General features: G+C 36.2%; 3 protein-coding genes and 1 pseudogene across 3 annotated transcripts in view; all 4 read right to left on the bottom strand.

Annotated features, from left to right (window-relative positions):
- Positions 1-22,666: 22,666 nt before the first annotated feature.
- On the bottom strand, positions 22,667-33,004 carry LOC135157481 (uncharacterized; annotated as a pseudogene).
- A 13,298-nt stretch (positions 33,005-46,302) lies between these two features.
- LOC135157490 (E3 ubiquitin-protein ligase Midline-1-like) lies at positions 46,303-51,962 on the bottom strand. The gene is made up of 2 exons (XM_064113252.1): positions 51,197-51,962; positions 46,303-49,099 (listed from the first exon to the last, which is right to left on the bottom strand). Exons 1-2 carry the CDS (start codon positions 51,824-51,826, stop codon positions 47,840-47,842), a joined length of 1,890 nt encoding a protein of 629 aa, XP_063969322.1. The 5' UTR covers positions 51,827-51,962; the 3' UTR covers positions 46,303-47,839.
- Positions 51,963-59,772: 7,810 nt separating this feature from the next.
- On the bottom strand, positions 59,773-66,509 carry LOC129281898 (RING finger protein 207-like). The gene is made up of 2 exons (XM_054917828.2): positions 65,813-66,509; positions 59,773-64,480 (listed from the first exon to the last, which is right to left on the bottom strand). The coding sequence occupies exons 1-2, from the start codon at positions 66,440-66,442 to the stop codon at positions 63,215-63,217; spliced, it is 1,896 nt and encodes a 631-aa protein (XP_054773803.2). The 5' UTR covers positions 66,443-66,509; the 3' UTR covers positions 59,773-63,214.
- Positions 66,510-71,312: 4,803 nt separating this feature from the next.
- Positions 71,313-72,089, bottom strand: part of LOC129281346 (E3 ubiquitin-protein ligase TRIM71-like) — a 4,899-nt gene continuing 4,122 nt past the window's right edge. The window contains exon 2 of the mRNA XM_054917285.2: positions 71,313-72,089. This exon is cut by the window's right edge and continues 2,070 nt beyond it. The gene's annotated coding sequence lies outside the window, so the exon portion shown is untranslated.

The raw sequence follows: 72,089 nt of genomic DNA, 5'->3' as shown, positions 1-72,089 counted from the left end.
AATTTATCTCCAGGGACCCGTAACACAGAGTTTAGCTATTAATGTAGAACATTTTTTCTACGATTGATTGCATTGACTACAATATACAATTAATCGTAAAAATCAAATATGCAATTAATCACTTTTCTTTGTGTTACGGGACCCATGGGTTGCCTGGGAAAGGAAAACGTAAAATAAATTACTACCGCCCAAAGGCCTTCCTCCCAGACCAGGGCTCCGTAACACAAAGGTTTGCGATGAATAGCAAATATGAAAGAATACTTCTTATTGGTTCCTAGTCAGTATTTTGCGACAAATGCACGTGTAACATTGATCTTGATTGGTCGATTCATTTCGCATACATTCGTAATTCCGAAGCTTCGTAATTCCGAAGGTTCGGATATTCCGAAGGTTCGGATATTCCGAAGGTTCGTATTTCCGAAGGTTCGTATTTCCCCCCCCCCCTCCAGACCTGCTTCCATTTCGCCCGTTTGTATCATTCCTTTCTGTCATTATCTAGGTCTTTGTATTTCATTCCTATATCTCTTTTTCTCGAAATGATTGTAACATTTCTCATACTTTCTTGATGTCATATGCCTTCGAATACAATAAGATATTTCAGAATTCCATGCACAAAGCTGAACAATGCTGAATTGGTTACTAAATTTGAACAATAAGTGGTTATTACATTTTCACGCCATGTCATCAGTTCCCAGGAATATCTTCTTCATCCCTTTTCATTGATCAACTCGTTCTTCCCCGTCCCTAAGCCCCTAATTTCAGGCGCAAGTTCTTGATGACCCCCATTTCTTGTTAAATTCCAGTTCCCACGCACCCCTATTTGCAGAGTAAATTCTTAACCTCCTCATTTCATAAGAATCTTCAGGGACCCGTCTTAACAAAGAGTTACGACTGATCCGATCAACCTTAAATGTATTGTAATCCATATATTATGTCATTTTCTACAGTTAAGTTTCACAATGTCCCTTTGTAAAGAAAGAAAAGCACACCAAATTTTCAAGAAAACTAAGAATGTATATGAATCATATTTAGAAAACATTTTGAACAAACGTGCATTTTATCTGTTGACATTTCTGGGTTTCGAGAGTTTTGTTAATCAGATCAGTCACAATTCTTTGTAAGAAGGGTCAACATCTAATCCAGATATATCTGTACGTTATTTTCAATGATATTATCATCGGTTGGTTTGGGGTTCGTTTCGTTAGTGTGACTGGAGCATTGATATTTTTAGTATATTTGTTATGCTACAGTCACATCGATGAAACCGACATCAAACCGATCAGGGCTATCACGGTTTTTTTAATGTCTTTCAAATTTGTCAATTTTTCATGAGACACCTAATACAGAGATTTTAGGAGCTTGTAAAATAGGACTGGATATGAACATGTTACATTAAGGTCACGTTGGATACACTGTTAGCCTTCTTCGAACCCTTCGCCACGGCTTTGGGAATTCTACGGGGATTATCGACTCGACTCAAGAGATTTTTAGCTCGGTTTGATACTCTTTTAATCTTTAATCTAATTTAATTTTTTAATATCTTTAATCTTTTAATCATCACGGGCGCATCCTGGATATTTTATGTTAATTCTAATGTTTCTGAGGATACATTCAGTCTAGTGATCAGTAGGTGGTTTCAGACTGCCTCGAAGTTCGTCAGTTCCAGGTATTCTCTGATCGGGAAATTTACCCCGATCAGAAAATACCCCGGGGGGGGGGGGGCACTCAGTATATAATGCATAGTGGGTATGTGCCGCGGAGGGGACCCCCATTTTTACACTCAAATTTCCGTTCCGAGGCATATCATTTTTGTCTTATTGAGAAAAAGAACAAAGAAAGCCGCTCCAGAGCATAGCATTTTCTTCTTCTCGAGAAAAAAGAAGAAGAAGAAATCTGCTCCAGGGCTTCGCATATTTTTCTTTACGCCGTTCCGGTCGCAATTTTGGTGAAAAGCGGCCGCAGCTCGCTGTCCGACCATCGCCTCTGCGCTAGCGCGCCCGTCAGTCGTGCCGCCGGGCTAGCTGCAAGTACGTTCCATTGGGATGCATACGCACTCGCTCGCAGGCGACCCGTTCCAAGGACCCCCGTTTTCACAAACATTTGTAGTTCCGAAGCCCGTTCCGAGGACCCTGCTTTTTTACCATGAGCCCGCTCCAAGGCCCCCGTTTTTTGTCTCGCCCGCGGCACACCCCTATCACTTTTTTGGTCGAGTGCCCCCCCCCCCCGGGGGAAAATACCAGGTATTTTGGAAATGTGAAAGCAAACTACGCGTTATTTCCCCGAAAGAAAATACCCGCTAAATAGTAGGTACTTGGCGAAACTACGAGAACTTTCGCGGGGATTTTTCCAAGGTCGAATTTACGGGAACTTTTAGCCCAGCGTGTCGTTGGGCGCGGGCGCCGTGGGTGGCTGCTGGGCTAGTGGTTTTGAATCTCGCGCCTTGCCTGCTTATTAGACCATACTGCGCAGGCTCCTAACTTCAGGAATTTATCCCGTAGGGTATGTTTCGGGGCGGTGTGAATGCAGGAATAATTAATGGATATTTTTTAGCCTAACAATGTTCTCGTAATTTAACGGGGATTCTTGTGATCGAGGCGGTTTGAAACCGCCGAGTGTTATACAGTCTTAGCCACGGTCACATCGACTCCAGATGTACTGAATCTATACGTTATTTACAATGACATTCCATCGATCGGTTTGGATTTTGTTTCGTTAGTGTGACTGGGACATTGATTTTTTTTTAAAGTTCTTTGTCATGCTGCAGTCACATCAATGAAACCGACCTAAAACCGGTCAGGGCTATTACGGTTTGTATCCCCCCCCCCCCAGTGTCATATCAGTCGGTTTGGAGTCGGTTTCGTTGGTACGACAGTAGCATGAGAAAGAAAACCGACCTCAAGGCTGTCTGACCGGTTTTTTTTCGAATGGTATACACTGTATCAGGGGTCGGTTTGGAGTCGGTTTCGTTGGTACGACAGTAGCATGAGAAAGAAAACCGACCTCAAAGCTGTCTGACCGTTTTTTTTTTCGAATGGTACACACTGTATCAGGGGTCGGTTTGGAGTCGGTTTCGTTGATACTGCAGCATGATCTTATAGATTTTATCCGGAATAACAATAACATTGTTATCTTATGTCTTGTAATGTGATATTCTAAGTACTTTCAAACGGCATGAGTTTCCTTTCCCCTATCTCTCTTTCTATCCTCACCTTACATCTTTTCTACATCCCCTCTTCCCATCTCTGACTTTACTATATTCATTATTATAATTCCATTTTACATCTTGCCCTCGTTCGCATCTCTTTTAGTTCCAAACCTCTACCCCCTCCCTTCTTTCTATCAATCTCCATTTCTCTTACCCTTCCTGGAACAAATGGTATGAACATTTTGCCTATATTTATTTATCGAGAAAATGGTAGGGGCTACCGCTCCCTATACGATTTTGTACGTAGTGTCAAAGGAGGAAAAAAATAAGGAAAGGAAAGGAGAGAATTGAGGAAAGAGAATTAAAATGGAGAGGTCTGGACCATGTACCTATGAAACATCCCTATAGTTCAATTGAGAAAATATATGACGTAATATTTTGGTGCCCCCCCCCCCATCAAAATATCATGGCGCCACCCCTGATTATAATTATCATTAAAATTGAAATCCATGAAAAGAGTGAATGGAAAGTAATCGGTTGGTTTAGAAATCTTACTTGTCGAATTTTATTATGTCATTCTATGGTAGGGCCAACATTCCTTCTTGCAATTCTTCCCCTCGCTCACATGATAATAAAATTATTCGCTTCTATGATAATTTGAATATTTACAGCGTTAGTTTTTATTGGCTACACCATAATAGGCTATAATAATGGTTGAAATCATTCTGCGTATTTCATAGAATGAAAATCAGTCAGCGTATTATGAAGAGATGACATAAACTCGATAGACATGATAGATATGTCGTTAAAAACATGAAATGATATACTATACATGTTATGTAAAACAGGTAAAATAATTATGATTGTGCAAAATAATCTATACTCTCAGTGTAAAGCCATTTTCGTTGACGCAAACAATTTCCGTCCGATTTGTCAAACTGAATTGAAAACATTCGTTACGTCCAAATTAAAACAAACAACACTAAATTGGCGCAGAATGTTGGTATTATAATTCATCTGAGAGAACAGTGGGTAAAACGATTGCATCCTGATTTGAGATAATGTTCTCTTTTTCTTTAAATCGACGGATTTATTAAAAATGTAATTCGTCTGTGAGAAGGTATTTGATCATTTTAGTGAGATTTGAGATTGATTTATTAATTATTCGTTCTTAAAATGCATTAAAGTACTTTCATATCAAAAATACATTTGTAAACAATATCACAACGAGTTCAATTCCAATTATAATAGACATAATTTTGAAAAAGAAATCGAATGAAAGGATATTGAGGTGAATAAAAGTGACTTTGGGTAAAAAATAAAATGGAACAGAACGGAGGGTTTGCCAAGAAAAAGCCCATGCTTGTATGAGAAACAAACCCCTGTGTCTTTGTTTCGATATATGCATTTTACAAAATCAGTTTACAATAACGGATAGAGATGGAAGATGGCGCCAACCAAAAAAATATATATATATAAATATCAAAAGTTATGACGAATGAAGTACAAAAATAAATTATAAAAATATAATATTCGCGGGAGAGAAACATTATGCCAGTGCAGGCAGCGAATAGTTGAACAAACATATTTAGAAATCATATTATGAAACTATACATCTTTTTATTCATTCACTTAAAATACCCCTTCCTATGTGGTAAGACTATGGTCTATCTTGCCAGAAATCCATGTGTATACATTTCCAAACGACAAAAACCTTAATATTCACTAAGAGAACAAATTACTTTATTTACCAAACCAAAGACATCTGTGATATTTGTATGGGGACAGTTATTGTTTTTCTATCAACGAAATATTTAAAGTACCCCTTTATTTAGTATCCTTTTTTAGTATCAATAGTCCTACAAGGTTGAACTTCAAAATCCATGTGTACAATTTTCTTTTTTTACTCCGTGCGAGGAGTCCTCTACATGTATATTCATTATTATTTTTATTCAGTATTTCAAGAAAATGAAAATTTCAAAGAATACACATGTACAAAAACAAAAGAGACGAGGATGTTTACTAATTTATCTCCAGGGACCCGTAACACAGAGTTTAGCTATTAATGTAGAACATTTTTTCTACGATTGATTGCATTGACTACAATATACAATTAATCGTAAAAATCAAATATGCAATTAATCACTTTTCTTTGTGTTACGGGACCCATGGGTTGCCTGGGAAAGGAAAACGTAAAATAAATTACTACCGCCCAAAGGCCTTCCTCCCAGACCAGGGCTCCGTAACACAAAGGTTTGCGATGAATAGCAAATATGAAAGAATACTTCTTATTGGTTCCTAGTCAGTATTTTGCGACAAATGCACGTGTAACATTGATCTTGATTGGTCGATTCATTTCGCATACATTCGTAATTCCGAAGCTTCGTAATTCCGAAGGTTCGGATATTCCGAAGGTTCGGATATTCCGAAGGTTCGTATTTCCGAAGGTTCGTATTTGCCCCCCCCCTCCAGACCTGCTTCCATTTCGCCCGTTTGTATCATTCCTTTCTGTCATTATCTAGGTCTTTGTATTTCATTCCTATATCTCTTTTTCTCGAAATGATTGTAACATTTCTCATACTTTCTTGATGTCATATGCCTTCGAATACAATAAGATATTTCAGAATTCCATGCACAAAGCTGAACAATGCTGAATTGGTTACTAAATTTGAACAATAAGTGGTTATTACATTTTCACGCCATGTCATCAGTTCCCAGGAATATCTTCTTCATCCCTTTTCATTGATCAACTCGTTCTTCCCCGTCCCTAAGCCCCTAATTTCAGGCGCAAGTTCTTGATGACCCCCATTTCTTGTTAAATTCCAGTTCCCACGCACCCCTATTTGCAGAGTAAATTCTTAACCTCCTCATTTCATAAGAATCTTCAGGGACCCGTCTTAACAAAGAGTTACGACTTATCCGATCAACCTTAAATGTATTGTAATCCATATATTATGTCATTTTCTACAGTTAAGTTTCACAATGTCCCTTTGTAAAGAAAGAAAAGCACACCAAATTTTCAAGAAAACTAAGAATGTATATGAATCATATTTAGAAAACATTTTGAACAAACGTGCATTTTATCTGTTGACATTTCTGGGTTTCGAGAGTTTTGTTAATCAGATCAGTCACAATTCTTTGTAAGAAGGGTCAACATCTAATCCAGATATATCTGTACGTTATTTTCAATGATATTATCATCGGTTGGTTTGGGGTTCGTTTCGTTAGTGTGACTGGAGCATTGATATTTTTAGTATATTTGTTATGCTACAGTCACATCGATGAAACCGACATCAAACCGATCAGGGCTATCACGGTTTTTTTAATGTCTTTCAAATTTGTCAATTTTTCATGAGACACCTAATACAGAGATTTTAGGAGCTTGTAAAATAGGACTGGATATGAACATGTTACATTAAGGTCACGTTGGATACACTGTTAGCCTTCTTCGAACCCTTCGCCACGGCTTTGGGAATTCTACGGGGATTATCGACTCGACTCAAGAGATTTTTAGCTCGGTTTGATACTCTTTTAATCTTTAATCTAATTTAATTTTTTAATATCTTTAATCTTTTAATCATCACGGGCGCATCCTGGATATTTTATGTTAATTCTAATGTTTCTGAGGATACATTCAGTCTAGTGATCAGTAGGTGGTTTCAGACTGCCTCGAAGTTCGTCAGTTCCAGGTATTCTCTGATCGGGAAATTTACCCCGATCAGAAAATACCCCGGGGGGGGGGGGCACTCAGTATATAATGCATAGTGGGTATGTGCCGCGGAGGGGACCCCCATTTTTACACTCAAATTTCCGTTCCGAGGCATATCATTTTTGTCTTATTGAGAAAAAGAACAAAGAAAGCCGCTCCAGAGCATAGCATTTTCTTCTTCTCGAGAAAAAAGAAGAAGAAGAAATCTGCTCCAGGGCTTCGCATATTTTTCTTTACGCCGTTCCGGTCGCAATTTTGGTGAAAAGCGGCCGCAGCTCGCTGTCCGACCATCGCCTCTGCGCTAGCGCGCCCGTCAGTCGTGCCGCCGGGCTAGCTGCAAGTACGTTCCATTGGGATGCATACGCACTCGCTCGCAGGCGACCCGTTCCAAGGACCCCCGTTTTCACAAACATTTGTAGTTCCGAAGCCCGTTCCGAGGACCCTGCTTTTTTACCATGAGCCCGCTCCAAGGCCCCCGTTTTTTGTCTCGCCCGCGGCACACCCCTATCACTTTTTTGGTCGAGTGCCCCCCCCCCCCGGGGGAAAATACCAGGTATTTTGGAAATGTGAAAGCAAACTACGCGTTATTTCCCCGAAAGAAAATACCCGCTAAATAGTAGGTACTTGGCGAAACTACGAGAACTTTCGCGGGGATTTTTCCAAGGTCGAATTTACGGGAACTTTTAGCCCAGCGTGTCGTTGGGCGCGGGCGCCGTGGGTGGCTGCTGGGCTAGTGGTTTTGAATCTCGCGCCTTGCCTGCTTATTAGACCATACTGCGCAGGCTCCTAACTTCAGGAATTTATCCCGTAGGGTATGTTTCGGGGCGGTGTGAATGCAGGAATAATTAATGGATATTTTTTAGCCTAACAATGTTCTCGTAATTTAACGGGGATTCTTGTGATCGAGGCGGTTTGAAACCGCCGAGTGTTATACAGTCTTAGCCACGGTCACATCGACTCCAGATGTACTGAATCTATACGTTATTTACAATGACATTCCATCGATCGGTTTGGATTTTGTTTCGTTAGTGTGACTGGGACATTGATTTTTTTTTAAAGTTCTTTGTCATGCTGCAGTCACATCAATGAAACCGACCTAAAACCGGTCAGGGCTATTACGGTTTGTATCCCCCCCCCCCCCCAGTGTCATATCAGTCGGTTTGGAGTCGGTTTCGTTGGTACGACAGTAGCATGAGAAAGAAAACCGACCTCAAGGCTGTCTGACCGGTTTTTTTTCGAATGGTATACACTGTATCAGGGGTCGGTTTGGAGTCGGTTTCGTTGGTACGACAGTAGCATGAGAAAGAAAACCGACCTCAAAGCTGTCTGACCGTTTTTTTTTTCGAATGGTACACACTGTATCAGGGGTCGGTTTGGAGTCGGTTTCGTTGATACTGCAGCATGATCTTATAGATTTTATCCGGAATAACAATAACATTGTTATCTTATGTCTTGTAATGTGATATTCTAAGTACTTTCAAACGGCATGAGTTTCCTTTCCCCTATCTCTCTTTCTATCCTCACCTTACATCTTTTCTACATCCCCTCTTCCCATCTCTGACTTTACTATATTCATTATTATAATTCCATTTTACATCTTGCCCTCGTTCGCATCTCTTTTAGTTCCAAACCTCTACCCCCTCCCTTCTTTCTATCAATCTCCATTTCTCTTACCCTTCCTGGAACAAATGGTATGAACATTTTGCCTATATTTATTTATCGAGAAAATGGTAGGGGCTACCGCTCCCTATACGATTTTGTACGTAGTGTCAAAGGAGGAAAAAAATAAGGAAAGGAAAGGAGAGAATTGAGGAAAGAGGATTAAAATGGAGAGGTCTGGACCATGTACCTATGAAACATCCCTATAGTTCAATTGAGAAAATATATGACGTAATATTTTGGTGCCCCCCCCCCCCCATCAAAATATCATGGCGCCACCCCTGATTATAATTATCATTAAAATTGAAATCCATGAAAAGAGTGAATGGAAAGTAATCGGTTGGTTTAGAAATCTTACTTGTCGAATTTTATTATGTCATTCTATGGTAGGGCCAACATTCCTTCTTGCAATTCTTCCCCTCGCTCACATGATAATAAAATTATTCGCTTCTATGATAATTTGAATATTTACAGCGTTAGTTTTTATTGGCTACACCATAATAGGCTATAATAATGGTTGAAATCATTCTGCGTATTTCATAGAATGAAAATCAGTCAGCGTATTATGAAGAGATGACATAAACTCGATAGACATGATAGATATGTCGTTAAAAACATGAAATGATATACTATACATGTTATGTAAAACAGGTAAAATAATTATGATTGTGCAAAATAATCTATACTCTCAGTGTAAAGCCATTTTCGTTGACGCAAACAATTTCCGTCCGATTTGTCAAACTGAATTGAAAACATTCGTTACGTCCAAATTAAAACAAACAACACTAAATTGGCGCAGAATGTTGGTATTATAATTCATCTGAGAGAACAGTGGGTAAAACGATTGCATCCTGATTTGAGATAATGTTCTCTTTTTCTTTAAATCGACGGATTTATTAAAAATGTAATTCGTCTGTGAGAAGGTATTTGATCATTTTAGTGAGATTTGAGATTGATTTATTAATTATTCGTTCTTAAAATGCATTAAAGTACTTTCATATCAAAAATACATTTGTAAACAATATCACAACGAGTTCAATTCCAATTATAATAGACATAATTTTGAAAAAGAAATCGAATGAAAGGATATTGAGGTGAATAAAAGTGACTTTGGGTAAAAAATAAAATGGAACAGAACGGAGGGTTTGCCAAGAAAAAGCCCATGCTTGTATGAGAAACAAACCCCTGTGTCTTTGTTTCGATATATGCATTTTACAAAATCAGTTTACAATAACGGATAGAGATGGAAGATGGCGCCAACCAAAAAAATATATATATATAAATATCAAAAGTTATGACGAATGAAGTACAAAAATAAATTATAAAAATATAATATTCGCGGGAGAGAAACATTATGCCAGTGCAGGCAGCGAATAGTTGAACAAACATATTTAGAAATCATATTATGAAACTATACATCTTTTTATTCATTCACTTAAAATACCCCTTCCTATGTGGTAAGACTATGGTCTATCTTGCCAGAAATCCATGTGTATACATTTCCAAACGACAAAAACCTTAATATTCACTAAGAGAACAAATTACTTTATTTACCAAACCAAAGACATCTGTGATATTTGTATGGGGACAGTTATTGTTTTTCTATCAACGAAATATTTAAAGTACCCCTTTATTTAGTATCCTTTTTTAGTATCAATAGTCCTACAAGGTTGAACTTCAAAATCCATGTGTACAATTTTCTTTTTTTACTCCGTGCGAGGAGTCCTCTACATGTATATTCATTATTATTTTTATTCAGTATTTCAAGAAAATGAAAATTTCAAAGAATACACATGTACAAAAACAAAAGAGACGAGGATGTTTACTAATTTATCTCCAGGGACCCGTAACACAGAGTTTAGCTATTAATGTAGAACATTTTTTCTACGATTGATTGCATTGACTACAATATACAATTAATCGTAAAAATCAAATATGCAATTAATCACTTTTCTTTGTGTTACGGGACCCATGGGTTGCCTGGGAAAGGAAAACGTAAAATAAATTACTACCGCCCAAAGGCCTTCCTCCCAGACCAGGGCTCCGTAACACAAAGGTTTGCGATGAATAGCAAATATGAAAGAATACTTCTTATTGGTTCCTAGTCAGTATTTTGCGACAAATGCACGTGTAACATTGATCTTGATTGGTCGATTCATTTCGCATACATTCGTAATTCCGAAGCTTCGTAATTCCGAAGGTTCGGATATTCCGAAGGTTCGGATATTCCGAAGGTTCGTATTTCCGAAGGTTCGTATTTCCCCCCCCCCCTCCAGACCTGCTTCCATTTCGCCCGTTTGTATCATTCCTTTCTGTCATTATCTAGGTCTTTGTATTTCATTCCTATATCTCTTTTTCTCGAAATGATTGTAACATTTCTCATACTTTCTTGATGTCATATGCCTTCGAATACAATAAGATATTTCAGAATTCCATGCACAAAGCTGAACAATGCTGAATTGGTTACTAAATTTGAACAATAAGTGGTTATTACATTTTCACGCCATGTCATCAGTTCCCAGGAATATCTTCTTCATCCCTTTTCATTGATCAACTCGTTCTTCCCCGTCCCTAAGCCCCTAATTTCAGGCGCAAGTTCTTGATGACCCCCATTTCTTGTTAAATTCCAGTTCCCACGCACCCCTATTTGCAGAGTAAATTCTTAACCTCCTCATTTCATAAGAATCTTCAGGGACCCGTCTTAACAAAGAGTTACGACTGATCCGATCAACCTTAAATGTATTGTAATCCATATATTATGTCATTTTCTACAGTTAAGTTTCACAATGTCCCTTTGTAAAGAAAGAAAAGCACACCAAATTTTCAAGAAAACTAAGAATGTATATGAATCATATTTAGAAAACATTTTGAACAAACGTGCATTTTATCTGTTGACATTTCTGGGTTTCGAGAGTTTTGTTAATCAGATCAGTCACAATTCTTTGTAAGAAGGGTCAACATCTAATCCAGATATATCTGTACGTTATTTTCAATGATATTATCATCGGTTGGTTTGGGGTTCGTTTCGTTAGTGTGACTGGAGCATTGATATTTTTAGTATATTTGTTATGCTACAGTCACATCGATGAAACCGACATCAAACCGATCAGGGCTATCACGGTTTTTTTAATGTCTTTCAAATTTGTCAATTTTTCATGAGACACCTAATACAGAGATTTTAGGAGCTTGTAAAATAGGACTGGATATGAACATGTTACATTAAGGTCACGTTGGATACACTGTTAGCCTTCTTCGAACCCTTCGCCACGGCTTTGGGAATTCTACGGGGATTATCGACTCGACTCAAGAGATTTTTAGCTCGGTTTGATACTCTTTTAATCTTTAATCTAATTTAATTTTTTAATATCTTTAATCTTTTAATCATCACGGGCGCATCCTGGATATTTTATGTTAATTCTAATGTTTCTGAGGATACATTCAGTCTAGTGATCAGTAGGTGGTTTCAGACTGCCTCGAAGTTCGTCAGTTCCAGGTATTCTCTGATCGGGAAATTTACCCCGATCAGAAAATACCCCGGGGGGGGGGGGGGCACTCAGTATATAATGCATAGTGGGTATGTGCCGCGGAGGGGACCCCCATTTTTACACTCAAATTTCCGTTCCGAGGCATATCATTTTTGTCTTATTGAGAAAAAGAACAAAGAAAGCCGCTCCAGAGCATAGCATTTTCTTCTTCTCGAGAAAAAAGAAGAAGAAGAAATCTGCTCCAGGGCTTCGCATATTTTTCTTTACGCCGTTCCGGTCGCAATTTTGGTGAAAAGCGGCCGCAGCTCGCTGTCCGACCATCGCCTCTGCGCTAGCGCGCCCGTCAGTCGTGCCGCCGGGCTAGCTGCAAGTACGTTCCATTGGGATGCATACGCACTCGCTCGCAGGCGACCCGTTCCAAGGACCCCCGTTTTCACAAACATTTGTAGTTCCGAAGCCCGTTCCGAGGACCCTGCTTTTTTACCATGAGCCCGCTCCAAGGCCCCCGTTTTTTGTCTCGCCCGCGGCACACCCCTATCACTTTTTTGGTCGAGTGCCCCCCCCCCCCGGGGGAAAATACCAGGTATTTTGGAAATGTGAAAGCAAACTACGCGTTATTTCCCCGAAAGAAAATACCCGCTAAATAGTAGGTACTTGGCGAAACTACGAGAACTTTCGCGGGGATTTTTCCAAGGTCGAATTTACGGGAACTTTTAGCCCAGCGTGTCGTTGGGCGCGGGCGCCGTGGGTGGCTGCTGGGCTAGTGGTTTTGAATCTCGCGCCTTGCCTGCTTATTAGACCATACTGCGCAGGCTCCTAACTTCAGGAATTTATCCCGTAGGGTATGTTTCGGGGCGGTGTGAATGCAGGAATAATTAATGGATATTTTTTAGCCTAACAATGTTCTCGTAATTTAACGGGGATTCTTGTGATCGAGGCGGTTTGAAACCGCCGAGTGTTATACAGTCTTAGCCACGGTCACATCGACTCCAGATGTACTGAATCTATACGTTATTTACAATGACATTCCATCGATCGGTTTGGATTTTGTTTCGTTAGTGTGACTGGGACATTGATTTTTTTTTAAAGTTCTTTGTCATGCTGCAGTCACATCAATGAAACCGACCTAAAACCGGTCAGGGCTATTACGGTTTGTATCCCCCCCCCCAGTGTCATATCAGTCGGTTTGGAGTCGGTTTCGTTGGTACGACAGTAGCATGAGAAAGAAAACCGACCTCAAGGCTGTCTGACCGGTTTTTTTTCGAATGGTATACACTGTATCAGGGGTCGGTTTGGAGTCGGTTTCGTTGGTACGACAGTAGCATGAGAAAGAAAACCGACCTCAAAGCTGTCTGACCGTTTTTTTTTTCGAATGGTACACACTGTATCAGGGGTCGGTTTGGAGTCGGTTTCGTTGATACTGCAGCATGATCTTATAGATTTTATCCGGAATAACAATAACATTGTTATCTTATGTCTTGTAATGTGATATTCTAAGTACTTTCAAACGGCATGAGTTTCCTTTCCCCTATCTCTCTTTCTATCCTCACCTTACATCTTTTCTACATCCCCTCTTCCCATCTCTGACTTTACTATATTCATTATTATAATTCCATTTTACATCTTGCCCTCGTTCGCATCTCTTTTAGTTCCAAACCTCTACCCCCTCCCTTCTTTCTATCAATCTCCATTTCTCTTACCCTTCCTGGAACAAATGGTATGAACATTTTGCCTATATTTATTTATCGAGAAAATGGTAGGGGCTACCGCTCCCTATACGATTTTGTACGTAGTGTCAAAGGAGGAAAAAAATAAGGAAAGGAAAGGAGAGAATTGAGGAAAGAGGATTAAAATGGAGAGGTCTGGACCATGTACCTATGAAACATCCCTATAGTTCAATTGAGAAAATATATGACGTAATATTTTGGTGCCCCCCCCCCCCATCAAAATATCATGGCGCCACCCCTGATTATAATTATCATTAAAATTGAAATCCATGAAAAGAGTGAATGGAAAGTAATCGGTTGGTTTAGAAATCTTACTTGTCGAATTTTATTATGTCATTCTATGGTAGGGCCAACATTCCTTCTTGCAATTCTTCCCCTCGCTCACATGATAATAAAATTATTCGCTTCTATGATAATTTGAATATTTACAGCGTTAGTTTTTATTGGCTACACCATAATAGGCTATAATAATGGTTGAAATCATTCTGCGTATTTCATAGAATGAAAATCAGTCAGCGTATTATGAAGAGATGACATAAACTCGATAGACATGATAGATATGTCGTTAAAAACATGAAATGATATACTATACATGTTATGTAAAACAGGTAAAATAATTATGATTGTGCAAAATAATCTATACTCTCAGTGTAAAGCCATTTTCGTTGACGCAAACAATTTCCGTCCGATTTGTCAAACTGAATTGAAAACATTCGTTACGTCCAAATTAAAACAAACAACACTAAATTGGCGCAGAATGTTGGTATTATAATTCATCTGAGAGAACAGTGGGTAAAACGATTGCATCCTGATTTGAGATAATGTTCTCTTTTTCTTTAAATCGACGGATTTATTAAAAATGTAATTCGTCTGTGAGAAGGTATTTGATCATTTTAGTGAGATTTGAGATTGATTTATTAATTATTCGTTCTTAAAATGCATTAAAGTACTTTCATATCAAAAATACATTTGTAAACAATATCACAACGAGTTCAATTCCAATTATAATAGACATAATTTTGAAAAAGAAATCGAATGAAAGGATATTGAGGTGAATAAAAGTGACTTTGGGTAAAAAATAAAATGGAACAGAACGGAGGGTTTGCCAAGAAAAAGCCCATGCTTGTATGAGAAACAAACCCCTGTGTCTTTGTTTCGATATATGCATTTTACAAAATCAGTTTACAATAACGGATAGAGATGGAAGATGGCGCCAACCAAAAAAATATATATATATAAATATCAAAAGTTATGACGAATGAAGTACAAAAATAAATTATAAAAATATAATATTCGCGGGAGAGAAACATTATGCCAGTGCAGGCAGCGAATAGTTGAACAAACATATTTAGAAATCATATTATGAAACTATACATCTTTTTATTCATTCACTTAAAATACCCCTTCCTATGTGGTAAGACTATGGTCTATCTTGCCAGAAATCCATGTGTATACATTTCCAAACGACAAAAACCTTAATATTCACTAAGAGAACAAATTACTTTATTTACCAAACCAAAGACATCTGTGATATTTGTATGGGGACAGTTATTGTTTTTCTATCAACGAAATATTTAAAGTACCCCTTTATTTAGTATCCTTTTTTAGTATCAATAGTCCTACAAGGTTGAACTTCAAAATCCATGTGTACAATTTTCTTTTTTTACTCCGTGCGAGGAGTCCTCTACATGTATATTCATTATTATTTTTATTCAGTATTTCAAGAAAATGAAAATTTCAAAGAATACACATGTACAAAAACAAAAGAGACGAGGATGTTTACTAATTTATCTCCAGGGACCCGTAACACAGAGTTTAGCTATTAATGTAGAACATTTTTTCTACGATTGATTGCATTGACTACAATATACAATTAATCGTAAAAATCAAATATGCAATTAATCACTTTTCTTTGTGTTACGGGACCCATGGGTTGCCTGGGAAAGGAAAACGTAAAATAAATTACTACCGCCCAAAGGCCTTCCTCCCAGACCAGGGCTCCGTAACACAAAGGTTTGCGATGAATAGCAAATATGAAAGAATACTTCTTATTGGTTCCTAGTCAGTATTTTGCGACAAATGCACGTGTAACATTGATCTTGATTGGTCGATTCATTTCGCATACATTCGTAATTCCGAAGCTTCGTAATTCCGAAGGTTCGGATATTCCGAAGGTTCGGATATTCCGAAGGTTCGTATTTCCGAAGGTTCGTATTTGCCCCCCCCCTCCAGACCTGCTTCCATTTCGCCCGTTTGTATCATTCCTTTCTGTCATTATCTAGGTCTTTGTATTTCATTCCTATATCTCTTTTTCTCGAAATGATTGTAACATTTCTCATACTTTCTTGATGTCATATGCCTTCGAATACAATAAGATATTTCAGAATTCCATGCACAAAGCTGAACAATGCTGAACAATGCTGAATTGGTTACTAAATTTGAACAATAAGTGGTTATTACATTTTCACGCCATGTCATCAGTTCCCAGGAATATCTTCTTCATCCCTTTTCATTGATCAACTCGTTCTTCCCCGTCCCTAAGCCCCTAATTTCAGGCGCAAGTTCTTGATGACCCCCATTTCTTGTTAAATTCCAGTTCCCACGCACCCCTATTTGCAGAGTAAATTCTTAACCTCCTCATTTCATAAGAATCTTCAGGGACCCGTCTTAACAAAGAGTTACGACTGATCCGATCAACCTTAAATGTATTGTAATCCATATATTATGTCATTTTCTACAGTTAAGTTTCACAATGTCCCTTTGTAAAGAAAGAAAAGCACACCAAATTTTCAAGAAAACTAAGAATGTATATGAATCATATTTAGAAAACATTTTGAACAAACGTGCATTTTATCTGTTGACATTTCTGGGTTTCGAGAGTTTTGTTAATCAGATCAGTCACAATTCTTTGTAAGAAGGGTCAACATCTAATCCAGATATATCTGTACGTTATTTTCAATGATATTATCATCGGTTGGTTTGGGGTTCGTTTCGTTAGTGTGACTGGAGCATTGATATTTTTAGTATATTTGTTATGCTACAGTCACATCGATGAAACCGACATCAAACCGATCAGGGCTATCACGGTTTTTTTAATGTCTTTCAAATTTGTCAATTTTTCATGAGACACCTAATACAGAGATTTTAGGAGCTTGTAAAATAGGACTGGATATGAACATGTTACATTAAGGTCACCATTCCATTCCTTTCCATTCCTTGTTTTTATTTGGCAATAAGTCATGATTGACTATTTTTGCCACTCACTGTATAAGGATTAGGGTAACAATTTTATTCATTATTATTATTTTAATTATTTCAATTTTTTCCTTTTTTTTAATACACTTGGATACACTGTTAGCCTTCTTCGAACCCTTCGCCACGGCTTTGGGAATTCTACGGGGATCATCGACTCGACTCAAGAGATTTTTAGCTCGGTTTGATACTCTTTTAATCTTTAATCTAATTTAATTTTTTAATATCTTTAATCTTTTAATCAACACAGGCGCATCCTGGATATTTTATGTTAATTCTAATGTTTCTGAGGATATATTCAGTCTAGTGATCAGTAGGTGGTTTCAGACTGCCTCGAAGTTCGTCAGTTCCAGGTATTCTCTGATCGGGAAATTTACCCCGATCAGAAAATACCCCGGGGGGGGGGGGCACTCAGTATATAATGCATAGTGGGTATGTGCCGCGGAGGGGACCCCCATTTTTACACTCAAATTTCCGTTCCGAGGCATATCATTTTTGTCTTATTGAGAAAAAGAACAAAGAAAGCCGCTCCAGAGCATAGCATTTTCTTCTCGAGAAAAAAGAAGAAGAAGAAATCCGCTCCAGGGCTTCGCATATTTTTCTTTACGCCGTTCCGGTCGCAATTTTGGTGAAAAGCGGCCGCAGCTCGCTGTCCGACCATCGCCTCTGCGCTAGCGCGCCCGTCAGTCGTGCCGCCGGGCTAGCTGCAAGTACGTTCCATTGGGATGCATATACGCACTCGCTCGCAGGCGACCCGTTCCAAGGACCCCCGTTTTCACAAACATTTGTAGTTCCGAAGCCCGTTCCGAGGACCCTGCTTTTTTACCATGAGCCCGCTCCAAGGCCCCCGTTTTTTGTCTCGCCCGCGGCACACCCCTATCACTTTTTTGGTCGAGTGCCCCCCCCCCCCCCGGGGGAAAATACCAGGTATTTTGGAAATGTGAAAGCAAACTACGCGTTATTTCCCCGAAAGAAAATACCCGCTAAATAGTAGGTACTTGGCGAAACTACGAGAACTTTCGCGGGGATTTTTCCAAGGTCGAATTTACGGGAACTTTTAGCCCAGCGTGTCGTTGGGCGCGGGCGCCGTGGGTGGCTGCTGGGCTAGTGGTTTTGAATCTCGCGCCTTGCCTGCTTATTAGACCATACTGCGCAGGCTCCTAACTTCAGGAATTTATCCCGTAGGGTATGTTTCGGGGCGGTGTGAATGCAGGAATAATTAATGGATATTTTTTAGCCTAACAATGTTCTCGTAATTTAACGGGGATTCTTGTGATCGAGGCGGTTTGAAACCGCCGAGTGTTATACAGTCTTAGCCACGGTCACATCGACTCCAGATCTACTGAATTTATACGTTATTTACAATGACATTCCATCGATCGGATGGAGTTTGTTTCGTTAGTGTGACTGGAGCATTGATTTTTTTTAAATTTCTTTGTCATGCTACAGTCACATCGATGAAACCGATCTAAAACCGGTCAGGGCTCTAACGGTTTGTATCCCCCCCCCCCCAGTGTCATATCAGTCGGTTTGTAGTCGGTTTCGTTGGTTATGACAGTAGCATGACAAAGAAAACCGACCTCAAGGCTGTCTGACCGGTTTTTTTTTTCGAATGGTATACACTGTATCAGGGGTCGGTTTGGAGTCGGTTTCGTTGATACTGCAGCATGATGTTATAGATTTTATCCGGAATAACAATAAAATTGTTATCTTATGTCTTGTAATGTGATATTCTAAGTACTTCAAACAGCATGAGTTTCCTTTCCCCTATCTCTCTTTCGATCTCCACCTTGTGACATCTTTTCTACCTCCCTCTTTCCATCTCTGACTTTACTATATTCATTATTATATTTCCCTTTTACATATTGCCCTCTTTCGCATCTCCTTAGTTCCCAACCTCTACCCCTCCTGCCCCCTCCCTTCTTTCTTTCAATCTCCATTTTTCTTACCCTTCCTGGAACAAATAACATTTTGCCTATATTTATCTATCGAGAAAATGGTAGGGGCTACCACTCCCTATACGATTTTGTACGTAGTGTTAAAGGAGGAGAAAAATAAGGAAAGGAGAGAGTTGAGGAAAAATAATTAAAATGGAGAGGGTCTGGACTATGTACCTATGAAACATCCCTATAGTTCAATTGAGAAAATATATGACATAATCTTTTGGTCCCCCCCCCCCATCAAAATATCATCATGGCGCCGCCTTGGATTATTATTATCATTAAAATTGAAATCCATGAAAATAGTGAATGGAAATAATCGGTTGGTTTAGAAATCTTAATTGTCGAATTTGATTATGTCATTCTATAGTAAGGCCAACACTCCATCTGTCAATTCCTCCCCTCACTCACATGATAATGAAATTATTTGCTTCTATTATGATTTCAATATTTACAGCGTTAGTTTTTATTGGCTACACCATAATAGGCTGTAATAATGGTTGAAATAATTTTGTGTATTTCACAGATGGAAATTAGTCAGCGTATTATGAAGCGATTACATGAACTCGATAGATATGTCGTTAAAAACATGAAATGATATACTACATATGTTATGTGAAGCGTGTAAAATATGATTGTGCAAAATAATCTATACTTTCAGAGTAAGGTATTATAATTATATATATATTATATATATATATATAACGAGAGAGGCGTGGATATATGTACCAATCGCTTTGATCATTGTTTATAATATATGTGTGAAGAGTAGAGTAGAATCAAGGATGAAGCAAAGTATACACTATGTTGTAAAGCTTTCGGCCCTGGCCTTCTTCAGTTTTTATTTGCTGACATGGGTCATAGCAAATTCTTCTGAATTAGGATAGTGTTGTGTAGTGTTGTGTTGTGTTGTGTCGATGTCAATGATAATATACATAATATAAAATTAAAAAAAACTTAAATGAAAGGATATTGAGGTGAATAAAAGTGACTTTGGGTAAAAAATAAATGAAATAGAACGGAGGGGCTTGCCAAGAAAAAGCACATGCCTGTATGTGAGACAAGCACTTGTGTCTTAGTTTCAATATATGCATTTTACAAAATCAGTTTACAATAGAGATGGAAGACGACACCCACCAAAAAAAAAAAACACTATAAATATCAAAAGTTAAAACGAATGAAGTACAAACATAAATCAGGCGCGGATCCAGGAGGGGGCCGAGCCGGCCCCGGCCCCCCCTATTTTTTGACAACCTGCAGAAAAAAGTATACTCTTTAACTTGATAGAAACTATGAAAAACAGAAAGAAAAGTAAGAAAGAGGTATCATACCCATGATGTGTTTACAGCCTCGTAACGGCCGGCCCGACCCCGAAAGGAAACCAAAAAAATAGGTGAGGGGAAGAATTGGAAAATAGACTTTATATACAAATTTTCGCTCGCGCTTCGCGCTCGCATTGCCTGTGTAATGAATCCCATTCAAAAGGATTAAATTGCACTGATATATCCAGTCCTGAAATCAATTTGCACACAATATTTTAGCTCGCACATCAAGCATTCATTATTTTGTTTGATTTACACAAATTGTTTATATATATCCAAATTTTCAGCTCGCGCTGCGCGCTCGCATTGTTTGATTTATGAGTTACATATCCTCTTTGTAAATTCTTACCAAAATTTGTCAAAATGCTCCTTTATCATGTCAATATATCAAAAAATTAAGCTCGTGCTTCGCGCTCGCATTATTGTTTGAGACACACAGCTTGTTCTTTATTTAAATAAAAACGCACTTAGACTGTCCAGTTTTGAGGTCGGAATATCAGAATATTGAGCTCGCGCTTCGCACTCTCATTATTTAATTGGTGATACTTGTATCCTCTTCATTAATCACTTAAAAACAGTCCTAATTGAGTCCCTTTTCACGTAACTATAATAGAAATTCGGCTCGCGCTTCGCCCTCGCATTGTTTAGTTGGATACTTATCTTTTTTTCATGATTATGCAATCTCCTCAGAATCTTCAGGTCTAATGACATAAAATATCAAAGAATTTGAGCTCGCGCTTCGCGCTCGCATTATATATTAAGACCACATGAGATACCTTATCTTATTTATAACAATGAAAACTAACATATACTTAAAACTTCAGTCTTTAGTTAGGACTACCCCCTGAAAAAAAAAATCAGATTATAGCGGCCAATCGAGAAAATTGTTCATGAAATATTTTTCGCCCCCCCCCCTATTGGCGAAAGCTGGATCCGCCCCTCTAAATTACAAAAATGTAATATTCGCGGTAGAGAAACATTATGCCAGTGTAGGCAGCGAATAGTTGAACAAACATATTTGGAAACCATATTGTAAAATTATACATTTGTTTCATTCATTCACTTAAAATCCCCCTTCCTCATCAAGCCAATATGGTAAGCATTAAAATGTCAAACTAAAATATTTCACATGACACAGAAAAAAAAAACCAAACATAACTTATAGTCTAATTTGCAAGAAATCCATTTCCAAACGACAAAAACCTTAATATTCGCGAAGAGAACACATTACTTTATTTACCAAACTGAAGACAACAATGACATTTGTATGGGGACAGTTATCATGGTTATTGTTTTCTATCAATGAAATATTTACAAGGTATCCTTTTTAGTCTCAATAGTTCTACACGGTTGAACTTCAAAATTCATGTGTACGAAGTTTTCTTTTAGCGCGCTATAAATACATTGTTATTGTTACTTTATTCAGCATATCGACAAAAAACAATTTACTTGAGAAAAAATGTACATACACAAAAGGGACGCGGATGTTTACTAAATCAATCTCCAGGGGTCCGTAACACAGAGCTTAGCAATGATCGTAGAACGTTTTTTACGACTGATTCCATTGACTTTACAATGTACAATCAATCGTGAAAATCAGGTTTACGATTAATCGCTAACCTGTGTGATACGGGACCCAGGTTGCCTGGAAAGGGAAAAAGTAACATGAATTACCATTCTCAGCCCACAGGCCTTTCGCCCCGACCTGGACTTGTAAGGTAACATCCACAAGAATAAAAACACATTCATACACTTTCTGTTATACATTAATAATTCAGATATAGAAATTGAATTTTAAAAATTGAACTAATTTGTATGAGATCAAGAAAATGTAATGGAATTAGAAACAAAACATGGGTCAAATTTAAGCTAATTAAAAAGGTGTGAATTTTATATTTCATGGCAAAATTTTTATTTTGTCAGGTAAATAAATAATTCAATTCATGTATTTGAAGATGTCTAAGCATTAAACAAAAATTAAAATTGAAAAAACCTCACAATTCAAATGGTTTCGAATAAGTAACCAAAGAAATGGAAAGGTCATTGTGTAAGTGTGCATGTGCGCGCGCATCTAAAATCAGAGTTTATCAGGTTCATATAAATACAATGTTCAAGCTACACAACATAGAGAGAATAAAATAATAATGTACATTTCAATATATTTATATACATGCAAGACATGTCAATGCAACATTTAGCAAGTAATCAATTTAGAAAAGCGAATATCATATTAGTGCATTGATTCATTTTAACAACTATTCATAATGTACAATATAATAAATTCATATTGAATCAAAATATTTCAATAACCATTAAATTTTTCATCGACCTAATAATATGGCACAATACATCATCTTATATTATATAATTTACAATATAATATATTTATATTGAATCAATAAATATCAATAACCATTCAATGCTTCATTATCGGAGTATTATGTTATCATTATATTTAAAGGAAGACCTTATAGTATGTCACAACACATTCATCTTCTATTGCAAAATATACAGTACTTATCATCATTCTATCGCGTCTTAAGTAAATACAACAAAGAGCAATAGAAATCGCTCTCTCCTTTTATTTTTGTTATTATTTATTCTTCCTTTTGTTTGCTGGACAACTATGTGCTTTTGTGTTTGTTTTCTTTTCAAAAACTATTCTAAAGCAAAACAATATTATAATTGGTTTTCTCAAGTCTCAAGAAAATATATTTTAATGTATAATCTTTGGATAGAATCCGTTTCCAAGAGATACTTTCTCATCAGAGAGGTGGGAAAAAAACTTATTTTACCCATCTCTATGATTCTCACGTTGTTCGTAGAGCATGTCCGGATTCTCTCGAAAGAGGGCGTTATGAAACAAACGGCAATAAACACGTAGTCCGATATTCATCATTTTTATATTAAGAAATTTTAATAAAATACACCGTGCTATATTGGCATGATGTAACCCATTCACATTTTCTTATGTTTTATAAGAAAACCTTTATTCAAATCATCTTGATTTTTATTGATTTCAATGATGCTCAAAATATTATTTTTTATGATTCGTTGATTAAATTATTTAATTTCATGAAAATTATGATCTTCTTCTTCTGGAAACTCTACAGGCCACCGTCTTTTTCATTGATTTTTCAATCTAACATATAAAAAAACCGTATCATCATGTGCAATGTATGAAAATATTAAGTTCTTAAGTACTTATCCCTTGTTATATTATGATGTACTGAATTCTGAATAAAGGCAAAACAACAACAACAAAACAAACCAGGTTATTTGATACATAATGATGCCCTCATAAAATTGGGATATGTTAATATCGTAGAATTTGTTGCTGCTGTTTATATCATACAATCATTCAGTAAGGCGTTTTATTATTAAATAAATATAATAATGTTCCTGTAAGTAATATTTCATAAAAAGAAAATAATTATGTATGAATCGGTTTGTGAGGACTATACATTCAACACAAATAGCAATATAGGCCTATTAATATTAATGGTCGAATAGGACAGAATTCGCTGATATCCGTAATTATTAGGCCTTTTCTTCACATCATAACACTGGGCAGAAAAATCTAAGATTTCGAGATTGTATTGACGTATCTCCACAACAAATAGGCTGACTTGCAAGAAAACATCAAGTCGATTGTAAACATTTCCATACAGACAAATCTTGACACTCACAAATATAGAGTTCGTTTTATATAATAGTCCTTTGTCGAATTCAAATAAACAAATAAGCATTTATTTTCTTCCATTTCAAAACATTTTTCCATAAACATTAATTCATATAAAAATCAAATTGTTACGAAGAATATAAATATGTACATGTTGGGTTTAAAGAAGAAGGCGTATACACTAAAAGCCGAGGCTTGTGGCGGGATACGCCTAAGACGAAAATACAATACAATAAACAATACAAAGGAAAGGGCAGAGAAAAGAAAAAAAGAAAGAATTGTCTATAACCATTATAACAGAGACCCGAAAATATCAAACGCTAGCTTAATTACACAAGTTGAATGACAACAAAAGTATTACGCTTTAAAAACGCTGTTTAAAATGTCAAAAACGTTGTTTAAGCCCGTCACTCTAACAACTACTGTTTAAACTTTTTAAACATCTGTCTATTTTTAATACAACATTCAACTTTTTAAACAAGTTGTTTAAAATGTTTAAACAATCACAAAACAAAGTTTAAACATCTTGTTATTAGAGTGACAGGTTTAAACAACGTGCTTTTTTTTACTGTGTGTTTTTTCAGATTCACGAAATAAAGAAAAATAGTGGTCTTTTGATACTCAAGTTTCAATGATGAAATTATTTTATGTGTATGAACTTTTTTTCGATTCGTGTTAAAATCTCTGTGTATATATACACATCACTAAATGTAAACAAATTTAGAAAAGTGTTGGATTGTCATTTCAGATACACAATGAATAATCGCATAAAAAGCAATAGTTCTTGTTATACACACTAGTGAGATACTCTTTATTACAGCAATACCTTAATGAGATATAACTTCTTGCAAGAAGCAAAGGCGAGTAGGTCCGGAGAGAGGGAAACCAAGGAACACCAAATAGAATCCAATGTCATATCAAGTGCATTAAACTCAACTCTTTCCTTCAGGTTCAGACCATCAAGATCATAGAGCCTGATCACCACCTTCCTATTCTTCTCATCAACACTCGCTACATACACCCTGTCCTGCTCATCCACGGTAGCATACAGGTAGACATCCTTTGGAGCTTGTAGAGACTCACCAGCATTCCCATCCCTGTCATAGACCGTCACCACGCTTGGATTGGTGAGTTCACATGAACTGGTGACGATCAAACCCAACCTGGTGGATGATACCTGCCTCGTCTTGTGCTTTGTTGGAACAGTGTGTTTGAGAGTGGATCCAGTCGGGTCATAGATGTAGACTTTGTTGGCACCGTTAGCAATGAGGATCTCATTTGATGGACTTCTGTTCAGTCTGAGATAAAAACCAGCCCCACTCACGTTGATTGTTGCTTTCCTGGAGCCATTGGGAGAATACACGTGTGCTTCTGTAGTACCAGTTGAGACACATGATGCACCGTCTCGCTGAAATACAATATCGCCATAATTCACGTCATGTGGTATGTTTGTATACCGCTCCGTTCCACCAGCTGTATCAATGATATCAATACCTCGTGCATAAATCCCATATGGGCAATTCCACGTTACTCACGTTACACAATTTAGGCACCTTAACATATTGTAATTGCCATATTTTGCTTATTGTGGGGTTTGACAATCTCTCTTTTCTGTACAAGGTTTATGATAACTTAATACACCTTGGTATATTATCATAATTTAGTTTGACAATTCTATCCAGAAAATATAGGCAAGCAAATTCTTGTTACTCACGTTACATTTTTGGACCACATAAATCAAGAACATGACTTTGTTCAAAAAGTGTCCTCATACTGGGTGGAATAACAACTAGTGGGTTTATGATTTTTATAACTGGCATAGAGGTTCACAAATGTAGATGCTCAGAATTTTTGAAATATTTCACATCTTTGACAAATTTACCAAAATTAGCGTTACTCACGTTACACGTTACTCACGTTACATATTGAACATAACTCATTGCCATGCTCCTGACCATGAATATTTGCTTGAAAGTGTATATTTAGATGTAATTAACTATTAGAATTATTTTAGGCATAAAATGGAAGTTTTGTTAACCTCTTTTCTCAAGAATTACTGTATTGCCCATTTTATATGACTTATCAACAATTACCACACATACACATACGATGTCAATTTTAGTGAATATACATGAATTTTGTAAGTGATGTGGAGTGAAAAATATTCTCCTTTAATAATTCTCTTGAAATTAAATTCCTTTCAAGTTTCTCTGAATCACTGAGTAAGGAGACACTTGAATTTTATTTAGTCAGTTGTTTGAAGATTTTAATAATCTTGAAGCAACATAACAACTGGCAGAATGAGTATTAAAAAAATATTCCCCTAGACTCCACACCACATTTATGTGCAATCTGATCCAACCTAACACATGAACTTACATGTATATATATACACACACATTCTCTTTCATGAAATCCCATGAATGAATTAATTGTACTGTAAGCAATATCAAGCAAACCTATCTGATAAAGTTAATGTGCTTGCTTAAAGATTAAAGGGAGCAGAATTATGTGTTAAACAGATAGTAGAGTAAATTTGACCAAAACATTCTATCTAATTATTGCATTACAAGGTTAAGAAATTATCATACATGTACATGTATATCCCTTCCCCCTTCAAAAAAATGCAAATTGTGAAAACAGAAATTGCCACCTTTAACAAACTAAAATGAAATAAAGAGTAATATTTTTTATGCTTTAGGCCTATCCATCTGTAATTATTAGCCAGCTTAATAATTTATTCCTCTAACTTATTTCTAGTACATGAAAGTAATGCACCAAAGTTTAGTGTTGGTATTTGAACATGAGGCTATATATATGCAAATCATGCAGACTCTTATAAGCAAAGATACAAATGTATTCATCTTTATTGATGAAAAGCCTGAGAAAGGCTTAAAATTGAGCAGTAAACTTGCAAGGGCAACAATAGCTACATCCGGTTTATCTATGTTAATGGCAAAAGAATGTGCATGTATGTAGTTGCAGCAAACAATTATTTCATGGGAAAGTTTTTAGAATCAAGGTTGATTGTCATTCTATTATCATAGATCTAGATAAATAACAAAAATTTATCTTTGTGAAATCATGAAATCTTAGTTAAAAACTGACAACACTCATGATCACTTACACAGAAAAGCATATGTGGGACAGTGTATCAATATTGCTTGGAAACATACCTGACATTTGATGGAATTTATTTTGCCAATTTCTCAGCAATTACACATTTTCTTAAAGAGCCATTTGGCACATTTTTATTTATTTTATTTATATAATATATACAAACACTTGGTTGGTCATTTCATTTGATTCTGATTGAACTAATTTTGTGATCTTTACCACAACTGGCAAATTTCTCTTTAATGACAGTAATGACCACTTCAAAATGGTAATTAAAGGTCATTAATGGGCCAAACTCTTTGTTTTTACCCCTTAGTCATACAGTAAAAGGGTACTGTACCATAGCCTGTGAAAAACATATCAATATCACAATTTTATGTCGTTACTCACGTTACACCATCGTTACTCACGTTACATTGTTACTCACGTTACATTTTTTGGGCCTCATTCATTGTAGTACCATGACATGTATACAGCTCCTACTTTATTTTTCTTATCAGGTACAAGGAGTATGAAGAAAATTTCCATTGGCACATTTTGAATGGAAGGGAATATTAAAAAATCAAACTTTTTCAGTTTTTTCGTTACTCACGTTACATTGGTTTAAGCAATGGGGTGGCATGCTTTTTACCCACTCATGGGATTGGAAGACAAATTTGTGTCTTTGGCAACTCAAAACTAATGCTCCATACATTCTAAAAATCAACTAAACAACTGCTGACCATTCTTCAATTATTTTTTAATTCAAATTAATTCTTTAGGTAAATTTTTACAATTTTTCTCAATAAAGTTGTAAGTTGAGTTCAAATGTCAATATTTGCAATTCTTGATGGAATTTTTGGAAAAAAATTGCTGTTCCGTATGCCCAGAAGTATACTAAACAAAATTAGGTGGGTGACAAGTTCCAAAATATGAATTTATTTTTTCACCCCATGGCACCCATCTCATGGAATTGCCCATATACGATGGCCACACTGGTATGAGTGTAAGGGCTCATTCCAATCATCCACTCTCGTAAATCTATACACTTCATGATTTCTAACTTGGGATCCGATCCCGAGATGCTCCCGAGGTCAAGACAAGAGACATCTGCAGGATTGAATCTCTTCTCATGTGCTTTCTTTGTAATAACTTCCGCAGTAGTGCGATCGGTAACCTCTTTCAGCATGGCACCTAGCTCATCACAGAGCAAATTATGAGCAGATAGACTGTCTGTCTCAAGATGATCCAGCCTATCATTATCTACCAATGTAATCGAACTACACACAAAAAACGAGAACTATTTTCCATGAGTAAAATTGTTTTTACATAAAGAATTATGTGCAAAAATTCGTAACGTATGTGTTTTTACTCGAGAATCTGGGTTTCTGTTACACCTGATCTTTTTTTCAAGGACATTACTTATTAACTACTTTTCTTGAGTATCCCTGTCAGTGAAAGTATGTAAAACAATCCGTACAAATGAGTTTTTCTTCAAGTTTGTAAGGTATGATAGCAGAACGGGTGAAAAAACTCACAGCCAGGTAAAGCGATAATCTGACGATTAACTGCGCTGAGAAAATGAGTAGTATATGACTCTTGTATGTGAGTTTTGGGGTGTTGAGATCATGCATCCAAGTAATTTTACTCGGATCTCGCGTTAATTGCTTGCGCGCACACGTGATACCGGCCAAATGTGCAGAGCATGAAGACTTTTCTGGTAAGTTCTACATGTCTTTTTATTTATTTTCCCCTTTTCTTCTATAATTACTTTTCTTGACAATAATAGCTTAGACCTACATGTATGGGGCAAACATAAATGCTATTTATGGTGACAACAGGGTGCATTGATCTACATTCTCATCCATCCGAGGCTCACGCCTCTCGGTTTGGGTAACCACACACCAGCCTGTTGTTGCGCCGCTACCCCGGGGCCAGAAGGGAGTGAAGGCCAGTGTGCCGCTACGATTGCTGGAGTCATTTATGAGGAGAGCAAATAAGTGACATCGTCCATGATTTATGTAATGCACTTCCGTATCCAAACTTTGTTAGCTTGTTCCTCTCAACCAAAATCTACCAAACTTTCACAGAATTTTCTCAAATATGTAAACGATCTGTCACGTGAATTTCCGCCTCATCGGACAATGGAAACCCTCGATTTCGATGTCGTTTTTTTGTCCGATGTCGATCGGACTCGCATTGCGCGGTGTCACCCGGTGGCGGGGCCGGGCGACACATCGTACTGCGAGTCCGATCGACATCGGACATCAAACGACGTCGAAATCGAAGGTTCCCGTTGTTCGATTTGGCTGAAATTCAAATGACAGATTGCTTGCATATTTGAGATTATTCTGTTAAAGTTTGGTAGATTTTGGTTGAGAGGAACAAGCTAACAAAGTTTGGATACGGAAGTGCATTAAATCATGGACGATGTCACTTATTTGCCCTCATAAATGACTCCAGCAATCGTAGCGGCACACTTGCCTTCACTCCCTTCTGGCCCCGGGGTAGCGGCGCAACAACAGGCTGGTGTGTGGTTACCCAAACCGAGAGGCGTGAGCCTCGGATGGATGAGAATGTAGATCAATGCACCCTGTTGTCACCATAAATAGCATTTATGTTTGCCCCATACATGTAGGTCTAAGCTATTATTGTCAAGAAAAGTAATTATAGAAGAAAAGGGGGAAAATAAATAAAAAGACATGTAGAACTTTGTGAGTTTCAGTAACTCAACTGATTAGTTTTCATGAGGTGTTTTCCAACACCTCATAAAAACTAATCAAGTGTGTAATATGCTCACATACTCAAAAAGTCAGTAAATATACTTTAAACATACTCATTACACTGGGTTAAGTTACTCATTAGATTGAGTTATTCAAATTTACTCACTTGATGTGTCACTATAGTGTCAAATGAAATATACTCGACAAGATGAGTTTTCAAAGTACCTTCATTGAGTGAAAGTACTCATCAAAGTATGTCGCTATAGTGTCAAAATCATTTTGACATTTGAGTACGATTACTAACACATGCAAGTTTCTGTTTTTTTGTGTGTACAAATGCTCTTGATCCTCTGTCGATCCTTGGACTTTAAGATGTTGAGATCATCTTCGAAACTTCGCTTCAATTCATTTATTTGCTCGATGAGATCTTGAAGATATCCTTCCAGCTCTTTAAACTTGATGCTGTAAGCCTGGCTGACATCATCTAGTAGTTTCTGCATGGCAGTGTGTACATCATGACGTTGTAATTCTATATTCTCAATGTTCTTTTCCAGCTCAGCTTTCTTAGCTGCACATTGCTGGGCAAGTTCTGTCACCTGTAAAGATCGAGAAAGTAAAAAAGTAGTAACTGTTTGCCGTCAAAGAATCATTCACGTAGACATGGTAAATGGTGTTTCTATATTTAAAAAAATCAATAAATATAGCTATTATAATGTCTGACTTGTATACACCCGGGAAGTTGTATCAATTTCTCCGATCTCCATTCTGGACGGGGGGGGGGGGGGCGGATAGGGAGGCAACGAAGGATATGAGGGACAGTTATTGTCATTATTATATCATTATATGAGTGATCATATTACTATTGTTATATTACCTTTATTAATTATACTTTTAATTATGATTATTACCATTATTATTATAGTTAATATAGATCTTGCTAAAATTGATAACAGTATCATTATTACCATAACTACCACTTTTATTATTATTGCTCTGATTATCATCATCATTATTGTAATTGTTATTATACACATTATTATCATCATTAGCAGTATAGACCTAAAACGGTGTGAATAAAAAAAACCTTGACACCTCATAAGTCCCCAATTTAAGGGGAAAATATGTCATGAATGCATAATCATTATATTTGTAAAGAGTATAGTCTTCTTCCAAGTATTTTGATACCATATTTATGTGGTGTGTCTTCACACTATAATCAGTAGGTATTCTTTGCAGTTTAAAGTTTGATTCGCGCCAAAGTCAGGCATGACTGCTATGAATAAATCCATATGCCAATTATTTCATAATCTACTATGAGTTAGTAGACATATTTGCAAATAGTTTTTCAATGAAATCAATCCGAGAGTTAATAGTAAAAAGTCTTTGTTAAACAATTATAATGTAAATTATTGAACACGTATTCTGAAATGGATTTTGATGGAGTCCTTGTTAGATTCTGCCATCATTGACATCTGGATTCATTTATTGCAGCCATGTCTTAATTTGGCGCAGATCAAAATTTACATCACTGCACAGAATAGCCCCTGATCATCCAAGCGTTAACACATAATATACCACATAGATATGGTATCAAATTATTTTCAGGCCATATTGTTAATGGCATATTTTCCCCCTTAAATTCGGGATTTGTGAGGTTTCATTTTTTTTCTACTGACACGGTAGTTACAACACGATGGCCGTGGAATCGTTTTGAGAGCGGGGGCTGATCCGAGGGTAAATTGCCAATTCGTCCACTCATCACATGGTCTACCTTCATTTAGTCTAATGCCACTCCGTCCATCAACATTTCATCTAAAAACCATTTGGTCCAATAACCATTTGGTCCAATCATCGCTTCGTCTAATCACTATTCTGTCTATTACCATTTCGTCTAATTACAAGTTGGTCTAATGCCCATTTTCTTTTCATTCATTTTGCACAATTAACATTTTAGTTTTATTAGACCAAATGGTATATGGACTAAATGGCTATTGGACCAACTGATTATTAAACGGAATAGCATTTGACTAAATAAAAATAGACCATCTGGTGAATAGACGAACAGATGATAGACAAAATGGTAGTATACGAAATGATTGTCATTTTAGTTTTTGGTACACATTGTCTCTTCAAAGTGTTTTGGGCAAGGAAACAAGTTAAAAAAGGTAAAAGATATCCTCAAATCAATTTCACGAGCTTAATTCCACGTGTTCTTCATGATTAAGGTATACTTTTGTTCGCATAACTATTTCAAAATTCTGCGCAAATCATTTTTCACTAACTTTTCAAAAGTAAGTGGTGCTCACTCAAGCGGAAATATTTTTCGACAGTTATATCGTCATTTGCTTAAATGAATCTGCACCAGTGTTAAAATGTGGAAAAATCTTCAGGATATTACAAATGTATAATTTTACAGTATTTTTTTCTAAGTGTAAACTTTTTTTGATAGGCACTGTAGTATCATCTTTTTTCTCCTTCAGCGGCACAATCAGTATCTTCTTATAATATTATTTTTCTACTTAATATCAATTTTTTGAATGAGCATTACCTTTCGCTTCAACTCCTGCTCGAAGTCAGACTGGTTCTTGATGTTATGGGCCTTATGGCCAACGACCACACACCTGAGACAGACACGGACCTTGCAATCATCACAAAACATCTTTGTTCTCTTGTTTGTGGATGGCGCACTTCTCAAATAGATGACCAATGCTGACCTTCCCTTCGATGACATCATCCATGGAGACAATCTCGTGATCTTCAAAAAGTGCCATGTAGTGATGGCATTGTAAACATTTATTACATATGTGGTTATTACATGTTCTGCAGAAGGAGACAGCGTCTTGCTGAAATTTGCAAGCCGTACATTTTGGACGCAACTCAAGGACTGCATTCATCCCTCCACACTTGGTGTGGTAATCGTCTACGCATCCGTTGATGGAAACATTGAGGCGGAGATCGTCGACACGGTTGGCAGACAACTTGGTGATCTCCCTGCAGAGAGGACAGACCATGTGGTCAATGTCCTGGTGGGTCAGATCATATTTCTTGAGACACTTTCGACAGAAAGTGTGTCGATCCGCACGTCAGGATCGTTGGTTCATCAAAAATATCAAGACATAGCGGACATATCAGGTTTTGTGAAGAACTAGAGGCTTTCTCTATTTCAATCGTTTCAGCCATTGCTATATAAACTCTAGAGACAAACTATTTCAACGAAATTTAGTACTACTTTTGTGATAGAGCTACGAGTAACACCACGGTATATGTACATAAGTATTGTGCACGTCGTGAAATGACTGTATGCGCGAAACTCCTATAATTACAATGGCCCGTATTCTGAAGTCGGGTTTAACTTAAACTCAGGTTTAAAGTTGTGGTGTAAGTATGGACAACCAATCATACTTTCAGCTCATTCAGCTCTCAAATCATTCATAATTGTGTAGGAAGTATAATAGATGATTGTCTTCACCATCGATGAATCGGGAAAGAGCACGGTAAACATAAGAAACGTTCAACTTAATAAAAAAAATTTGATACTTTTGACTTTCCATACTTAAACCACAACTTTAAACCTGAGTTTAAATTAAACCTGACTTCAGAATACGGGCCAATATGTCTTTGTGTACATTAATAAAGAATGAGGAAGCTGTGATGTATTACAATAGTATAAATAGAACTGGTTTTCCCCAGCTACCTTTGAACTTGATGGAAGCATTTTCATCTTATCGATAGAGTGCGTACTATATTTATCAATTTTTGGATCATTGAGAGATACACGTACTGTTATCTCTTTGTAGTAAAAACACTGTACAGCGCTGTTTACTACGTGAATCTTACTGTTTAAACAGTGTTTAAAACTTAATCAACAAAGTATTTTTTTCTAAATTGATTTATCAATGAATTAAGCGTGATTTTTTTTAATGTTGAACAAATACTGTAATATACTTCATTGCGTCAAATTTAATTAACTCGTTTTTGCTGTAAGGGAATCCTCAAATTGGTAAACTTGCTTTAAAGTTGGTAATTTTGTCTTTAACTCCCCATTTGTTTGTATACCGATTATCTAAGTTTTCTTTTAATCTCTCAGATCTCTGGTTACCCCCTCTCTGTTTAAGATTTCAAACCCTTTTTAAAAAACTTCTGTGAAATTCTTATAGTACAGCGTATTATAAATGTTTTTTTAACATAATTTCCATAATCCATACTGTGAATGGATTATCGATCCCAGTCGTGGTCATGATGTAGCTCCCTTTAATATCAGACTTTTCTACTTAAATGCTTTCTTAAATATACTTCCAATATCTTATCAAAACGTCTTGAAATAAATTCGCAAAGCAACTTTTTAGGCTCCTGATAAACATACATGTATACAAAATAATATCTGTAGCTTTTGATTTACTCTGTTTGGAAGGATGAGGAATTTTAAATTCCTTCTACGTTATTTTTCGACAATAATCCCATTTAAAAGGGGGAGAAAATAAGGAAAGAGATGGGTTAACATGTAAAGGAAACGAATAGATAAACCTTAATATGGATTTCATTGATTGTTAGGAAGCAGGGTCATTAAAAAAATTGATAAAAAATCGTTATAAGACCTTATTTTTTTCAAACCTGGGCCACCTAATTTGCTGCAATTCAGTTTTATATTAAAAAAAGGGCAATTGCCCTTTCGCTTTAAAGGGGGGAAATTGTGAAAACATACACTTCTCTGAAAATCTGGTCCAAATTTACCAAAATAGTAATTTACTTAATCTTTTTTACCATTCAAACTCAAAAAGTTCCACTAGTGATTACTCGGTCACTTCAATCCTTTGCTTTCAGGATTCTAAAAAAAAAAAAAATCACATGTTCCCTCCTGAAAAAAATGAACTAGGATCCTAAAATTTGTGACTTGCCTCCCCCTACCTTCCCTCCAAAAATGATAACACCCCCCCCCCATCCAGACTTCCTTCCATTGCGCCTGTTTGTATCATTCTCTATGTCTTTCTTTGTATTCATTCCTATATCTCTATTTCTCGAAATGATGGTAACATTTCTCATACTTTCTTGATGTCACGTGCATGCCTTCGAATACAATAAGATATTTCAGTATTCCTTGCACAAAGCTGAACAATGCTGAATTGGTTACTAAATTTGAACAATAAGTGTTTATTACATTTTCGCGACATGTCATCAGTTCCCAAGAATACCTTCTTCATCCCTTTTCATTGATCACAACTCGTTCTTTCCCGTCCCTAAGCCCCTAATTTCAAGTGCAAGTTCTTGAAGACCCCCATTTCATGTTAAATTCCAGTTCCCAACGTACCCCCATTTGCAGAATGCAATCTAGTCCTTAAACTCTTAATTATCCTTTTCCATAAGCAACTTGAGTTCTTAGTGGTTTGGTTTCAGATTTGGGATTTTGGGGCTTTTTGAGTATCCCTGTTCCTCGTTTCTTTTACATTATTTTTAAAGTACAAAACGAAGCATTATAAAAGTAAAAATCAAGACGTCTCTCTTCCTTTTTACCGAAGGGACCAGTAGATATGTTTTAGACACCAGAGTACCGAAGCAACATTAGCGTACCTAAGGGGGGGGGGGTATATTGCCCCCCTGACGAGTCACAACACAGGCAAGGGACGTATCCCTGCCCCCCCCCCCCCCGCTGACGAGTCAAAACTGATCCCTGACGAGCCACTTTTTTTTTGCTTGTCAAATTTTTGGGCGGACGAATTTTCCCTACCCCCCCCCCCCCCCCTTGGAAAATCCAAGGTACGCCACTGCGAGGTAACTTCGTCGAAAACCCACGACACACATGGTTCTGGAAACAATTTTATTTTACTGGGGTGCTGATGTAAATTTGACAAGCAAAAACAAAACAAAAAAACCCCAACAACAGGAGTTTCACTACAAAATGACGATTATTCTGGTCCAGAGCACAGATATATGCCAAGCCAAATAATAATGATAATAATAATGATGATGATGATAATAATAATAAAAATAAAGGATTGCACTACAAAATATCGGCGCTTTTGGTTACATTTCGACATTCTTTAACACCAAACAGATTTCCAGGGGTGCTACATAAAATTATGGAGAATAATACACGCTGCATGCACCCCCAAGGAAAATCTTGGGGTGCTTTAGACCCCCAGCACCAGGCGCGGTTCTATACTAAATGTTTTTTGGGGGAGGGGCTTCTGGGGGCTTGACAAATTTTCGATGTTGTTTTTTTTTTCAATACAATGAAAATGACCGATTGTGGATAGCCTTATACACACCAAATAGCTATTCCCCCTCCTGTAAAAAAATATTTCTAATATCGTGCGAGGGAGCGTAGCGACCGAGCTAAAAATCACATTTTCAAAACGCTTGAGATTTTTTTATCTATTATTATGAATCAGGGCCTGATTAGTTTTACACATGTAGATTAGGACATTTAACGATAACGGGGTGGGGGTGTAGTACTGGTTAGGCAGGAAATAGTTTTGCGGCAAACATATCGATTTGCCTTGCCCAATAATTTTGACAGATTGAAAATGTTACGAATCCATAGCAAAAATGTATTTGACGAACATCTGAAACCGCTATAAAACCATCAGACTTGACATGAAAATGTACTATTAAATATATAAAAACTAAACTTTTCGGTGAGCATCACGTGCAAAATTCTGCATTATAATTTGGCGCGCAGAGCTCGCCGAAATATTTTGGACATTGTCTTTACCCCCTTTCGCCATCCAAAACATGGGTTAGCACTACTGACTCTGAACTATATGTTTTCATTAAGTTACGCCTCTATGGGAGTATATAACGACAGAGACATTTCCTAAAGAAAAATATCCTAACGAATGACAAAAAAATCGGAGCGCTTTTAACAAAACACGACAGGTCTAGAGTTTAAACTTCAATTTTATGGCATTTCGTGGTTCAAGGGATCTATTCAAATCATTTTACTTTCAGCCTGGAATGGGCCCCTTTAAACCGACTTAGTAAGAAGCTGGAGCATAATTTTTTTTCAAAATCTCGTTGGGTACACTGTTACTTTTGTTCAAATCCTGAGCTTAAAGGGATGCTCCGGGCTGAAAATAATATGATTTAAACAGATAAAGAAAAATCAGACAAACAAAACACTGAAAATTTGATCGAAATCGGAACGAATAACAAAGTTATGTCATTTTAAAGATTTGCATTATTCAGGTGAAACAATTCCAGGCATGTCTTCATGAATATTCAATGAGCAAATTGATGTCATATCCCCACTTGTTCTTTTGTAGTTTATTATGTGAAATTAGGTTTATTAACATTTTTTCTACCAAGAACTGAACAATTTGGATTGATAACTGATTTAGTGCATTGGATATTCATTGCTGTAACTTATTTCATTATAGAGGAGACACGATATTCACACGTGTATGAAAAAATGAAGCAAATATGATTTCATGTAATAACATGAGAAATAGGAAAGTGGGGATGTGACATCATCAACCCACCTATAAATGAATATTCATGATGACGTACATTTATCTATTTTCACAAAATGATGCTTAACTTTAAAATTCAATAACTTCGCTATTTTGTATCGGATTTTGATGAAATTGTCAGCATTTTGCTCTGTGAATTTATTTTTTTTAAAGATAAATTTTCAGCACGGAGTACCCCTTTAAGTGAGCGAGATAACAACATTTGTGAGTTCTTATACCGGGCTCAATCGACTCAGTGTAAGAGATTATTAGCTCAGTTTGATACTATTTCAATCATCACGGGCGCATCCTGGATATTTCACTTTAATTCTAATGTTTCTGAGGATACATTCAGTCTAGTGATCAGTGTTATACAGTCTTAGCCGCGGTCACATCGACTCCAGATGTACTGAATCTATACGTTATTTACAATGACATTCCATCGATCGGTTTGGATTTTGTTTCGTTAGTGTGACTGGGACATTGATTTTTTTTTAAAGTTCTTTGTCATGCTGCAGTCACATCAATGAAACCGACCTAAAACCGGTCAGGGCTATTACGGTTTGTATCCCCCCCCCCCCAGTGTCATATCAGTCGGTTTGGAGTCGGTTTCGTTGATACGACAGTAGCATGACAAAGAAAACCGACCTCAAAGCTGTCTGACCGGTTTTTTTTCGAATGGTATACACTGTATCAGGGGTCGGTTTGGAGTCGGTTTCGTTGATACGACAGTAGCATGACAAAGAAAACCGACCTCAAAGCTGTCTGACCGGTTTTTTTTCGAATGGTACACACTGTATCAGGGGTCGGTTTGGAGTCGGTTTCGTTGATACGACAGTAGCATGACAAAGAAAACCGACCTCAAAGCTGTCTGACCGGTTTTTTTTCGAATGGTATACACTGTATCAGGGGTCGGTTTGGAGTCGGTTTCGTTGATACTGCAGCATGATCTTATAGATTTTATCCGGAATAACAATAACATTGTTATCTTATGTCTTGTAATGTGATATTCTAAGTACTTTCAAACGGCATGAGTTTCCTTTCCCCTATCTCTCTTTCTATCCTCACCTTACATCTTTTCTACATCCCCTCTTCCCATCTCTGACTTTACTATATTCATTATTATAATTCCATTTTACATCTTGCCCTCGTTCGCATCTCTTTTAGTTCCAAACCTCTACCCCTTCTACCCCCTCCCTTCTTTCTATCAATCTCCATTTCTCTTACCCTTCCTGGAACAAATGGTATGAACATTTTGCCTATATTTATTTATCGAGAAAATGGTAGGGGCTACCGCTCCCTATACGATTTTGTACGTAGTGTCAAAGGAGGAAAAAAATAAGGAAAGGAAAGGAGAGAATTGAGGAAAGAGAATTAAAATGGAGAGGTCTGGACCATGTACCTATGAAACATCCCTATAGTTCAATTGAGAAAATATATGACGTAATATTTTGGTGCCCCCCCCCCCATCAAAATATCATGGCGCCACCCCTGATTATAATTATCATTAAAATTGAAATCCATGAAAAGAGTGAATGGAAAGTAATCGGTTGGTTTAGAAATCGTAATTGTCGAATTTTATTATGTCATTCTATGGTAGGGCCAACATTCCTTCTTGCAATTCTTCCCCTCGCTCACATGATAATAAAATTATTCGCTTCTATGATAATTTGAATATTTACAGCGTTAGTTTTTATTGGCTACACCATAATAGGCTATAATAATGGTTGAAATCATTCTGCGTATTTCATAGAATGAAAATCAGTCAGCGTATTATGAAGAGATGACATAAACTCGATAGACATGATAGATATGTCGTTAAAAACATGAAATGATATACTATACATGTTATGTAAAACAGGTAAAATAATTATGATTGTGCAAAATAATCTATACTCTCAGTGTAAAGCCATTTTCGTTGACGCAAACAATTTCCGTCCGATTTGTCAAACTGAATTGAAAACATTCGTTACGTCCAAATTAAAACAAACAACACTAAATTGGCGCAGAATGTTGGTATTATAATTCATCTGAGAGAACAGTGGGTAAAACGATTGCATCCTGATTTGAGATAATGTTCTCTTTTTCTTTAAATCGACGGATTTATTAAAAATGTAATTCGTCTGTGAGAAGGTATTTGATCATTTTAGTGAGATTTGAGATTGATTTATTAATTATTCGTTCTTAAAATGCATTAAAGTACTTTCATATCAAAAATACATTTGTAAACAATATCACAACGAGTTCAATTCCAATTATAATAGACATAATTTTGAAAAAGAAATCGAATGAAAGGATATTGAGGTGAATAAAAGTGACTTTGGGTAAAAAATAAAATGGAACAGAACGGAGGGTTTGCCAAGAAAAAGCCCATGCTTGTATGAGTGTGTCTTTGTTTCGATATATGCATTTTACAAAATCAGTTTACAATAACGGATAGAGATGGAACATGACGCCAACCAAAAAAATATATATATATAAATATCAAAAGTTATGACGAATGAAGTACAAAAATAAATTATAAAAATATAATATTCGCGGGAGAGAAACATTATGCCAGTGCAGGCAGCGAATAGTTGAACAAACATATTTAGAAATCATATTATGAAACTATACATCTTTTTATTCATTCACTTAAAATACCCCTTCCTATGTGGTAAGACTATGGTCTATCTTGCCAGAAATCCATGTGTATACATTTCCAAACGACAAAAACCTTAATATTCACTAAGAGAACAAATTACTTTATTTACCAAACCAAAGACATCTGTGATATTTGTATGGGGACAGTTATTGTTTTTCTATCAACGAAATATTTAAAGTACCCCTTTATTTAGTATCCTTTTTTAGTATCAATAGTCCTACAAGGTTGAACTTCAAAATCCATGTGTACAATTTTCTTTTTTTACTCCGTGCGAGGAGTCCTCTACATGTATATTCATTATTATTTTTATTCAGTATTTCAAGAAAATGAAAATTTCAAAGAATACACATGTACAAAAACAAAAGAGACGAGGATGTTTACTAATTTATCTCCAGGGACCCGTAACACAGAGTTTAGCTATTAATGTAGAACATTTTTTCTACGATTGATTGCATTGACTACAATATACAATTAATCGTAAAAATCAAATATGCAATTAATCACTTTTCTTTGTGTTACGGGACCCATGGGTTGCCTGGGAAAGGAAAACGTAAAATAAATTACTACCGCCCAAAGGCCTTCCTCCCAGACCAGGGCTCCGTAACACAAAGGTTTGCGATGAATAGCAAATATGAAAGAATACTTCTTATTGGTTCCTAGTCAGTATTTTGCGACAAATGCACGTGTAACATTGATCTTGATTGGTCGATTCATTTCGCATACATTCGTAATTCCGAAGCTTCGTAATTCCGAAGGTTCGGATATTCCGAAGGTTCGGATATTCCGAAGGTTCGTATTTCCGAAGGTTCGTATTTGCCCCCCCCCCCTCCAGACCTGCTTCCATTTCGCCCGTTTGTATCATTCCTTTCTGTCATTATCTAGGTCTTTGTATTTCATTCCTATATCTCTTTTTCTCGAAATGATTGTAACATTTCTCATACTTTCTTGATGTCATATGCCTTCGAATACAATAAGATATTTCAGAATTCCATGCACAAAGCTGAACAATGCTGAATTGGTTACTAAATTTGAACAATAAGTGGTTATTACATTTTCACGCCATGTCATCAGTTCCCAGGAATATCTTCTTCATCCCTTTTCATTGATCAACTCGTTCTTCCCCGTCCCTAAGCCCCTAATTTCAGGCGCAAGTTCTTGATGACCCCCATTTCTTGTTAAATTCCAGTTCCCACGCACCCCTATTTGCAGAGTAAATTCTTAACCTCCTCATTTCATAAGAATCTTCAGGGACCCGTCTTAACAAAGAGTTACGACTGATCCGATCAACCTTAAATGTATTGTAATCCATATATTATGTCATTTTCTACAGTTAAGTTTCACAATGTCCCTTTGTAAAGAAAGAAAAGCACACCAAATTTTCAAGAAAACTAAGAATGTATATGAATCATATTTAGAAAACATTTTGAACAAACGTGCCTTTTATCTGTTGACATTTCTGGGTTTCGAGAGTTTTGTTAATCGGATCAGTCACAATTCTTTGTAAGAAGGGTCAACATCTAATCCAGATATATCTGTACGTTATTTTCAATGATATTATCATCAGTCGGTTTGGGGTTTGTTTCGTTAGTGTGACTGGAGCATTGATATTTTTAGTATATTTGTTATGCTACAGTCACATCGATGAAACCGACATCAAACCGATCAGGGCTATCACGTTTTTTTTAATGACTTTTAAGTTTGTCAATTTTTCATGAGACACCTAATACATAGATTTTAGGAACCTGTAAAATAGGACTGGATATGAACATGTTATACATTAAGGTCACGTTGGATACACTGTTAGCCTTCTTCGAACCCTTCGCCACGGCTTTGGGAATTCTACGGGGATCATCGACTCGACTCAAGAGATTTTTAGCTCGGTTTGATACTCTTTTAATCTTTAATCTAATTTAATTTTTTAATATCTTTAATCTTTTAATCAACACAGGCGCATCCTGGATATTTTATGTTAATTCTAATGTTTCTGAGGATATATTCAGTCTAGTGATCAGTAGGTGGTTTCAGACTGCCTCGAAGTTCGTCAGTTCCAGGTATTCTCTGATCGGGAAATTTACCCCGATCAGAAAATACCCCGGGGGGGGGGGGGGCACTCAGTATATAATGCATAGTGGGTATGTGCCGCGGAGGGGACCCCCATTTTTACACTCAAATTTCCGTTCCGAGGCATATCATTTTTGTCTTATTGAGAAAAAGAACAAAGAAAGCCGCTCCAGAGCATAGCATTTTCTTCTTCTCGAGAAAAAAGAAGAAGAAGAAATCCGCTCCAGGGCTTCGCATATTTTTCTTTACGCCGTTCCGGTCGCAATTTTGGTGAAAAGCGGCCGCAGCTCGCTGTCCGACCATCGCCTCTGCGCTAGCGCGCCCGTCAGTCGTGCCGCCGGGCTAGCTGCAAGTACGTTCCATTGGGATGCATACGCACTCGCTCGCAGGCGACCCGTTCCAAGGACCCCCGTTTTCACAAACATTTGTAGTTCCGAAGCCCGTTCCGAGGACCCTGCTTTTTTACCATGAGCCCGCTCCAAGGCCCCCGTTTTTTGTCTCGCCCGCGGCACACCCCTATCACTTTTTTGGTCGAGTGCCCCCCCCCCCCCGGGGGAAAATACCAGGTATTTTGGAAATGTGAAAGCAAACTACGCGTTATTTCCCCGAAAGAAAATACCCGCTAAATAGTAGGTACTTGGCGAAACTACGAGAACTTTCGCGGGGATTTTTCCAAGGTCGAATTTACGGGAACTTTTAGCCCAGCGTGTCGTTGGGCGCGGGCGCCGTGGGTGGCTGCTGGGCTAGTGGTTTTGAATCTCGCGCCTTGCCTGCTTATTAGACCATACTGCGCAGGCTCCTAACTTCAGGAATTTATCCCGTAGGGTATGTTTCGGGGCGGTGTGAATGCAGGAATAATTAATGGATATTTTTTAGCCTAACAATGTTCTCGTAATTTAACGGGGATTCTTGTGATCGAGGCGGTTTGAAACCGCCGAGTGTTATACAGTCTTAGCCACGGTCACATCGACTCCAGATCTACTGAATCTATACGTTATTTCCAATGACATTCCATCGATCGGATGGAGTTTGTTTCGTTAGTGTGACTGAGCATTGATTTTTTTTTTTAATTTCTTTGTCATGCTACAGTCACATCGATGAAACCGATCTAAAACCGATCATGGCTATTACGGTTTGTGTACCCCCCCCCCCCCCAGTGTCATATCAGTCGGTTTGGAGTCGGTTTCGTTGGTATGACAGTAGCATGACAAAGAAAACCGACCTCAAAGCTGTCTGACCGGTTTTTGTTCGAATGGTACACACTGTATCAGGGGTCGGTTTGGAGTCGGTTTCGTTGATACTGCAGCATGATCTTATAGATTTTATCCGGAATAACAATAACATTGTTATCTTATGTCTTGTAATGTGATATTCTAAGTACTTCAAACAGCATGGGTTTCCTTTCCCCTATCTCTCTTTCTATCCCCACCTCACATCTTTTCTACCTCCCTCTTCCCATCTCTGAATTTACTATTCATTAGTATGCTTCCATTTTACATCTTGCCCTCTTTCGCATCTCCTTTAGTTCCCAACCTCTACCTCTTCTACCCCCTCCCTTCTTTCTATCAATCTCCATTTCTCTTACCTTTCCTGGAACAAATGGTATGAACATTTTGCCTATATTTATTTATAGAGAAAAGGGAAGGGGCTACCGCTCCCTACGATTTTGTACGTAGTGACAAAAGAGGAGAAAAATAAGGAAGGAAAGGAGAGAATTGAGGGAAAATAATTAAAATGGAGAGGTCTGGACCATGTACCTATAAAACATCCCTATAATTCAATTGAGAAAATATATGACGTAACCCTTTGGTGCCCCCCCCCCATTAAAATATCATGGCGCCACCCCTGGTTATTATTATCATTAAAATTGAAATCCATGAAAAGAGTGAATGGAAAGTAATCGGTTGGTTTGGAAATTTTAATTGTCGATTATGATTATGTCATTCTCGAGTAGGGCTAACACTCAGTCTGTCAATTCCTCCCCTCTCACACATGATAATGAAATCATTATGATTTGAATATTTACAGCGTTAGTTTTTATTGGCTACATCATAATAGGCTATAACAATGGTTGAAATAATTTGTGTATTTCACAGATGGAAATCAGACAGCGTATTATGAAGAGATTTGATAAACGCGATAGATATATCGTTAAAAACATGAAATGATATATGTTATGTAAAACAGGTAAAATAATTATGATTGTGCAAAATAATCTATACTCTCAGTGTAAAGCCATTTTCGTTGACGCAAACAATTTCCGTCCGCTTTGTCAAACTGAATTGATAACATTCATTACGTCCAAATTGAAACAAACAACACTAAATTGGCGCAAAATGTTGATATTATAATTCATCTCAGAGAACAGTGGGTAAAAAGAATTGCATCCTGATTTGATACAGCGTTCTCTTTTTCTTTCAATCGACGGATTTACTAAAAACGTAATTCGTCTGTGAGAAGGTATATGATCATTTTAGAGAGATTTGGGATTGATTTATTAATTATTCGTTCTTAAAATGCACTAAAGTACATTCATATCAAAAATACATTGTAAAAAATATCACAGCGAGTTCAATTCCAATTATAATATACATAATTTAGAAGAAAAAAATCGAATAAAAGGATATTGAGGTGAATAAAAGTGACTTTGGGTAAAACATAAATGAAACAGAACGGAGGGTTTGCCAAGAAAAAGCCCATGCTTGTATGAGAGACAAACCCCTGTGTCTTTGTTTCGATATATGCATTTTAAAAATCAGTTTACAATAACGGATAGAGATGGAACATGACGCCAACCAAAAAAAAAAACAATATAAATATCAAAAGTTGAAGTACAAAATAAATTATAGAAATATAATATTCGCGGGAGAGAAACATTATGCCAGTGCAGGCAGCGAATAGTTGAACAAACATATTTAGAAATCATATTATGAAACTATACATCTTTTTTATTCATTCACTTAAAATCCCCCTTCCTATGTGGTAAGACTATAGTCTATCTTGCCAGAAATCCATGTGTATACATTTCCAAACGAAAAAAATCTTAATATTCACGAAGAGAACAAATTACTTTATTTACCGAAGACATCAATGATATTAGTATGGGGACGGTTATTGTTTTTCTATCAACGAAACATTTAAAGTACCCCCTTTTTTTAGTGTCAATAGTCATACAAGTTTGAACTTCAAAATCCATGCATGTACAACTTTTTTTTAATCCGTGCGAGGAGTCCTCTACATGTATATACATTTATTCAGTATTTCAACAAAATGAAATTTTCAAGGAGAACACAAATACAAAAACAAAAGAGACGAGGATGTTTACTAATTAATCTCCAGGGGCCTGTAACACACAGCTTAGCAATTATTGTAGATCATTTTTCTACGATTGATTGCATTGGCTACAATATACAATTAATCGCAAAAATTAAATATGCAATTAATCACTAATCTTTGTGTTACGGGACCCATGGGTTGCCTGGGAAAGGAAAACATAAACTAAATTAGTACCGCCCAAAGGCCTTCCTCCCAGACCTAAACTCCGTAACACAAAGATTAGCGATCAATCGCTAAATGAACTGACCAATCAATATCAATGTTACATGCGTATTTGGTTTATAATACTGACCAGGGACCAATCAGTGCGCTTCTTTCATATTTGCAATCCATCGCAAACCTTTGTGTCACGGAGCCAAGGGCTCTGTAACACAAGGTTTGCGATGAATAGCAAATATGAAAGTATACTTCTGATTGGTTCCCAGTCAGTATTTTGCGACACATGCGCGTGTAACATTGATCTTGATTGGTCAATTCATTTAGCGATTGATCGCTAATCTTTGTATTACGGAGCCCCGGGACTTGTAGGGTGACATCCACAATAATAAAAACACATTCATACAGTTTATATCATACAATAATAATTCATATAGAAATCGCATTTTAAAATTGATTTGATATGTATGAGATCAAGAGAATGTACAGGTATTAGAAACAAAATATGGGTCAAATTAAAACTTAAAAAAAGTGTTAATTTTATATTTTATGGTAAACGTTTCCATACATACATATGCACACTATATTATAGAGAATGTAATAACAATATAAATTCAATATTATTTATATACACATTATGTATATGCAATTTCAAGCAAGTAATTCAATTAGAAAATAGAATATATAGATAGTGAATCAATATCTTTCAATAACCTTTCAATGTTTCATTATTAGAGTACATATGCTATCCTTTTACTTAAAGGAAGACTTTATAGGATGTCACAATTAATTATCATGTTTTCCAGTACGTCATTCGTCATTCTGTCACTTCTACACGATAAATGTCAAATCTGAGAAAAAACAAAGAGTCCAATCACTTCCTTTTTAAAATTTGTATTGATTTTTATTATCCTTTTTTTGGGGGGGGGGTTGGACAAACGTATGTATGTGCATTTGTGTTGTTTCTTTCCATCAACATTTTCTAAAAAGGTGAATATGATAAAAGATTTTCTCCAGAAAATAATTCAGTCTCCAATAGATACCTTTCCATGTTGTTCGAAGATAGAGCATGTCCTGATTCTCTCGAAAAAGGGCGGTATAAACAAACGGCAATTAATAAACACGTAGTCCGATATTCATAATCATTTTTATATTGAGAAATTTAATTAAATACACCGTGTTATATTGGCTTAATGTACACCATTCATCTTTTCTCACAAGAAGTTCCTTATTCAAATTATCATGATTTATATTGATTTCAATAATGTTCAAAGTATTATTTCTTTATATGATTCGTTGTTTTTATTATTATATTTCATGGAAATTTAATCATTTATTAAGCTAACCTGAATTTTGTAAAATAGAACGTATGGCAATGTGCAATGCAAGAAAATATTACTACTTATACCTTTGTTATATTATGATGTATTGTATTCTGAATAAAGGCAAAACAATAAAAAAAAAACAATAACAAGTTCTTCCATATAAATACATTTCTATGGATGCCCTCGTGAAATTGAAATTATGTTAATATCGTAGTTTGTATTTGTAGTGACTGTTTATAAACATTAATCATTCAGCGAGGTGTTTTGATACAAAATTAATATTCCTGTAATTATGTACATTTCATAAAATGAAAATATTGAAATATCAATCGGTTTGTGGGGACTATACATTCCACACAAAAAGAAATATAGCCCTATTCAGATTAATGGTTCTACGGTCGAATAGGAAAGAATTCAGCTGATATCCGTGATTATTAGGCCTATACACTGGGCAGAAAAAAAGATATCAAGATCATTGTCGTATCTCTACAACTAATAGGTGGACTTGCAAGAAAACAGCATATCAATTGTACACAATTACATAAAGACTAATCTTGAAACTCATAAATATAGAGTTCGTTTAATATAATAGTCTTATCGAATTCTTTGTAACAGCAAGAGACCCCAAATATTTAACGCCTAATTACACCAGTTGAATGACAACAAAATCATTACACTGTAAAAAAACGCTGTTTAAAATGTCAAGCACGTTGTTTAGGCCTATCACTCTAACAACTACTGTTTAAACTTTTTAAGCGTCTGTTTATTTTTAAAACGACTGAAAACTTTTTAAACAAGATGTTTAAAATGTTTAAACAATTACAAAAAGAAGTTTAAACAACTTGTTATTAGAGTGACAGGCTTAAACAACGTGCTAACTTTTTACTGTGTGGTTAATTCAGATTCACGAAATAATTAGAAATAGTGGTCTTTTGATAGTCAAGTTTCAATGATTCAATATTATTTTATGTGTATGAACTTTTTTTCGATTCATGTTAAAATTTCTGTGTATATACACATCACAAAATGTAAACAAATTTAGAAAGGCGTTGGATTCTCATTTCAGATACACAATGAATAATCGCATAAAAAGCAATAGTTCATGTTATACACACTAGTGAGATACTCTTTATTACAGCAATACCTTGATGAAATATAACTTCTTGTAACAAGCAAAGGCGAATAGGTCCGGAGAGAGTGAAACCAAGTAACACAAAATATAATCCAATGTCATATCAAGTGCATTAAACTCAACTCTTTCCCTCAGGTTCAGACCATCAAGATCATAGAGCCTGATCACCACCTTCCTATTCTTCCAATCAGCACTCGCTACATACACCCTATCCTGCTCATCCACGGTAGCATACAGGTTGACATACTTTGGAGCTTGCAGAGACTCACCAGCATTCCCATCCCTGTCATAAACCGTCACCACGCTTGGATTGATGAAATAACATGAACTGGTGACGATCAAACCCGACCTGGTGGATGATACCTGCCTCGTCCTGTGCTTTGTTGGAACGGTGTGTTTGAGAGTGGACCCAGTCGGGTCATAGATGTAGACTTTGTTGGCACCGTTAGCAATGAGGATCTCATTTGATGGACTTATGTTCAGTATGTGATCATTACCAGTCCCACTCACGTTGATTGTTGCTTTCCTGGAGCCATCGGGAGAATACATGTGTGCTTCTGTAGAACCAGTTGAGACACATAATGTTCTGTCTCGTAGAATCGCAATATCTTTATAACCCTCATGTGGTATGTTTGTATACCGCTCCGTTCCACCAGCTATATCAATGATATCAATACCTCGTGCATTATTCCCATATACGATGGCCACACTGGTATGAGTGTAAGCTGTCATTCCAATCATCCGCTCTCGTAGATCTATACACTTCATGATTTCTAACTTGGGATCTGATCCCGAGATGCTCCCGAGGTCCAGACAAGATTTATCTGCAGGATTAAAACTCTTCTCCTGTGCTTTCTTTGCAATAACTTCCGCAGTAGTGCGATCAGTAACCTCTTTCAGCATAGCTTCTAGCTCATCACAGAGCAAATTATGAGCAGACAGACTATCTGTCTCAAGATGACACAGTCTGTCATTATCTACCAATGTAATCGAACTACAAATGCTCTTGATCCTCTGTCGATCCTTGGATTTTAAGATGTTGAGATCATCCTCGAAACTTCGCCTCAATTCATTTATTTGCTCAATGAGATCTTGAAGATGTCCTTCCAGCTCTTTGACCTTGATGCTGTAAGCCTGGCTGACATCGTCTAGTAGTTTCTGCATGGCAGTGTGTACCTCATGACGTTGTTCTTCTATATTCTGAATGTTCTTTTCCAGCTCACCTTTCTTAGCTGCACATTGCTGGGCAAGGGCTGTCACCTAACAGAGAGAGAGAGAGAATAGTTACCGTTTGCTGTAAAATAATCAGTTCCGTAAACATGTTAAATGTAGTTTGTATATTTAGAAGAATTTTATTAAATGCATGTATCATAACGTCTGGCTTGTACATATACCAGGGAAGTTGTCACATCAATAATTTATTCTTAATTTCGGACGAGGGGAGGGGGGGGGGTGGGGTGGGGGATAGGGGCGGCAACGAAGGATAGGAAGAACATTTATTATAATTATTATCGTTATATGAGAATTATTATTATTGTTATATTATCTTTATTAATCATAGTTTCAATTATGATTAATATCAACATTATTATCATAATTATAGATTTTGCTGAAATTGGTAATAACATCATTATTACTACAATTATCACTATTATCATTTCTAATCATTTTTTCATTGTTATTATTAACAATATTATCACCATAACCGTGTGAATAAAAAATCTTGACCCCTCATAAGTCCCAAATTGAAGGGAAATTCTTGAACGCATATTCATTATATTTGGAAAGAGTATCTCCTTCCACAAAATTTAATTAAATAAATTATTTATGTGGCATGTCATCACGCTTAGATAATCAGTTGGTATTCTTTGCAGTGATGTAAATTTTTATGTACGCGAAAGTTAGGCATAACTGCAATGAATGAATCCGTATGCCAATGACGTCATAATCCATCATGATTTAGTAAACATATTAATTTGCAAATCCCTTCAATGAAATCAACTTGAGAATTAATACTTAAAAGTCGTTATTAAATAATAAATGTAAATTATCGATAACGTATTCTGAAATGGATTTTGATGGAACTCTTGTATATATTATGAGATCACTGACATATGGAGTAATTTATTGCAGCCATGTCTTACTTTAGCGCCAATCCAAATTTACATCAATACAAATAAGAATAAAAGAATACCTCCTGATCATCCAAGCAGGAACACAGTCCACATAAATAACGTAAGTTATTTGGGAGAAAATATTCTTTCAGGCCATATATGATTATGTGAATGGCATATATTTTCGTTTAAATAGGGATTTATGAGGTGTCATTTTTTTACTCACACGGTTGTTATACCACGGGTGTTGTGGAATTGTTTTGAGAGCGGGGGCTGATCCGAGAAAGGGGGGGGGGGACATGTAACATTTCACAACTGGTTCCGCGTCCCCTAGATGAGGAGGGGGGGGGGGGAGGTCAGGAGTATTAGTAAAAGAATAGCTAGTATCACCATCTTCTCCTTTTTTTAGCGGCACAATCTACATCAGCGTGTTCTTTAATATGTTTTTTTCTACACTCTAAAAACACTGAGTAGAATTTTACCCAATATTGTGTATTAAGGGAACATGCATGTTTGCTGAGTATGTTTTTACCCCACATTGGGCTATTTCAACGCAACATTGCGTAACATTTACAAAATATTGGGTATCTTTCCCGGGGGGGGGGGGGGCCAGTTCCATTCACGAGTGGATACCATGCGCGACCATGGGGTCTCGAAAAGCACCCTAAACACGTAATTTCCATATTCTGAAAATGCACTCCTTAACAAGTATTGGCGTGTGAAACCCTACCCTTAACAGGTATTGGAAACAAAACGATACTCTTGGCCAATATTCCCTGAAATGAACCCCTAAACAAGTACAGGAATGTTTTATTGTTACGGGTCCTTTGGTCGTCTGCTTTACCTAATTTGGTTTAGTACGACCCCGTCTTTTACACCTCGCGCAAAGTGGACTCTAAACACGAAGTGTTGGGGCAAAAGGACATCCTTTATAAAACATTTTAATTTTGTTTTATCATCCCCGCAAATTCGACCCTAAACACGTAACTGTCCTAGCGAAATAGATACCCTTTTTTCATTATTTTTGTGTTTTTGACACCCTTATCACGTTACGTACGTAACGTGCCCTATCGTGAAAAAGACATCCTTTTTACGTGTTTTTTTGGTCGCGCATGGTATCCACTCGTCAATGTAAGTGGCCCCCCGGGGTATCTGTTTACTCAACCAACATGCATGTTCCCATTTTACTCAGTATCGGGTAAACCTTTTTTATTTAATATCCCAATTGTTAAATGACCATTACCTTTCGCCTCAATTTCTGCTCGAAGTCAGACTGGTTCTTGATGTTATGGACCTTGTGACCAACGACCACGCACCTGAGACAGACACGGACCTTGCAATCATCACAAAACATATCTTTGTTCTCTTGTTTGTGGATGGAGCATTTCTCGAATAGATGACCAATGCTGACCTTCCCTTCGATGACATCCTCCACGGAGACAATCTCGTGATCTTCAAACATGGTCATGTACTGGTGAGGTTGTAAACACCTATCACATATGTAGTTATTACATGTTCTGCAGAAGGAGACAGCGTCTTGCTGAAGTTTGCAAGCCGTACATTTTGGACGCAACTCAAGGACTGCATTCATCCCTCCACACTTAGCGTGGTAATCGTCGACACATCCGTTAATGGAGACATTGAGGCGGAGATCGTCGACACGGTTGGCAGACAACTTGGTGATCTCCCTACAGAGAGGACAGACCATGTGGTCAATGTCCTGGTGGGTCAGATCATATTTCTTGAGACACTTTCGACAGAAAGTGTGTCCGCACGTCAGGATCGTTGGTTCATCAAAAATATCAAGACATAGCGGACATACCAGGTTCTGTGAAGAACTGGAGGCTTTCTCTATTTCAATCTTTTCAGCCATTGCTACATAAACTCTACAGTCAAACTATTTCAACGAAACTGGGTACTATTTAGTTGTGAGAGATAGCTACGAGTAACACCGCTGTAAATATGTACATAATTATTGTGCACGTCACGGTCGTGAAATGACTGTGTGTGCGAAACTCCTATTACAATATGACTTTGTGCACATTAATAAAGAATGAGGAAGCTGCGATATAATACAATAGCATAAAAGTATAATTATAAATAGAACTGGTTTTCCCAGCTACCTTTGAACTTGATGGAAGCACTTGTCATCTTATCGATAGAGGGCGTTCAATTCTAATCCATTTTTGGATCATTGAGCAATGTTGAGAGATATACGTACTGTATTATCTCTACACAGTAAAAACACTGTACAACGCTGTTTACACCATGAATCTTATTGTTCAAACAAGTTTGTAAAATCTTAATCAACATAAAAGTTTATTTTTTCTATATTGATTTATCAATAAATTTAGCATGATTGTTTAAAATGTTAAACAACTAGTGTAATGTATACAGTCAACATCACTGTGTAAAAATTAAAGTAGCAGTTTTACTGTAAGGGGATCCTCAAATCGGCAAACTTGCTTCAAAGTTGCTGATTAACTCTCTATTTGTTTGTACACAAAGTACCATACCTTTTCCTTTAATTTCTCATATCTCTGATTCCCCCCCTCTTGTTTAAGATTTAAAACGCTAACTTGTTTAATATGTTTAAGCTGTTTTAAACAACTTAATTCTGTGAAGTTCATTATAGTAAACAGCGTATTATAAATGTTTTTTTTAAACATAATTTCCATGATCCATACTGATTATCGATCCCAGTCCGGGTCATGATGTAACTCCTTATAATATCAGACAATTTATTTTTACTTAAGATGCGTTCTTTAATGTATACTTCAAATATCTTATCAAAACGGTTTGAAAATAATTCGCAAAACAACTTATTCAAAAGGCTCATAATAAACATGCCTGTATACAAAATGATATCTGCAGCTGTTGATTTACTCTATTTGGAAGTATGAGGAATTTTGAATTTCTTCTCCGTTATTTTTCGATGATGATCCTTCCTTAAAAAGGGAAGGAAAAAATATAGGAAAGAGCTAGGCGAACGTGAAGAAGAAACTAATAGATAAACCTTAATACAGATTACGTTGTTACGCCTTTTTTAAAATTTTGTATCAAAAATAGGTATTAGACCTTATTTTTTCAAACATGGGCCACCTCAGTGGCTGCAATTCAGTTTTATATGAGAAATGGGCAATTGCCCGTCCCCTTTAGAGGGGAAAATTGTGAAAACTTACACTTCCCTGTAAATCTGATCAAAATTTACCAAAATAATAATCCACTTAATCCCTTTTTTACCATTCAAACTCAAAAAGTTCCTCTACACTAGTAATTACTCAGTTACTTCAATCCATCGCTTTCAGGATTCTCAAAAGAAAATCACCTGTTCCCTCCTGAAAAAAAAATCCTCGTTGAAAATTTTTGACTTGCCCCCCCCCAAAAAAAAAAGAATTATAGCACCCCCCCTATCAAGACCTGCTTTCATCATTTCGACCGTTTGTATCATTCATTTCGGTCATTTGTCTTTCATTCCTATATCTCTATTTCTCGAAATGATGGTAACATTTCTTATACTGTCTTGATGTCATATGCCTTCGAATACAATCAGATATTTCAGTATTCCTTGCACAAAGCTGAACAATGCTGAATTGGTTACTACATTTGAACAATAAGTGTTTATTACATTTTCACGCCATGTCATCAGTTCCCAGGAATATCTTCTTCATCCCTTTTCATTGATCACAACTCGTTCTTTCCCGTCCCTAAGCCCCTAATTTCAAGTGCAAGTTCTTGAAGACCCCCATTTCATGTTAAATTCCAGTTCCCAACGTACCCCCATTTGCAGAATGCAATCTAGTCCTTAAACTCCTAATTATCCTTTTCCATAAGCAACTTCAGTTCTTAGTGGTTTGGTTTCAGATTTGGGATTTTGGGGCCTTTTGAGTATCCCGGTTCCTCGTTTCTTTTACATTATTTTTAAAGTACCCTAAACTCCCTCTCCAAATAGTTAATGCAGTCTCGCTTGACAGCTTTCAAAAGCTGCTGCAAAATCACCTTGAAAATATCCCTCACTCCTCCTCATAACGTGCGTCCAAGTTTCAGTTCATCTTCGTGATAGGCTGCAGAGCCCTTTGAAGATTATAGCAGATGATGATGATGATGATGAAGCATGATAAAAGTAAAAATCAAGACGTCTCTCTTCCTCTTTACCGAAGGTACCAGTAGATATGTTTTAGACACCAGAGTACCGAAGCAACATTAGCGTACCTAAGGGGGGGGGGGGGGGGGGGGTATATTGCCCCCCTGACGAGTCACAACACAGGCAAGGAACGTATCCCTGCCCCCCCCCCCCCCCCCCCGCTGACGAGTCAAAACTGACCCTTGACGAGCCACTTTTCTTTTGATTGTCAAATTTTTGGGCGGACGAATTTTCTCTGGAAAAAAATTATTTTACTGGGGTGCTGATGTAAATTTGACAAGCAAAATCAAAACAAAAAAAAACCAACAACAGGAGTTTCACTACAAAATGACGATAATTCTGGTCCAGAGCACAGATATATTTAATTTTATTAATTTAATTTCTATTGAAAAATAGTATATATATTTAAAACCTACAATGTGTTGCCCAAATCGTCTTAAGTGTTTTTTTTTTTTTTTTTTTTTCACTACATATGTATTATTAATTTTGTTTGCAACGGATACAAATATTTATGTTTATATATGGTATACAATTTGTTTTTGTTTGATGGAAGTGAAATAAATGAATTTGAATTTGAATTTGAATAAATGCCAAGCCAAATAATAATGATAATAATAATAATGATGATGATAATAATAATAAAAATAAAGGATTGCACTACAAAATATCAGTGCTTTTGGTTACATTTCGACATTCTTTAACACCAAACAGATTTCCAGGGGTGCCACATAAAATTATGGAGAATAATACACGCTGCATGCACCCCCAAGGAAAATCTTGGGGGTGCTTTAAGACCCCCAGCACCAGGCGCGGTTCTAGATTAAAAGTTTTTTTGGGGAGGGGCTTCTGGGGGCATGACAAATTTTCGACGTTGGTTTTTTTTTCAATACAATGAAAATGACCGATTGTGGATAGCCTTATACACACCAAATAGCTATTCCCCCTCCTGTAAAAAATATTACTAATATCGTGCGAGGGAGCGTAGCGACCGAGCTAAAAATCACATTTTCAAAACGCTTGAGAATTGTTCATCTATTATTATGGATCAGGGCCTGATTAGTTTTACACATGTAGATTAGGGCATTTAACGATAATGGGGGGGGGGGGGGGGGTGTAGTACTCGTTAGGCAGGAATAGTTTTGCGGCAAACATATCGATTTGCCTTGCCCAATAATTTTGACAGATTGAAAATGTTAAGAATCCATTGCAAAAATGTATTTGACGAACATCTTAAACCGCTATAAAACCATCAGACTTGACATGAAAATGTACTATTAAATATATAAAAACTAAACTTTTCGGTGAGCATCACGTGCAAAATTCTGCATTATAATTTGGCGCGCAGAGCTCGCCGAAATATTTTGGACATTGTCTTTACCCCCTTTCGCCATCCAAAACATGGGTTAGCACTACTGACTCTGAACTATATGTTTTCATTAAGTTACGCCTCTATGGGAGTATATAACGACAGAGACATTTTCTAAAGAAAAATATCCTAACGAATGACAAAAAAATCGGAGCGCTTTTAACAAAACACGACAGGTCTAGAGTTTAAACTTCAATTTTATGGCATTTCGTGGTTTAAGGGATCTATTCAAATCATTTTACTTTCAGCCTGGAATGGGCCCCTTTAAACCGACTTAGTGAGAAGCTGGAGCATAATTTTTTTTCAAAATCTCGTTGGGTACACTGTTACTTTTGTTCAAATCCTGAGCTTAAAGGGATGCTCCGGGCTGAAAATAATATGATTTAAACAGATAAAGAAAAATCAGACAAACAAAACACTGAAAATTTGATCGAAATCGGAACGAATAACAAAGTTATGTCATTTTAAAGATTTGCATTATTCAGGTGAAACAATTCCAGGCATGTCTTCATGAATATTCAATGAGCAAATTGATGTCATATCCCCACTTGTTCTTTTGTAGTTTATTATGTGAAATTAGGTTTATTAACATTTTTTCTACCAAGAACTTAACAATTTGGATTGATAACTGATTTAGTGCATTGGATATTCATTGCTGTAACTTATTTCATCATAGAGGAGACACGATATTCACACGTGTACGAAAAAATGAAGCAACTATGATTTCATGTAATAACATGAGAAATAGGAAAGTGGGGATGTGACATCATCAACCCACCTATAAATGAATATTCATGATGACGTACATTTATCTATTTTCACAAAATGATGCTTAACTTTAAAATTCAATAACTTCGCTATTTTGTATCGGATTTTGATGAAATTGTCAGCATTTTGCTCTGTGAATTTATTTTTTTAAAAGATAAATTTTCAGCACGGAGTACCCCTTTAAGTGAGCGAGATAACAACATTTGTGAGTTCTTATACCGGGCTCAATCGACTCAGTGTAAGAGATTATTAGCTCAGTTTGATACTATTTCAATCATCACGGGCGCATCCTGGATATTTCACTTTAATTCTAATGTTTCTGAGGATACATTCAGTCTAGTGATCAGTGTTATACAGTCTTAGCCGCGGTCACATCGACTCCAGATGTACTGAATCTATACGTTATTTACAATGACATTCCATCGATCGGTTTGGGGATTGTTTCGTTAGTGTGACTGGGACATTGATTTTTTTTAAAAGTTCTTTGTCATGCTGCAGTCACATCGATGAAACCGACCTAAAACCGGTCAGGGCTATTACGGTTTGTATCCCCCAGTGTCATATCAGTCGGTTTGGAGTCGGTTTCGTTGGTACGACAGTAGCATGACAAAGAAAACCGACATCAAGGCTGTCTGACCGGTTTTTTTTCGAATGGTATACACTGTATCAGGGGTCGGTTTGGAGTCGGTTTCGTTGATACTGCAGCATGATCTTATAGATTTTATCCGGAATAACAATAACATTGTTATCTTATGTCTTGTAATGTGATATTCTAAGTATTTTCAAACGGCATGAGTTTCCTTTCCCCCTATCTCTCTTTCTATCCTCACCTTACATCTTTTCTACCTCCCTCTTTCCCTCTCTATATTTACTATTCATTATTATATTTCCCTTTTACATCTTGCCCTTTTCCGCATCTCCTTTAGTACCAAACCTCTACCCCTCCTGCCCCCCTCCCTTCTTTCTTCCAATCTCCATTTCTCTTACTCTTCCTAGAACAAATGGTATTAAAATTTTGCCTATATTTATTTATCGAGAAAAGGAAGGGGCTACCGTTCGCATCCCCTTTAGTTCCCAACCTCTACCCCTCCTGCCCCCTCCTTTCTTTCTTCCAATCTCCATTTCTCTTACTCTTCCTAGAACAAATGGTATTAAAATTTTGCCTATATTTATTTATCGAGAAAAGGGAAGGGGCTACCGTTCGCATCCCCTTTAGTTCCCAACCTCTACCCCTCCTGCCCCCTCCCTTCTTTCTTCCAATCTCCATTTCTCTTACTCTTCCTAGAACAAATGGGATTAAAATTTTGCCTATATTCATTTATCGAGAAAAGGGAAGGGGCTACCGTTCGCATCCCCTTTAGTTCCCAACCTCTACCCCTCCTGCCCCCTCCCTTCTTTCTTCCAATCTCCATTTCTCTTACTCTTCCTAGAACAAATGGTATTAAAATTTTGCCTATATTTATTTATCGAGAAAAGGGAAGGGGTTACCGTTCGCATCCCCTTTAGTTCCCAACCTCTACCCCTCCTGCCCCCCTCCCTTCTTTCTTCCAATCTCCATTTCTCTTACTCTTCCTAGAACAAATGGTATTAAAATTTTGCCTATATTTATTTATCGAGAAAAGGGAAGGGGCTACCGTTCGCATCCCCTTTAGTTCCCAACCTCTACCCCTCCTGCCCCCTCCCTTCTTTCTTCCAATCTCCATTTCTCTTACTCTTCCTAGAACAAATGGTATTAAAATTTTGCCTATATTTATTTATCGAGAAAAGGGAAGGGGTTACCGTTCGCATCCCCTTTAGTTCCCAACCTCTACCCCTCCTGCCCCCCTCCCTTCTTTCTTCCAATCTCCATTTCTCTTACTCTTCCTAGAACAAATGGTATTAAAATTTTGCCTATATTTATTTATCGAGAAAAGGGAAGGGGCTACCGTTCGCATCCCCTTTAGTTCCCAACCTCTACCCCTCCTGCCCCCTCCCTTCTTTCTTCCAATCTCCATTTCTCTTACTCTTCCTAGAACAAATGGTATTAAAATTTTGCCTATATTTATTTATCGAGAAAAGGGAAGGGGTTACCGTTCGCATCCCCTTTAGTTCCCAACCTCTACCCCTCCTGCCCCCCTCCCTTCTTTCTTCCAATCTCCATTTCTCTTACTCTTCCTAGAACAAATGGTATTAAAATTTTGCCTATATTTATTTATCGAGAAAAGGGAAGGGGCTACCGTTCGCATCCCCTTTAGTTCCCAACCTCTACCCCTCCTGCCCCCTCCCTTCTTTCTTCCAATCTCCATTTCTCTTACTCTTCCTAGAACAAATGGGATTAAAATTTTGCCTATATTCATTTATCGAGAAAAGGGAAGGGGCTACCGTTCGCATCCCCTTTAGTTCCCAACCTCTACCCCTCCTGCCCCCTCCCTTCTTTCTTCCACTCTCCATTTCTCTTACTCTTCCTAGAACAAATGGTATTAAAATTTTGCCTATATTTATTTATCGAGAAAAGGGAAGGGGTTACCGTTCGCATCCCCTTTAGTTCCCAACCTCTACCCCTCCTGCCCCCCTCCCTTCTTTCTTCCAATCTCCATTTCTCTTACTCTTCCTAGAACAAATGGTATTAAAATTTTGCCTATATTTATTTATCGAGAAAAGGGAAGGGGCTACCGTTCGCATCCCCTTTAGTTCCCAACCTCTACCCCTCCTGCCCCCCTCCCTTCTTTCTTCCAATCTCCATTTCTCTTACTCTTCCTAGAACAAATGGTATTAAAATTTTGCCTATATTTATTTATCGAGAAAAGGGAAGGGGCTACCGTTCGCATCCCCTTTAGTTCCCAACCTCTACCCCTCCTGCCCCCCTCCCTTCTTTCTTCCAATCTCCATTTCTCTTACCATTCCTAGAACAAATGGTATTAAAATTTTGCCTACATTTATTTATCGAGAAAAGGGAAGGGGCTACCGCTCCCTACGATTTTGTGCGTAGTGACAAAAGAGGAGAAAAAAATGAAGGAAAGGAAAGAATTGAGGGAAAAATTAAAATGGAGAGGTCTGGACCATGTACCTGTAAAACATCCATCAAATTCTATCTATCGGTGCCCCCCCCCCCCATCAAAATATCATGGCGCCGCCCTTGATTATTATTATCATTAATAATCAATGGAAATAATCGGTTGGTTTAGAAATCTTAATTGTCGAATTTTATTATGTCATTCTATAGTAAGGCCAAAACTTTGTCTGTCAATTCCTACCCTCACTCACATGATAATGAAATTATTCGCTTCTATTATGATTTCAATATTTACAGCGTTAGTTTTTATTGGCTACACCATAATAGGCTATAATAGTGGGTGAAATAATTCTTCGTATTTCACAGATGGAAATCAGTCAGCGTATTATGAAGAGATGACATAAACTCGATAGATATGTCGTTAAAAACATGAAATGATATACTATATATGTTATGTGAAACATATAAAATAATTGTAATTGTGCAAAATTATCTATACTCTCAGAGTGAAGGCAATTTTGATGACGCAAACAGTTTCCGTTCCATTTGTCAAACTGAATTGTTAACATTCATTAAGTCCAAATTATAACAAACACCAATAAATTGGCGCAAAATATTGGTATTATAATTCAAACATGAGAGAACAGTGGGTAAAACGAATTGCACCCTGGTTTGATACACCGTTCTCTCTTTCTTTAAATCGACGGATTTACTAGAAATGAAATTCGTTTGTGAGAAGGTATTTGATCATATTTAAGATTTATTAATTATTCGTTCTTAAAATGCATTAAAGTACTTTCATACCAAAAATACATTGTACATAAATATCACAACGAGTTCAATTCCAATTATAATGTACATAATATAGAAAAAAAACTCGGATGAAAGGATATTGAGGTGAATAAAAGTGACTTTTGGTAAAAAAATAAATGAAATGGAACGGATGGGCTTGTTAAGAAATATCTCATGCTTGTATGAGAGACAAAACTTGTGACTTAGTTTGGATATATGCATTTTACAAAATCAGGCTACAATAACGGATAGAGACGAAAGACGACACCTACTAAAAGAATAACACTATAAAATGAAAATATCTAAAGTTGAAAATGGAGTACAAAATAAAATATGAAAATATGATATTCGCGGAAGAGAAACATTATGCCAGTGCAGGCAGCGAATAGCTGAACAAACATATTTAGAAATCATATTATGAAACTATACATCTTTTTTATTCATTCACTTAAAATCCCCCTTCCTATGTGGTAAGACCATAGTCTATCTTGCCAGAAATCCATGTGTATAAATTTCCAAACGACAAAAACCTAAATATTCACGAAGAGAACAAATTAATTTATTTACCGAACCGAAGACATCAATGATATTTGTATGGGGACGGTTATTGTTTTTCTATCAACGAAACATTTAAAGTACCCCCTTTTTTTTGGTATCCCCTTTTTTTAGTGTCAATAGTCATACAAGTTTGAACTTCAAAATCCATGCATGTACAACTTTTTTTAATCCGTGCGAGGAGTCCTCTACATGTATATACATTGTTATTATTATTTTTGTTCAGTATATCAACAAAATGAAATTTTCAAAGAGAACACAAATACAAAAACAAAAGAGACGAGGATGTTTACCAATTCATCTCCATGGGCCCGTAAGACAGAGCTTAGCAATTATTGTAGAACATTATTCTACGATTGATTGCATTGACTACAATATACAATTAATCGTAAAAATCAAATATGCAATTAATCACTTATCTTTGTGTTACGGGACCCATGGGTTGCCTAGGAAAGGAAAACCTAAAATAAATTACTACCACCCAAAGGCCTTCCTCCCAGACCAGGGCTCCGTAACACAAAGATTAGCGATCAATCGCTAAATGAACTGACCAATCAATATCAATAATAAAAACACATTCATACATTTAATATTATACAATAATAATTCATATAGAAATAGCATTTTAAACTTAATTTGATATGTATGAGATCCAGATAATATAGAGGTATTAGAAACAAATATGGGTCAAATCAAAACTTTAAAAAGTGTAAAATTTATATTCTATGGTAAACATTTCCTTACATACATTATGCACACTATGATATAGAGAATGTAATAACAATATAAATTTCAATATTATTCATATACACATTATATCTATGCAATTTCACGCAAGTAATTCAATTAGAAAATAGAATATATAGATACTGAATCAACATATTTCAATAACCTTTCAATGTTTCATTATTAGAGTGTAAGACCTTATAGGATGTCACAATTATCAGTATTATCTTATATTAAATAATTTACAGTACTAATCGTCATTCTGTCACTTTTAAGAGATTAATGTCAAATCTAAGAAACAAAAACAATAAAGAGACCAATCACTTCCTTTTTTTTTGGGGGGGGGGTGGACAAGCGTATCTATGTGTATTTGTGTTGTTTCTGTCCAACATTTTCTAAAGCGGTGAATATGATAATAGATTTTTTTCCAGAAAATTATTCATTGTATAATCTTTGGATAGAATCAGTTTCCAATAGATACCTTTCCATGTTGTTTGAAGAGCATGTCATTATCCTCTCGAAAGAGGGCATTATAAAACAAACGGCAATTTATAAACACATAGTCCGATATTCATGTTGTATAATCATTCTTATATTGATAAATTGTAATAAAATACACCGGTGTCATATTGGCTTAATGTAAACCATTCATCTTTTCTCATAAGAAGTTCCTTATTCAAATTATCATGATTTATATTGATTTCTATAATGTTCAAAGTATCATTTCTTTATTATGATTCATTGTTTTGATTATTATATTTCATGGAAATATAGTCATTTATTAAGCTAACCTAAATTTTGTGAAAAAGAACGTATGCCAATGTGCAATGCAAGAAAATATAAGTTCTTATCTACTTATACTATGATGTGTTGTATTCTGAATAAAGGCAAAAAATTTCTAGTAAAAAAAAAGAATAACAAGTTCTTTGATATAAAAACATGTCTATGGATGCCCTCGTGAAATTGAAATATTTTAATATCGTAGTTTGTATTTGTAGTGACTGATTATAAACATTAATCATTCAGCGAGGTGTTTTGATACAAAATTAATATTCCTGTAATTATGGACATTTCATAAAATGAAAATATTAATAAATCAAGTGGTTTGTGGGGACTATACATTCCACACAAGAAGAACTTAAGGCCTATTCAGATTAATGGGTTTATCGTCGAATAGGAAAGAATTCAGCTGATATCCGTAATTATTAGGCCTTTAATTTTCACATCATAACACTGGACAGAAAAAATCTAAAATTTCGAGATCATATTTACGTATATCCACAAATAATATAGACTGGCTTGCAACAAAACAGCAAATCGATTGTACACAATTTCCAAAAGCAAATCTTATAACTCACAAAATATAAAGTTCGTTTAATACATTAGCCTTTCATCGAATTCTCTATAACAGAGACCCCAAAATATTAAACGCTGGCTTAATCATGTTAATTACACGAGTTGAATGACAACACCAGCAATACACTGTAAAAACGCTATTTACGATTTCAAGCACGTTGTTTAAGCCCGACACTCTAACGACTACTGTTAAACCCTTTAAACATCTGTTTATTTTAAAAACAACTTAAAAACTAGTTTTTTTAAATGTTTAAACAATTACAAAGAAAGTGAAACAACTTGTTATTAGAGTGACAGGCTTAAACAACGTGTTTTTTTTTTACTGTGTGGTTAATTCAGATTCACGAAATAATTAAAAATAATGGTCTTTTGATACTCGAGTTACATTCATTAAATTATTTTATGTGTATGAACGTTCTTCGATTCGTGTTAAGATTTATGTGTATATACACACCACAAAATGTAAACAAATTCAGAAAGGTGTTTACAAACATATTGGATTCTCATTTCAGATACACTATAAATAATCTCATAAAAGTCAATAGTTCATGTATACTCTTTATTACAGCGATACCTTGATGAAATATAACTTCTTCATACAAGCAAAGGCGAGTAGGTCCGGAGAGAGGGACACCAAGTAACACCAATTATCACCCAATGTCATGTCAAGTGCATTAAACTCAACTCTTTCCTTCAGGTTCAGACCATCAAGATCATAGAGCCTGATCACCACCTTCTTATTCTTATAATCAACACTCGCTACATACACCCTGTCCTGCTCATCCACGGTAGCATACAGGTTGACATCCTTTGGAGCTTGCAGAGACTCACCAGCATTCCCATCCCTGTCATAGACCGTCACCACGCTTGGATTGGTGAGATGACAAGAACTGGTGATGATCAAACCAGACCTGGTGGATGATACCTGCCATGTCTTGTGCTTTGTTGGAACAGTGTGTTTGAGAGTGGATCCAGTCGGGTCATAGATGTAGACTTTGTTGGCACCGTTAGCAATGATGATCTCATTTGATGGACTTCTGTTCAGTGTGATATAAAAACAAGCCACATTCACTTCGATTGTTGCTTTCCTGGAGCCATTGGTAGAATACATGTGTGCTTCTGTACAACCAGTTGAGACACATAATACACCGTCTCGCTGAATCACAATACCGACATAACCATGCACGTTATGTGGTATGTTTGTATACTGCTCCGTTCCACCAGCAGTATCAATGATATCAATACCTCGTGCATTATTCCCATATACGATGGCCACACTGGTACGAGTGTAAGCTGTCATTCCAACCATCCGCTCTCGTAGATCTATACACTTCATGGTTTCTAACTTGGGATCTGATCCTGAAATGCGCCCGAGGTCAAGACAAGATTTATCTCCAGGATTAAAACTCTTCTCCTGTGCTTTCTTTGTAATAACTTCCGCAGTAGTGCGATCGGTAACCTCTTTCAGCATAGCTTCTAGCTCATTACAAAGCAAATTATGAGCGGACAGACTATCTGTCTCAAGATGACCCAGTCTGTCATTATCTACCAATGTAACCGAACTACAAATGCTTTTGATCCTCTGTCGTTCCTTGGACTTTAGGATGTTGAGATCATCCTCGAAACTTCGCTTTAGTTCATTTATTTGCTCGATGAGATCTTGAAGATTTCCTTCCAGCTCTTTGACCTTGATGCTGTAAGCCTGGCTGACATCATCTAGTAGTTTCTGCATGGCAGTGTGTACCTCATGACGTTGTAATTCTATATTCTGAATGTTCTTCTCCAGTTCTGCTTTCTTAGCTGCACATTGCTGGGCAAGGTCTGTCACCTAAGAGAGAAAAAAAAATAGTAACCGTTTGCTGTAAAATAATCATTCACGTAAACAATGTTTAGAAGAATTTTGAATGAATGTAACCATTATAAAGTTTAACATAATACACCCGGGAAGTTGTCACATCAATATTTTTTAATCTCTATTCTGGATGAGGAGGGGGGGGGGGGGGGGGGGTAGGGGAGGCAACGAATGATATGAGTGACAGTTATTACCATTATATGAGTAGTCGTATTATTACTGCTATATTATATGTATTAATGATAGTTTTTTATTATTATTATTAGAATTAATTTAGATTTTGTCAAAATTAACAATAGTATCAGTATTACTATTGTTATCAATATCATTATTATTTATAATTATCATCATCAATTTTTCATTGTTATTATTAACATTGATATCACAATTAGCCATATACCGTGTGAATAAAAACTTGACACCTCATAAGTCCCCATTTTAAGGGAAATCTTGATTTAATTTAATTCCATATTTATGTGGTATGTCTTCACGCTTAGATACAGTTGGTATTCTTTGCAGTGATGCAAATCTTGATTTGCGCGAAAGTTTGGCATTACTGCAATGAACGAATCCGTATGCCAATGATGTCATTCATAATCCATCATCAGATCATGAATTAGTAAACATATTAATTTGCAAATCCCTTCAATGAAATCAACTTGAGAATTAATACTTAAAAGTCGTTATTAAACAATAAATGCAAATTATCGATAACGTATTCTGAAATGGATTTTGATGGAACTCTTGTATATATTATGACATCACTGACATATGGAGTAATTTATTGCAGCCATGTCTTGCTTTAGCGCAAATCAAAATTTACATCAATACAAATAAGAATAAAATAATATATCTTGATCATTCAAGCGTGAACACAGTCCACATAAATAACGTATTAAGTTATTTGGGAGAAAATATTCTTTCAGGCCATATATGATTATGCAAATGGCATAATATTTTCGTTAAAATATGAGGTGTCATTTTTTTTTACTCACACGGTACTGGGGTCGTGGCATTGTTTTGAGAGCGGGGGCTGATCCAAGAAGGGGGGGCATGTAACATTTCACAATAATATTGTCATTTATTTTTTGTACACATTTACTGAAAAAAAAAGATCGGAGGCTTAAAAGTATACCCCAACTGGTTCTGCGTCTCTATACTGAGGGGGAGGACGAGGAAGTCAGGGGTATTAATAAAAGAATAGCTAGTATCATCATCTTCTTCTCCTTCAGCGGCACAATCTTCATCAGCATCTTCTTTAAGATATTGTTTTCTACTTGATACCCCTAAATCTCAAATGACCATTACCTTTCGCCTCAACTCCTGCTCGAAGTCCGACTGGTTCTTGATGTTATGGACCTTGTGACCAACGACCACGCACCTGAGACAGACACTGACCTTACAATCATCACAAAACATATCTTTGTTCTCTTGTTTGTGGATGGAGCATTTCTCAAATTGATGACCAATGCTGACCTTCCCTTCGATGACATCCTCCATGGAGACAATCTCGTGATCTTCAAACATTGTCATACACTGGTGAGATTGTAAACATTTATCACATATGTAGTTATTACATGTTCTGCAGAAGGAGACAGCGTCTTGCTGAAACTTGCAAGCTGTGCATTTATGGTTCATTTCAAGAACAGAATTCATCCCTCCACACTTGGCGTGGTAATCGTCTACGAATCCGTTAATGGAGACATTGAGTTGGAGATCGTCGACTCGGTTGGAAGACAACTTGGTGATCTCCCTACAGAGAGGACAGACCATGTGGTCAATGTCCTGGTGGGTCAGATCATATTTCTTGAGACACTTTCGACAGAAAGTGTGTCCGCACGTCAGGATCGTTGGTTCATAAAAAATATCAAGACATAGCGGACATACCAGGTTCTGTGAAGAACTGGAGGCTTTCTCTATTTCAATCTTTTCAGCCATAGCTACATAAACTCTACAGTCAAACTATTTCAACGAAACTGAGTACTACTTAGTTGTGAGAGATAGCTACGAGTAACACTGCTGTAAATATGTACATAATAATTATTGTGCACGTCACGGTCGTGAAATGATTGTGTGCGCGAAACTTCTATTACAATATGACTTTGTGCACATTAATAAAGAATGAGGAAGCTGCGATATATTACAATAGCATAATAGTATAATGATAAATAGAACTGGTTTTTCCCAGCTACCTTTGAACTTGATGGAAGCATTTGTCACCTTATCGATAGAGGGCGTTCAATTCTAATCCATTTTTGGATCATTGAGCAATGTTGAGAGATACACGTACTGTATTATCTCTACACAGTAAAAACACTGTACAACGCTGTTTACACCATGAATCTTATTGTTCAAACAAGTTTGTAAAATCTTAATCAACATAAGCGTTTATTTTTTCTATATTGATTTATCAATAAATTTAGAATGATTGTTTAAAATGTTAAACAACTAGTGTATACAGTCAACATCATTGTGTAAAAATTAAAGCAGCAGTTTTACTGTCAGGGGATCCTCAAATTGGCATACTTGCTTCAAAGTTGCTGATTAACTCTCTATTTGTTTGTACACAAAGTACCATACCTTTTCCTTTAATTTCTCATATCTCTGATTTCTCCCCTCTTGTTCAAGATTTCAAACACTAACTTGTTTAATATGTTTAAGCTGTTTTAAACAACTTAATTCTGTGAAGTTCATATAGTAAACAGCGTATTATAAAAGTTTTTTTAAACATAATTTCCATGATCCATACTGATAATCGATCCCAGTCCGGGTCATGATGTAACTCCCTATAATATCAGACAATTTGTTTTTACTTAAGATGCGTTCTTTAATGTATACTTCAAATATCTTATTAAAACGGTTTGAAAATAATTCGCGAAACAACTTATTTAAAAGGCTCATAATAAACATGCCTGTATACAAAATGATATCTGTAGCTGTTGATTTACTTTATTGGAAGTATGAGGAATTTTGAATTCCTTCTCCGTTATTTTTCGATGATGATCATTCCTTAAAAAAGGGAAGGAAAAATAGGAAAGAGCTAGGTGAACATGAAGAAGAAACTAATAAAAAAAAACCTTAATACGGATTACATTGTTAGGGAAGCAGGGCCATTTTTAAAATTTTGTATCAAAAATAGGTATTAGACCTTATTTTTTCAAACATGGGCCACCTCAGTGGCTGCAATTCAGTTTTATATGAGAAATGGGCAATTGCCCGTCCCCTTTAGATGGGAAAATTTTGAAAACTTACACTTCCCTGGAAAACTGATCCAAATTTACCAAAATAATAATCCACTTAATCCTTTTTTTACCATTCAAACTCAAAACGTTCCTCTATATACTACTAGTGATTACTCAGTTACTTTAATCCATCACTTTCAGGATTCTCAACAAAAAATCACCTGTTCCCTCCTGAAGAAAAAACAACACTGTAGGATGAACTAAGACCCTCGTTGAAAATTTGTGACTTGCCCCCCCCCCCTAAAAAAATAATAACACCTCCCATCAAGACCTGTTTCCATTACATTGATTTTGTAATTTCTTTGTCACGCTACAGTCACATCGATGAAACCGACCTAAAACCGATCAGGGCTATAACGGTTTGTTTTTGTTTTTCAAATGTCAAATCAATCGGTTTGGAGTCGGTTTTGTTGGTATAACTGGAGCATTGATTTTTTTTTCTGTGTTATGCTAATTCTTTCACACAAATGAAATAGACATCAAACCGGTCAGGTCTACCATTTTTTTTTCTCAAATGGTATCAGTGGGTTTGGACTCGGTCAGGGCTATTACGGATTTTTTTTAAAATTTCAAATGGCATAATAGTTTATTTGGAGTCGGTTTTGTTCGTAAGACTGCAACATAACAAAAATCAGACCCCAGGGCTGTCTGACCATTTCTTTTTCGAATGGTGTACATTGTATCAGTCGGTCGGTTTGGAGTCGGTTTCGTTGATACTGCTGCGTGATCTTAACTAGGCCTTATATTATATAGATTTTATCCGGAATAACAATAAAATTATCTGATGTCTTGTAATGTGATATACTTTCAAACGGCATGAGTTTCCTTTCCCCTATCTCTCTTTTTATCCCCACCTCACATCTTTTCTACCTCCCTCTTCCCATCTCTGACTTTACTCTATTCATTATTATAATTCCCTTTTAAATATTGCCCTCTTTCGCACCTCCTTTAGTTCCAAACCTCTACCCCTTTTGCCCCCTCCCTTCTTTCTTTCAATCTCCATTTTTCTTACCCTTCCCGGAACAAATGGTATGAACATTTTGCCTATATTTATCTATCGAGAAAATGGTAGGGGCTACCGCTCCCTATACGATTTTGTACGTAGTGACAAAGGAGGAGAAAAATATGGAAGGAAAGGAAAGAATTGAGGAAAAAGAATTAAAATGGAGAGGTCTGGACCATGTACCTATAAAACATCCCTCAAATTCTATCTTTCGGTGCCCCCCCCCCATCAAAATATCATGGCGCCGCCCTTGATTATTATTATCATTAATAATCAATGGAAATAATCGGTTGGTTTAGAAATCTTAATTGTCAAATTTTATTATGTCATTCTATAGTAGGGCCAACACTTTGTCTGTCAATTCCTACCCTCACTCACATGATAATGAAATTATTCGCTTCTATTATGATTTGAATATTTACAGCGTTAGTTTTTATTGGCTACACCATAATAGGCTATAATAATGGTTGAAATAATTCTGTGTATTTCATAGATGGAAATCAGTCAGCGTATTATGAAGAGATGACATAAACTCGATAGATATGTCGTTAAAAACATGAAATGATATACTATATATGTTATGTGAAACATATAAAATAATTATATTTGTGCAAAATTATCTATACTCTCAGAGTGAAGGCAATATTGATGACGCAAACAGTTTCCGTTCCATTTGTCAAACTGAATTGTTAACATTCATTAAGTCCAAATTATAACAAACAACAATAAATTGGCGCAAAATATTGGTATTATAATTCAAACATGAGGGAACAGTGGGTAAAACGAATTGCACCCTGGTTTGATACACCGTTCTCTCTTTCTTTAAATCGACGGATTTACTAGAAATGAAATTCGTTTGTGAGAAGGTATTTGATCATATTTAAGATTTATTAATTCTTCGTTCTTAAAATGCATTAAAGTACTTTCATATCAAAAATACATTGTACATAAATATCACAACGAGTTCAATTCCAATTATAATGTACATAATATAGAAAAAAAAACTCGGATGAAAGGATATTGAGGTGAATAAAAGTGACTTTTGGTAAAAAAATAAATGAAATGGAACGGATGGGCTTGTTAAGAAATATCTCATGCTTGTATGAGAGACAAAACTTGTGACTTAGTTTGGATATATGCATTTTACAAAATCAGGTTACAATAACGGATAGAGACGAAAGACGACACCTACCAAAAGAATAACACTATAAAATAAAAATATCTAAAGTTGAAAATGGAGTACAAAATAAAATATGAAAATATGATATTCGCGGGAGAGAAACATTATGCCAGTGCAGGCAGCGAATAGCTGAACAAACATATTCAGAAATCATATTATGAAACTATACATCTTTTTTATTCATTCACTTAAAATCCCCCTTACTATGTGGTAAGACTATAATCTATCTTGCCAGAAATCCATGTGTATACATTTCCAAACGACAAAAACATTAATATTCACGAAAAGAACAAATTACTTTATTTACCAAACCAAAGATATCAATGATATTTGTATGGGGACAGTTATTGTTTTCTATCAACGAAATATTTAAAGTACCCCCTTTTTAGTATCCTTTTTTTAGTATCAATAGTCCTACAAGGTGGAACTTCAAAATCCATGTGTACAATTTTATCTTTTACTCCGTGCGAGGAGTCATCTACATGTATATACATGTATTCAGTATATCAACAAAATGACATTTTCAAAGAGAACACAAATACAAAAACAAAAGAGACGAGGATGTTTACTAATTAATCTCCAGGGGCCTGTAACACACAGCTTAGCAATTATTGTAGATCATTTCTCTACGATTGATTGCATTGACTACAATATATAATTAATCGCAAAATCAAATATGCAATTAATCACTAATCTTTGTGTTACGGGACCCATGCGTTGCCTGGGAAAGGAAAACCTAAAATAAATTACTACCGCCCAAAGGCCTTCCACCCAGACCTGGGCTCCGTAACACAAAGATTAGCGATTAATCGCTAAATGAACTGACCAATCAATATCAATAATAAAAACACATTCATACAATTAATATCATAAAATAATAATTCATATAGAAATCGCATTTTAAAATTGATTTGATATGTATGAGATCAAGAGAATGTACAGGTATTAGAAACAAAATATGGGTCAAATTAAAACTTAAAAAAAGTGTTAATTTTATATTTTATGGTAAACGTTTCCATACATACATATGCACACTATATTATAGAGAATGTAATAACAATATAAATTCAATATTATTTATATACACATTATGTATATGCAATTTCAAGCAAGTAATTCAATTAGAAAATAGAATATATAGATAGTGAATCAATATCTTTCAATAACCTTTCAATGTTTCATTATTAGAGTGTAAATGCTATTATTTTACTTAAAGGAAGACTTTATAGGATGTCACAATTAATTATCATGTTTTCCAGTACGTCATTCGTCATTCTGTCACTTCTACACGATAAATGTCAAATCTGAGAAAAAACAAAGAGTCCAATCACTTCCTTTTTAAAATTTGTATTGATTTTTATTATCCTTTTTTTTTTTGGGGGGGGGGGGTGGACAACCGTATGTATGTGCATTTGTGTTGTTTCTTTCCATCAACATTTTCTAAAAAGGTGAATATGATAAAAGATTTTCTCCAGAAAATAATTCAGTCTCCAATAGATACCTTTCCATGTTGTTCGAAGATAGAGCATGTCCTGATTCTCTCGAAAGAGGGCGGTATAAACAAACGGCAATTTATAAACACGTAGTCCGATATTCATAATCATTTTTATATTGAGAAATTTAATTAAATACACCGTGTTACATTGGCTTAATGTACACCATTCATCTTTTCTCAGAAGAAGTTCCTTATTCAAATTATCATGATTTATATTGATTTCAATAATGTTCAAAGTATTATTTCTTTATATGATTCGTTGTTTTTATTATTATATTTCATGGAAATTTAATCATTTATTAAGCTAACCTGAATTTTGTAAAATAGAACGTATTGCAATGTGCAATGCAAGAAAATATTACTATTATACCTTTGTTATATTATGATGTATTGTATTCTGAATAAAGGCAAAACAATAAAAAAAAAAACAATAACAAGTTCTTCGATATAAATACATTTCTATGGATGCCCTAGTGAAATTGAAATTATGTTAATATCGTAGTTTGTATTTGTAGTGACTGTTTATAAACATTAATCATTCAGCGAGGTGTTTTAATACAAAATGAAAATTCCTGCAATTATGCACATTTCATAAAATGAAAATATTGATATATCAATCGGTTTGTGGGGATACATTCCACGTAAAAAGAAATATAGCCTTATTC

This window comes from Lytechinus pictus, chromosome 18 (assembly GCF_037042905.1).
Source record: "Lytechinus pictus isolate F3 Inbred chromosome 18, Lp3.0, whole genome shotgun sequence".
Taxonomy (NCBI): domain Eukaryota; kingdom Metazoa; phylum Echinodermata; class Echinoidea; order Temnopleuroida; family Toxopneustidae; genus Lytechinus; species Lytechinus pictus.
The sequence above is the reverse complement of the archived record's forward strand: the minus strand, read 5'-3'. Positions and strand labels throughout refer to the sequence as shown.

What these genes read in the sequence shown, in the direction of transcription:
- LOC129281898 (XM_054917828.2), bottom strand. Translation starts at nt 66,442, where the DNA reads ATGGCTGAAAAGATTGAAATAGAGAAAGCCTCCAGTTCTTCACAGAAC. An exon ending in AGCAGGAGTTGAGGCGAAAG is followed by an intron (nt 64,481 to 65,812) that starts GTAATGGTCATT and finishes TTTCTCTCTTAG; the next exon opens with GTGACAGACCTTGCCCAGCA.
- LOC135157490 (XM_064113252.1), bottom strand. Translation starts at nt 51,826, where the DNA reads ATGGCTGAAAAGATTGAAATAGAGAAAGCCTCCAGTTCTTCACAGAAC. An exon ending in AGCAGAAATTGAGGCGAAAG is followed by an intron (nt 49,100 to 51,196) that starts GTAATGGTCATT and finishes TCTCTCTGTTAG; the next exon opens with GTGACAGCCCTTGCCCAGCA.